General features: G+C 35.6%; 2 protein-coding genes and 1 pseudogene across 2 annotated transcripts; 1 reads left to right on the top strand and 2 right to left on the bottom strand.

Annotated features, from left to right (window-relative positions):
- Window positions 1–34,361: 34,361 nt before the first annotated feature.
- LOC120195410 lies at window positions 34,362–36,616 on the top strand. Its single transcript, XM_039197448.1, has 6 exons — window positions 34,362–34,540; window positions 34,636–34,719; window positions 34,801–34,885; window positions 35,940–36,028; window positions 36,181–36,292; window positions 36,368–36,616. The coding sequence occupies exons 1-6, from the start codon at window positions 34,502–34,504 to the stop codon at window positions 36,586–36,588; spliced, it is 630 nt and encodes a 209-aa protein (XP_039053379.1). The 5' UTR covers window positions 34,362–34,501; the 3' UTR covers window positions 36,589–36,616.
- Window positions 36,617–37,331: 715 nt separating this feature from the next.
- On the bottom strand, window positions 37,332–40,798 carry LOC120195345 (60S ribosomal protein L8-like). Its single transcript, XM_039197405.1, has 4 exons — window positions 40,709–40,798; window positions 38,820–39,069; window positions 38,250–38,343; window positions 37,332–37,836 (listed from the first exon to the last, which is right to left on the bottom strand). Exons 1-4 carry the CDS (start codon window positions 40,796–40,798, stop codon window positions 37,494–37,496), a joined length of 777 nt encoding a protein of 258 aa, XP_039053336.1. The 3' UTR covers window positions 37,332–37,493.
- An 8,591-nt stretch (window positions 40,799–49,389) lies between these two features.
- LOC120195344 lies at window positions 49,390–52,921 on the bottom strand (annotated as a pseudogene).
- Window positions 52,922–72,089: the final 19,168 nt, after the last annotated feature.

Genomic DNA, 72,089 nt, shown 5'->3' with positions numbered 1-72,089 from the left:
AGTAATAATCAATACTCCAACACCATTTCCTTTCAAGGATACTCGTAAAGTCCCTTAGAGCTATACCAACAATATCTTTGTATCAATAAAAGTTGAAGACCCAACCGTGTTGGAAAAAGTAAAACTCAAATCATATCAAAAAAAAACACCTATGGAAGTGATAAGTAAAGTATGACATTTCACGAGAAGTGGAAGAGTTATTCTCCCTTTGAAACGTCGAATGAGGTTAAATATGAAAAGTAGGTTTAAGGAACCACTACCTCAAAATATTTTTGAGGAGGAACTTTCGCTAAAGATTAACAAGCCGGTGACTGAAGCTCAGACTCAAGAGTTCTTGAGAATTCTAAAACACAGTGAGTATAGTATAGTCGAGCAGTTGCGCAAACAATAAGAAAAAATCTCCATATTAGACTTGTTATTGAATTCAGATGTGCACCAAAATGATTCATTAAAAATACTCAAACAAACTTTGTGCAAGAGGATATATGTGAACAAGCTTAATCGTATAGTGGGGCACATCGCTATAGATAATTACATCACTTTTACTGATGATGAAATACCAAAATGAGGAATGGGATCCGTGAAGGCCTTAAATATTACTACTCACTGTAATGAGTATGTTTTACCTGGAGTATTTATCGAAAATGGATCAGCGCTTAATGTATACCTCTAGCAACTTTGTAGAGAATGTTGTTAGATGATTATCACATAAAGGCTTGTCAAAATGTTATTCAGGACTTTGATAGAACTCAGAGAGATGTTATATGGAAGATTGATGTTCCATTATTGATTGGGCCTACAATTTACAATGTCGAGTTTTTCGTGATGGATATAAATCTGACATATAATTGTTTGTTGGGAAGACCATAGATTCATTCTATTGGGGTAGTTCCTTCATCGTTACATCAAAGATTAAACTTTGTCATTTATGGGAAGTTAATCAGTATTGGAGTTGAGCAAGACATTGTCGCTTTAGTAACCACTAACGCACCTCATATTGAGACTAACGAGAATTCTTTAGAATGTTCATTTAGGACCTTGGAATTTGTGAATGCAACAATCAACGCTGAAGGGTCCAATTTTCCTCATCCCGAATGGTCTAATTACGTAAAGATATATGTGCATGAGACTCTAGGCAGGGGAGCAAAGATTGTGAAAAGTTTCGAAAAGAACCTACAAGGAATTCTACGTCCCAAACATGTTGTCGTGGAGAGGGATTATTTTGGGCTTGGATTTAAACATAATTTTCAGCAACGTCAAATGGAAATAAAAAGTAAATTGGATGCAAGAAAAGCTCGACTGAGAGGAAAATATATTCCCTAGGAGCACATATCTTACCCTGACAAGAAGTATAATTTCATCTATGGAGGAATGTATAATACTGACAACTGGTTAGTACAATTCGGAAGGTGGAACAATTGAAAGATCAAGAAATGTTTGATGATTCAATCGAAGGGTTGTTTATCAACATGATTGGAGAAAATAGTAAGCTTGGAAGATTTCTAGCTAGAATTCGCCTTTTCCCAGTCGATAAGCTCAACAACTGGACTGTGGACTGTGGAGGACTCCCTGTAGTTTTTAGGATTAACCCAAAGTAATGTTCAAAACTAACCCTTGTGCTTGTTCCTACGAGCATTAAGGGATCCTTTGTTTGGGTAACTATATTGATTTCACTTATTTCTTTTCTAATAAAAGATGCTTTCATTCAAATTCTCAAATGGCAATCAGTGTTTTCTTGCATTTTCAATCATTTTATCATTTTATTCTTTTTTGTTTCATTTCTCTGTCAAAGTATATATTTATTCCATATTTCATTCGTATGTGTCCCAATATTAATAGAATGAATGTTTCTGAAACTAATCATGAGATTGATCTAGAGAGATTTTATGTTTAGAAGAGATTAACGAGCGTAAAAATGAGGTGGAATATGAAGTGGCTACCGAATTATTAATACTGGTGGAAAATGAAGATAAGCAAATCATGTCTCACAAAGAAGAAATTAAGATTGTTAATTTATGGACTGATGAAGATAGAGAGACGTGAAGATTGGCACTACTATGTCATCAAAGATGAAGTAAGATTTGATAGAGTTGTTGTATGAGTTAGGGACATCTTTGTCTGGTATTATCAAGATATGTCAGGGTTACATACATAATATGATGCACCGACTTCTGATAGCCCAAGTACAACCATTCAGCAAAAATTTAGAAGAATGTGGCCAGAAATGTTATTGAAGATTAAGGAAGAGTTAGGAAATAAATGATGTTGGATTCCTCTAGGCAGCTAAATATCCAGTGGTAGCTAATATCTCTGTATCGAAGAAAGATGGAAAGTACACTGTGTGTGGGTATAGAGATCTGAATAAAGTAGTCCCAAAGATAATTTTCCTTTACACATATTGATACATTGGTGGACAATACCACAAGATATTGGTTCTCGTTCATGGATGATTTCTCGAGGTAAAATAAATCAAGTTGAATCCAGAAGATATGGAGAAAACACATTCGTGACCATAGGGTAACGTTTTGTTATAAGGTAATACCATTTGGGCTAAAAACATGTTGGAGTAACGTATGAGAAGGCTATGGTGACCCTTTTCCACGATATGATGCACCAGGAAATTGAGGTGTACGTGGATGATATGATCGATAAATATCATATAGAAGAAGAAAATTCAAAATTTGAGGAAATTATTCTAGAGGTTGAGAAATATCAATTGAGGCTTAACCCTACAAAATGCACTTTTATAGTAACATCAGGCAAGCTTTTAGGCTTCATGGTCGATAGAAAGAGGATTGAAATTGACCCAGATAAAGTAAAGTATTCAAAATCTCTCACCTCCTCGTACGTAAAAAAAGTCTGAAAAATTATATTTCTCGGTTCATTTCTCGTTGATTGATAAGTGTTATTCGATTTTCAAGTTGCTACAGAATTATAATCCTAGGTTTTAAAATCCCGAGTACAAAAAACTTTAGAAGTAATCAAGAAGTTTGTCAAATGATCCAATCTTAGTGGCGTCACTTCCTGGCAAACCATTGATTCTCTACTTATCAGTGTTTGAGAATTCAATGGGTTGTGTGCTGGGGCAACATGATGAGTGGAAAAGAAAGAGCGATTTATTATTTGAGTAAAAGTTAATTGATTGTCAGTTGAGGTACCCGCCAATTCATAAATTGTGTGTGCTTTATATGGGCGACCGGAGGCTAATGCAGTATATGTTGTATCATATCACTTGGGTTAATTTCAAAACTTGATCCTTAAAGTTCTTGATAGAATCCCCAACGCTAATTGGTAGAATGGCTCGGTGGCAAATATTGTTGTCAGATTTGACATTGTTTATAGCCATAAAGTAATAAAGGAAGTGTTATATCAAATTTCCTCACAAGCGTGCTCGGATAATTATGAGCCCCTGAACTTTAATTTTACCGACGAATATTCTTTGTGTATCATTGTCGAGGAAGAAATGTTGAAAGCAATGATTCATGGAGGATGTATTTGATAGAGTGTCCAATGCAGTAGGACGGGAATTGGGGCTATATCATTTCCCCATAAAATTTACTATCCATTTACAAGTAGATTGGAGTTTTTTGCGTAAATAATATGAAAAAATATGAGGCATGTGTTATGGGGTTAAGAGAAGCCTTGGAAAGAAAAATAAAAATGCTAAAAGTATATGGATATTCCTCATTAGTGGTATATTATTGCAAGGTGAAGGGAAACAAAAGATTCCAAATTGGTTGAATATCGAAATTTGATACTGAGTTGGTAAAAGAATTTGAAGAAGTCACTTTGTTTATCTCCCTAGAGAGGAAAATCAAATGGCATACGCCTTGGCTACATTAGCCATAATGTTTCAAACCACAAAAGGGTTGATATGATGTCAATCTGATGCAAATGTATAAAACTCTGGCACATTGTTATAGTTGGAAGAAGAATTAGACAGTTCCCATGGTAATATGATTTGACAATACATTAAGTATCAAACTTATCCGCATCAGGTGTATGAGATTGATAAGATGGAGATCAAAAGAATGGGTGCAGGATATGTCCTTGATGGTTAAATTTTGTACCAAAAGGGCAGGGATCAATATTGTTGAGATGTGTTGACTCTCGAAATGTACAAAGTATTGTCGAGAAGTGCACAGTGGGATATGTGGAACAAATGCGAATGACCTTTCTTTGGCCAGAAGAATGAGATATGGGTATTATTGGTCCACCATAAAAACAAATTGTATTGCGTATGTAAGAAGGTGTTATAAATGTCAGATCTACGCAGATAGGATTCTTTCGACTTTATTACCATTGAATGTAATAACTACATCGTGACCATTATCTATGTGTGGCATGGATGTCATTAGAGGAATTTCACCAAAGGATTCTGATGGTCATCACTTCATTATAGTGGTTATTGATTATTTCACTAAGTGGGTAAAGGTTACTTCATACGCAAATATCATGAAGTTAACAGTTTGCAAGTTCATAAAGAATGAGATTATTTATCAATATAAGTTGCCAAGGAGGATTACTTCAACGCCACTAATCTGAACAATGACATAATGATAGAGTTATATGCAAAGTTCAAGATAAGACACCATAATTATGTAACTTATCGTCCATTGATGAATGAGGCAGTAGAGGTTGCTAACAAGAACATCAAGAAAATTATCTCAAAGACTACTAACACTTATAAAGATTGTCATGATAAGTTACCCTTTGCTTTGTTTGCATATTGTACTTCAATGCGAGCTTCAACATGGGCAACATCGCATTCTTTGGTTTGCGAGATGGAAACAGTGGTACCCTTGAAGATAGATTGGATGAGGCTGAGTGGGCTCAGGCTCGATATGATCAATTAAACCTTATTGAAGAATATATATTAAAAGCTATCTGTCATGATCAGATGTATCAAAAGCGAATGATGGGAGCTCATGATAAAAAGGTTTACCCAATAGAGTTCCGATAAGATGATATAGTTCTTAAAATCTCTGCCAATTCACAAAGACTTCTGTGGGAAATGATGACTAATTGGGAAGGGTCATATATTGTCAAGAAAGCATTTTCCAGAGGGAGCATTAATTTTGGCAAAAATGGATGGAGAAGTACTGAGAAATCTCATAAACTCATATTCTATCAAGAAAAAGTGCTTGAAGAAAAGAAAAAAAATAAAAAGAAATAAAAAAAGAAAATATGGGTTCAATATGAAAATCCCGTAATGGCGTCTTGAAACCAAATGAAGGATTTAAGTTGAAAAACCCGAAAGGGCGGCTCAATATATCGCACCCCAATTTAGGGGCTAAGTTTTAGAAATTATAAAGTATGAATTTAAAATGGTATTTGAAAGAAATTGAGGATTAAAGTGTAAAATTGCAAAGTTAGTAGACCATTTTAAGAAGTGCGAGAAATTCAGGGACCTAGCCCTAAATTTGCCCACTTTGTGTCGACAGAGAAAAATTGAAATGTTTTAAAGTTTGGTTTCTGGTTACAAACCAAAAAACAAAGCCTCCAATTTTGCCCCAAATTCCCAACCCGTCTATCCATCTTTATAGCCCCGATTCTCCCGTCTGACCATCGTCCAAAAACCACCAATACACTCACCATCAAACGGTGAACAAAACCTGACCTTTATTCTGTAGTGATCGACGCCATTCGTCGTAAAACTTAACCGGAAGCTTCGTCGATTTTAACTCGATCGTCGTTGGTTTTTCGTTGATTCCAGTTGTTCTAGCCACCCGTTCATCACACCTCCTACACCATCGGACTCACCGTCACCGTGCGTTCAAAACCTGACCAAAATCGTCTCGTTCGTTGTTGCTCCATCGTCGTCACTCGCCGGCCACCATCGGATAAGTTGTTACGTTTTAAAATTCTAAAATCCATTATATTTCATGAAAAATAACACTTACACAAGACTCTTGAGGTCTCGATCTATAATTCTGAAAAATTTCACACCGAACCGACGACTGGAGCCACCACACGCGCCGCAAGTGCCGACCCTGAGAGTGGGCGTCGTCTGCCAGCAGGAAATGTGTTGAACCGGTCTGAACTGGCTGGACTGGTCCGAGCTGAGTCGAGCCGAGCCGAGCCGAGCCGTTGACTGTTGACTGACCATTGATCGTTGACTTTGACCAAAAAGTTAAAAAAATTTAAAAATTAATATTTTATGTTTTTCGACATCCTAAGTCTGATTCCGAAGTATGTTTCCCCAAATTCAAACTCAGATAGTTGTTTTTCACTGATTAATCACCCGATTCGATTCGATTTTCACAATTAAGCTCCGGTTTTTATGAAATTTCTGTTGATATGTATCTGAGGGATTATTGGAAATTGATTTCAAGATCGAAGGTGTTCAAATGGAGTTTAAATGGTCGATCAATATGGCACAAAAATCGAGGTAATGCATTACTACCTTTTTATGCTTTATGGAACATGTTAGTATTGGTAAATGCATAAATAAGAAAATGTTTGATCTCATCTGTATAGTTAGGTAATTCCTACACTCGATACAATACGGTAAAAAGTCAGTAACTGAATAAATTTCTAACGGCTTGTAGAAGAATTAAAAGTTTGATCTGGAATAATTTCAAGTTCAGAGATTATTCAGAAAGCACTTAACTATACGATCTTAAAGTTCTATTTATCATTGTTAAGAGTTTTAATACCGAAGTTACCTGGTTAAGGAATTACGAAAATGCCCTTGAGAGCTAAAAATAGTCTAAGTTGACTCTGAATGAGAAAATACCTTAAGAATCATACCTAACCCGATAAATTACAGATTTAATTGTTAAGATCCTGTCTTTGTACAGAAAATTCCTGATAACCTTTGTAACATCTGAGAAGGTACTTGACCTGAAAATCTCCGAGTTATGAGTAATACCTGAAGATAATTTATCGAGGTCAGAATTGTTCGAAAAGACTGAAATAGATGATAAGTTTGAATTAAATAACAAGATGGATAGAAAGAAATGATTGAAATACCCTGGATTTGTAAAATAACCAAAAGACCTTTATGGCCAAGAATAAGTAAATGTCTTGGATTTATTAAGGAATCCAAATAAAAATGGATGTTGCAGTGCCCTTAAAAATTATGGAACACAACTTAAGTCGGTCGACCAACGCTAATGCTATGTCAGTACTTGAGTGGTATAGATACCACTTGAATGTTTGTTCTTCTCCTCAAGTTTCGATCGATGATAATTCTGGAAGTACTCAGCTCAGCTCAACTTTAAAGCGCATTCGGTACTAAAAAGTAGATATTCATTAGATAAATCAACCACGAATACCAAATTAAACTGAACGGAAGTACAATATGTATCCAAAATTCAGAAACTTTTGAATTACTATGGAAAACTCCGAAATAACTGGAATAGACTTGACTGCTAAATGAAGTAAGTAACCTCAATGACTGAGGATTAAATAAGTAATTTAGATGCTTCTAGGAACACTGATGAACTTACATGATGTATTATCCTTATGGGTCATGAACCACGAAATAAGTACGTCAGCTTTTCCTAATATCGTTAAAACATAGAAATAAAATAAAGACCATTGGAAGATCTATTCAACGATGATTCTGAAGATAATCTATGGACAAGAATTTTTTGTATTAAAGAGTAAATACCCTGGAAGGACAATGAATTAACCATTCAACAAGCATTAGCTCTAGGAGCTGTTCATCTCGAGTTGTTCGATAATATGATCAATCGACATAGATTGTAAAGGTCTTCAATCTTCGTTCTCCCTTATCAGCTCAACCACTCTGAGCATATCTGAAAACACAGTACATATAAAGGATTCTGAATACCCTTCTCATTACGTACAGCTTTCAAAAAATGTCTGAATAAGGTATAATCCTGATAAATCACATTCTGAATAACTGATGATTTCGTCAGTTAATAAACTCTTCCAATAGTGATTCTAACTTCCGACATTCTATCGGTATACTGAAGATCTGTGTTTCTCTACCCGATAAGATTATCAAGTATCTCTGAATAATATCTGAAAACTCTAGTGTTTTTCCTAATCACATGAATGTTTTATCTGATTTCTTATCTGAATTCTGTTCTGATTTCTAATCTGGATTCTGTTCTGATATCTTATATAAATTCTATTTTGATTTATGATATCTCCGTTCACTGATGGAAAATGTTTTAATTGGGGATATTATTGGAGGAAGTATTTCAGTCCTAGTTTTTAACTTGTAAGACCTTACCGTTACCGCAGGCTCCTCTGCTATGTGCAAGGGTAAGTCCTTACCGTTACCGCAAGCTCCTCTTCTATGTGCAAGAGTAAGTCCTTACCGTTACCGTAAGCTACTCTGCTATGTGCAAGGGTATGTCCTTACCGTTATCGCATGCTCCTCTGCTATGTGCAAGGGTATGTCCTTACCATTTTCCAGGCTCCTATGTAAGGTGCAAGAGTAAGTCCTTACTGTGTCCAAGGCTCCTCTATTATGTGCAAGGATAAGACCTTACTGCAGGCTCCTCTGCTTTGTGCACAGGATAAGACCTTACCTCAGGCTCCTCTGCTTTGTGCACAGGGTAAGCCCCTTTAGTGGGTGTACAGGTGGGTGTATGGTTCTGGGGAACCTACACATTCTGATGTTCGGTTGGAGGGATTACTATGGTTTTTGAAAAAATTGTTTTAAAAAGATATGTCTTTTCACTGGTTTTACGGGAACACACTAGATAACCTACCCTAATATCTTGAACCCAATCATCTGAAATATTTTCCTCTGAACTGATCATTGTCTGTTGCTCACCATTACATGTTGAAAGAATCGTACCAGTACAACTATCGACATCAGTATGAGAGTTCCTCTGGCGTTGCTTGCAGAGTATGGTACATATGATTACGGGGCATATAGATTGTATTTTGTTTTATATCTGAGTCTGAAAACCTATTTTATTTCTGAATACTGATAAATCATTTTATAAGTTTACATATTTTAATAAAAGTTTTAAATTTTTCACTATTTGTACTGTGGGTCGCTCCGGTGGTCCTAATGTGACACCCCTGATCAGATCGGGTTACCAGCATCGGTCTGAGGGGTTAAAAATGCATTTGATATTAGGAATATGGAAATTAAACCCTCTTGAGAGTATGATATTTTGGGAGAATCTTCACGCCTGCAAACATTTTGGAAACGTTCAAGATCTTCTAGACAATCTTCTAGACATAGGCTTAACTTAGCTCTCTATAGTTGATTAGTGCATGAACTTTCGTGCTAATGTTGGTTGGAGACATTTCTACTTTGTTTCTTGATTTTTTAACCTTTTTCTACGATTTCCATGACTTTGTAAAATTCTAAAAATTCATCAATAAATTGGTTTCTCTTCATTTTGAGTGTTTCTTTGTTTTTAAGCATATTGTGAGTGACTCAACATGGTATATGCATAAAAATAAGATTTCCTGGCATTACTTTGAGCTACTCTTTTAAGCGTAGGTGATCTAAAGTATAGTCATGATCTTTACACTCGTGTTTATTGGTAAAGAGTGTCTGTTAAGCTTATTAAAAGAAAAAGTTTCGAAAGCCTAAGATTTAAAGTATAGTCCAAGAAATTGACATTTCAATTCTCCCCAAAGCAAGTTTTATGGAGTTTTTGCTATTATTGGAAAGCCTAATAATCTCTGTTGAAAAATAAACAAAAAAATAAAAAGAAAACAAAAAGAAATAATAAATAGAAAAAGAGAAAGAGAAAAGAAAAGAAAAGGAAAAATAAGTGAAGCCAACGTGAAAACCCAAAAGGGCGTTTTAATAAAAGTGAATCTAAAGTGAAAACTCGAAAGGGTGCTTTAGAATGATTGAGGAAGAAACTTGAAGGGAAGGCATAAAAAGGGTTTGATCATAAATATGAGATGAATTCATGAAATGAAGGTCGTGCGTTGAAACCCTAAAAGATCGTGAAGATAAAGATTAAGTAAATAAGAAGCAAAGAGGTAGAGTCTTCCAAGATGTCAAAAATAGTTGTCCTGACATAATTGACGTCATGCATTCATATTTAGACATTTGTAAATAGGAGCATGTATGTTCATTCAAACATTTCATATTTTTTACAAGAATAACAGGGTTTCAAAAAAGACATTCCCCAGCAAAACTTAGAGTTCAACAAGGAATTTAATAACTTTGAATCATTACACTAGTCAGTAATTTATTCAAAGTTGGAGAAGTTCATATAGGAGAGTTAATCCTGATTCAAAATTAACTTTCGGTGATTGTATCCATCACAAAAAAAGTTGGATTGGTGCTTTTTTGTTCATCCATCATATAATCATGTTGATCAACATACCCATTCTGCTCATCCAGCACAACATAGTTAGATCAACATAATTCTTTTTCCATCCATCATCGAAGAAGATGAATCAACATTGCTTGTCTATCGAAGAAAATGCTAGATCAGTGTAGTCATTTTGCTTGATTATATCACTGTCGAAACGATTTTTCCTTAAAGGTGAAAAGGTGAGATTTTAAAAACCACATTAATTCTTAATTATCTCTTTCAATTGATTTAATTTAAAAACAAATGCGATTTAAAAACTTCACGTTTCGAAAAATTTTGGATTTCCTTTACGATCGAAAAAAATACGATTCAAAGAGTCGCCACCAATCTTTGATTAGGGTGTGATTGGGCACCCAAAAATGTTTGTTATTTTAAATAAAAATTAATTTTTAATTAAAACAACAAATTAAGGTCTGTGTTACCAAAATCCGAGTTCGGGAGTCGGTTACGTGTGGGGAAGGATTAGCACCCCCACAACGCCCTAAATCGGTACCTAATCGATTAATTAACGTCTTTGCAATGAACTTTACAAATTTGAATTTAATTTAATTTTTGATCCCGTAAAACAATAAAAAAGTGAATTTTACAATATTCAAAAACACTCAAATAAATTAAATTAAAATTACCGAGTCATTTTAGAAAGATAAAGAATGTTCGATTATTTACAAATATCGAGACCAGATCTTAAAAGATATAACAACCTTTTCTCGATAAATTTAAATAAACGAACATTTCCTTTTCTCTCGTTCCCATATTTTAGGTGACGAATCAATTTTTTTGTTTCACTTTCGGGATACACTTTTAATTTAAAATCGTCAAAACGACCCTCTAATCAGTTAAGACAGGCCACTTAGGACAATTTTAAATTAAAAGAGTATTACCCTTTAGTCCGATATGTAATATGTCGAGTTACGCAATGAGGATATCATACAAATTCTGCAAAAGTATGTCATGCCAAAAATTAATTAAACAAATTAAAAATATCATACAATGTGACATACAAAAAAATTACATACATATATTTTAATTAAAATTAAAAAAAAATCATAAACCATGCATATTAACATATAATGTACAAGTGTGACTCAAATATAAAAATAAAAACATGATATGTCAAACTACAATTTTTTTAGAAAAACATGTATATACATATTAAAATATGACTAAATTTAAATAAATGTAAAATCCAATCTATAAAATCATAAGTAATCCAATGACCTAAATATAAAAATGCGCACAAACAAGGGACCTACACGTGAATAACTAAAATTAAAATTGGAAAAATAGCAAAATTAGGACAAACATAAGAGGTTAAATTCTAAAGTAGTCCTAAAGGTGACTAAGGTGTAAAACAAGCTTAAAATTTGAGGACTGGAAACCTGATTTCACCAAGAAATTCAATGGCTAAAAATTAATTAACCCAAATGATATTATACAAAACCTAACTAAACCTAAACTAAAGTTTAATTTACCCTTTGGCTGCACAACTCTTCTTCTCTCACATCACGCAGCCATGGATTTCAAACATTGCCTCCCAACGCCACTGCCTCACTTATTATCATCTCTGACATATCACTTTTGCTTTCTATTTTATAATCCAATATTGCATTATCATCTATAATAGGGATTGGAACTTTCGGTAGCTGAGCTATAGCCTATAGTCAAACCCCTCAGCTACTCTTAATTGAAACCCTCAATACCCATGAGCCTTCAAAACTTCTTTGGCCACCGCTCAACAATGGCCCCTTTCTCCGATCACCCAAAACTTCTGGGACACCTAAACTACTTCCCTACTCCGGTGAAGACCCAATATAACAAGGTAAATGGCTTTCTCTATTTTCTATTTTATTTCGAAATCATTCGACTCACTAAGACTAAACCCAATTTTTTTACGACAATAGAATCCTAACGGCGACGAGAAGTCAACTAAACTCCACCGGATTTCCTATAACCCAGGTAATTCAACCCCAAAACCCTTTCTTCTTTACTAATATTTCATCCTTAAACGCACACAAAGGTACTGGAAAACAAAAATTGAAACAAATAAAAATACCTCAATAAATTTGTATTGCTTCGAGAATAGTAGGGAAAATCCTTGTTACACTGCTCGCCCTTTCGAATACGGGAAAAGGACTGCTGTTTACACTGCTTATGTTTTCCTTGTTGTTCTGTTGTGTAAAAAAATGAAAAATCGGACCACAATTTTCGTACTTTCCTTTCTTTTAAGAAACAAAACTGGTCTCTGGTTCTTCTCCTTTTGCTCTGTGATCTCTATTTTTTTTATTGACTCCCCGTTAATTGCCAAAATTTTTTGTAATTTCTGATGGTTGATAATCTAATCTTTTTTTCCAAAAAACTGACTCTTTACCGTTTTTTACTTGCCCCAGTATCGTGCTCCTTAACTACTAATAATGGCTCTCTCTTTTTGTTAACTGCCTTCTCACGTTTATTTCTGGTTTTTAACTCCCCAGAACTGCTTTCATTTGAAAATGGTAAAGGCCCCAGACAAATTAAGCATCTACAGCTACCCCTCTTTGCTCATTATCGTGTAACGAGAATAGGGCAAAGATCAAAAGGTGATCGAATTTGTCTGGTCATGAGAACTTCAAAAAAAAAATAAACCACTCACTGTTACGTCAGGATAAATAAGACTTGAAAAATCTTCAACAAACGTGTTCACTCCCTATTCCTTCAGAGAGTATAGGACTCAATCTTTAACAAACGTGTTCACTCCCTATTCCTTCAGAGAGTATATAACTCGAGCAATCTTCATAAAATGTATTTGCTTCACTATTCTTTCCTGAAGGCTTATAAATGATTTGCTTCACCACTCTTCCGTGAAGGCTTAAGTTTGAATTGCTTCACAACTCTTTCGTGAAGGCTTAAGTTTGACTTGTTTCGAAGGCCAAACGAAAACTTGTTTGGAAGCCATGTGAATCTGCTTTGACTCAATTTTCGTATGAACATCATTCTTGTCAAAATCTTAAGACCAGTTATCTTCATCTCGATGCTTCAATATCTTCAATCTTCAACTATCATTGGGAAACCTGCAAATGCTTAAGTCATCATGCAATTATGAGTGCCATGATCCTATTCATGCCTAAATGTATGCAAATATGCAATTTGATGCATTTTCTTCTTCGAAGGAACTCTATCTCCTTTTGATCTTGATGGAACTCGGCTTCATCTTGGGCACAGAACATTTGACCAGTTCACCCCAGTTGACAATCTCAATTCAATATCTCTCGGCTTAACATGACCTTGGCTCCTTTCTTTCTTGAAACCCGCCAGTATCCATGACCAACTTCTCGACAAACAACAATCTCTTAGGGTCATCTTTTAATGGCTGAAATTTTCTACGAACTTCAAGATTTCATTTTCCCGTAACCACACAAGCTTACATGTTAAAACCATCATCATCTTCAGAATACCTGTATTTTCCAAAACCTTTTGCACAATAATACAAAATGATCTCATGTACTTCAAGTTAAGCTATATGTTTTAACCTTTCAAAATAAGATGTTTACAAGAGGGAAACGAACAAGGAAATACATCTCTTTATTTATATAAATGTCGAGAATTTTCAGATAACTACATGGCAAACTTTTAACTGGAAACAATAAAAGAGCAAAAGAGTAGGCGTCTTCAAATATCAATAATGCAAATGCTTTTGAACTGTCACGCCGTTAGAATGTCTCGAGTATAGCTTCTGTCAAAAAGATCTCCAAAATTGTGATGCTTAAGAGTATGAAGCTGCTTTTAAACTCCCAGATCTCTATCGTTAGATGCCTTAAACCAGTATTGAATCTCATGTGCATTCAATTTCTCTTGGTTATTTCAATCGAGACTCAATAATCTTTAGTCTCATTCCTGATCACCAACTGTCATTGTTACTAACCATATCAGGAGCTCTTTCCACTTCCAAAATTGATTCAGAACCTCCACCATGCACGAATTCCGAATTTCAAATTCAACTCAAGTCGCCCTTTGCGGGTTTTCAACTTGAGACCTCCTTTGGTTCCAAGACGCCCTTTTCGGGTTTTCATCTTGAACCCTTCTTTTATTTCTCTTTTTTTCATTTTTCATTTTTTCTTCCCTTTTCCATTTTTTCTTCTTTTTTTTCTTTTCGTTTTTTCCATCATTTTTCTTTTTTCTCATTTTTTCATTTTTTCTCTTTTATTTATTCTTCAAGCAAAATATCTCTTAACAGCGTCGGAATTCACTGGATATGGTAATTCTGATCCGTCCATTTCAGTTAGGACTAGAGCTCCCCCAGAAAAGGCCTTCTTGACAACATAAGGTCCTTCCCAATTGGGCATCCATTTTCCTCTGAAATCCTTCTAAATAGGCAAAATCCTTTTAAGCACCAAATCTCCCTCATGGAATTCTCGAAGGCGAACTTTCTTACCATGTGCCCGTATCATACGTTTTTGGTACATCTGACCATGACAAATAGCTTTCAATCTCTTTTCTTCAATCAAATTCAACTGGTCATACCTAGCTTGGACCCATTCTGCCTCATCAAGCTTTACCTCTGACAAAATCCGAAGTGAGGGAATTTCCACCTCAATAGGTAAGACAGCTTCCATCCCATAAACCAAAGAAAACGGAGTTGCCCCAGTTGAAGTCCGTACTGAAGTTCGATAAGCAAACAGAGCAAAGGGCAACTTCTCATGCCAATCCTTATAGGTCTCAGTCATTTTCTCTATTAGCCTTTTGATGTTCTTATTGGCCGCCTCTACTGCCCCATTCATCTTTGGGCGATAAGTGGTGGAATTATGATGCTTTATTTTGAATTGTTTACAGACCGAGTCCATCATCTTATTATTTAAATTCAACGCATTATCGGAGATAATCCTCTCAGGCAAACCATATCTACAAATGATCTCCTTCTTCAAAAATTTGCATATTGTAGACTGGGTAACATTTGCATAAGAAGCTGCTTCTACCCACTTGGTGAAATAATCTATGGCTACCAGAATAAAGCGATGACCATTTGAAGCTTTGGGCGAAATTTGTCCAATAACATCCATGCCCCACATTGAGAATGGCCACGGAGCTGTCATTACGGGCAACGGATGAGGAGGAGTATGTATTCTATCTCCATAAATCTGACACTTGTGACATTTTCGGGCATAATTGATACAGTATATTTCCATAGTTGACCAATAATACCCAAATCTCATAATATGCCTAGCCATAGCAAGCCCATTAGCATGGGTACCACATATTCCCTCATGCACTTCTTCAAGAATCAATTTGGCTTTTTTCGCTTCCACACATCTTAACAAGACCTGATCCAGACTTTTCTTGTATAGAGTCTCACCATCAAGCACATACCCTGATGCCATTCTTCTAATGGTTCTCTTATCATTCTCAGTGGCCTGTTCTGGATAACTCTGATACCTTATATATTGCAAGATATCATAATACCAGGGGTTTCCATCTTCTTCCTCTTCAATATTAAAACAATGGGCTGGATACTCATAAGCCTTCATTTCAATGGGCATCATATTTGAATGCTCGTTCATCTTAAATGCTGCTGCCAGTGTAGCTAAGGCATCTGCCATTTGATTCTCTTCTCTGGGGAGGTAATTGAAAGTTACTTCTTCAAATTCTTCAACAAGTTCCATAACTAACTTACGGTATTCTACAAGCTTAGGATCTTTTGTCTCCCATTCTCCCCTGAGTTGGTAAATTACCAAAGCTGAATCCCCATACACTTTGAGCATTTTTATTTTGCGATCAACAGCAGCTCTAAGACCTAGAACACAAGCTTCATACTCGGCCATATTGTTAGTACAATCAAAATTAAGCCGACTGGTAAAAGGATAATGCTCTCCCTCTGGTGAGACCAAAATTGCCCCGATTCTATGTCCCAAGGCATTTGAAGCACCATCGAAGTTCAACTTCCAATATTTGCTAGTGGATGCAACTGCTTCTTCTACTGAAATAGCCATTAAATCTTCATCTGGGAAATCAAAGCTCAACGACTCATATTCTTCCGAAGCCCTGCTTGCAATGAATTCCGCTATAGCACTTCCTTTAATTGCAGTCTGGTTTACATACTGGATGTCAAACTCGGACAATAAGATCTGCCAACGAGCTAATCTTCCAGATAATGCAGGCACACCCATTAGATATTTCAAGGGATCAAGCTTGGATATAAGCCAAGTAGTATGATACAACATATATTGTCTAAGCCTTCGGGTAGCCCATACTAAAGCGCAACACAACTTTTCAACGGGTGAGTATCTTGTCTCACATTCAATGAACTTCTTACTGAGATAATAGATAGCCCTTTCTTTCTTCTCAGCTTGGTCACGTTGCCCCAGCACACACCCCATTGAATTTTCATAAACCGACAAATATAGAATCAATGGTTTGCCTGAGATAGGTGGCGTCAAGATTGGAGTGCTCGACAAATATCTTTTCACTGCTTCAAAAGCTTTTTGACAATCCTCACTCCATTCCCCTGAGTTATTCTTATGAAGAAGGAGGAATATGATATCACACTTTTCCGTCAGCTGTGAAATAAATCGAGCTATATAATTCAATCTCCCCAAAAATCCTCTGACTTCTTTTTGTGTTCGTGGGGCTGGCAAGTCTTAAATAGCCTTTACTTTATCTGGGTCTATTTCAATTCCTTTTTGGCTTACTACGAATCCCAATAACTTCCCAGATGTCACCCCAAAAGTACATTTATTTGGGTTGAGTTTTAACTGGCATCTTCTTAGTCTTTTAAAAAGCTTTCTCAAATTCCCAATATGTTCTTCCTCTGTCTTAGCTTTGATAATCATATCATCGACATAAACTTCTATCTCTTTATGCATCATGTCGTGAAATAATGTCACCATGGCCCTTTGATATGTTGCCCCGGCGTTCTTCAATCCAAACGGCATTACTTTATAACAAAAAGTTCCCCACATGGTAACGAATGTCGTTTTTTTCCCTATCTTCAGGGTTCATTTTAATTTGATTGTAGCCAGAGAAACCATCCATAAAAGAGAACAAAGAATTTCCAGCAGTATTATCCACTAGCGTGTCTATATGTGGCAAAGGAAAATTATCTTTTAGACTAGCTCGGTTGAGATCCCTGTAGTCGACACACATTCGAAATTTCCCATCCTTCTTCGGTACTGGGACAATATTCGCCACCCATTCAGGATATTTGGCCACTTTAAGAAACCCGGCATCAAATTGTTTCTTCACTTCCTCTTTAATCTTGAGTAGCATCTCGGGTCTCATTCTTCTCAGTTTTTGTTGTACCGGTTTACATTCAGACTTTATTGGCAGTTTGTGAACAACCAATTCTGGATTTAAACCCGGAATATCTTCATATGACCATGCAAATACATCTTTGTATTCTTGAAGCAATTCTATCAGATCATGTCGACCTCCAACTGACAGAGTGGTACCAATCTTTATTTCTCTCTTATCTTCATTTGTCCCCAAATTCAAAATCTCAGTAGGCTCTTTATGAGGTCGAATCTGCTTATCTTCATTCTCCACCATTTTCAGCAATTCAGAAGGTAGTTCACATCCCTCATCATTATCACAATCCTCGATTTCTCCTTGACATATAGGCTTCTCGAAATCAATCTCCGGGTCAGAGTCATTAGCATTCATATTATTGATATCTGAGCTCCTGAAAAAATAATGAAAGAGAAGATATATATACATATATACATATGGGAGGATCTTTTCCCATATAAATAAATAGAAATAAATAAATACATACATATATACAACAAAGAATGAATGAATGAAATGTATGGGAGAATGTTTACCATTTGGAACTAACCGAATGCATCTTTTATTGAAAGCAAGAAAAAACAAACAGCTTAACCCTTTACATAAAATCACCTATTGCCCCAGGGTATGAACAACAGGGAGAAAGTTCCAGTGCATTACTCTGTAAAAGATTTGTAAACTACAGGCAATTCTACCACGGTCCAATTGTTCAACACGAAGCCCGGCGGTGCAGGATAAATGCCCATATCTCTCATTTCCTCAAATTCATCATCAGTTATAGCGTTAATGCCTAAATCTCCCAAGGCATCCTCAACCATCACCTCAGTGTTCTTTGAATTCCCTTGAAACATATGCCCCCCATATATGAAAATGCTGCTCAACGGCGGGAAGGTCATGGGTTCCCAGCTAAGGTCTTCACCAGCCAATCTGGCCTTTCTCATTTCTTGACCCTTCTTAATTCCCCTCAGCTTATCCCTCGGAGTTGGCTGATACCCCAAACCAAATCGATCTCTTTTAGTAACAGGGCATATTGGATTCACCGGTCCTTACAACTATCGACCTAACCCCTTTCCAACTTTCGCTCCTCTTCCAAGAGTCAATTTGAGCCCCATCTTGGTACAGTTTGACAATCGAGGCTTTGGTATCTTCCTGCCTTCGGCCACAAACGTAGCATTGACAAACTCTAACGATCTGAAAGAACACTCGACAGCTTGCACATCAACTTCAATATACGGAGCAGTAGTAGAAACAGAAGCAATAATGTCCTCTTCAGCATGAATACATACCAACCTTCCATCAATCACAAATTTCAGTCTCTGGTACAATGTGGACGAAACTGCACCGGCCTGATGAATCCAAGGCCTTTCCAACAAACAATTGTACGTAGGCATAATGTCCATTACGAGAAATTCCACTTCATAAGTTGCTGGACCAATATTCAGAGGAACATCAATCTTGCCCAACACTTCTCTTTTAGTCTCATCGAAAGCTCAAACCACACTTTGACAGGTTCTCATAAGTGTACTATCTAATGGAAGCTTCTTCAAAGTCACTAAGGGCATCACATTCAAAGATGAACCATTATCAACCAAGTCCCGGGACAACACATACCCTTTAAATTTAACTGTAATGTGCAAAGCCTTCTGACTACCCATCATCCCAGAAGGGATTTCATCCTCAGAAAAAGATAAAAAATTATCAGCTTGTACATTGGAAACTAACCGATCCAAATTTTCAATAAGCAACTCTTTCGGAACAAAAGTCTGGTTCAAAACCTTTAACAGAGCATTCCTATGGGCCTCTGAACTCAAAAGTAATGATAAAACAGAAATACGGGCAGGCAACTTATGTAACTGTTCAACAACACTGTATTCACTGTGTTTCAGAAACTTCAAAAATTCTACCGCTTCACTCTCGGTTACTGGTTCATTGATAACAGGCTTATCTTCTTCTATCTGCACATCAACCTTTTTCCCTTTATCAACCGCAACCTTCTTCTCAGACTCTTTAGGTGGATTAAGAGAATAACACCTACCACTTCTAGTAAAGCCCACCTCATCTACTTCCTCATTCTCTTTTGTTACATCTCCCATCTGGCAATCATATCTCCAAGGCACTTGTTTATTATCCCGATATGGGAATGAAGATGGAGGTGTAATAACCACTTTCGGGGCTACCTTCTCAGCAACTCGATTTTTGGGAGTAATAATTAGGGGACAACTGGCATTGTATACCCCTTTAGACGATCCTTCTGAAGCACAAACTTCCGCTTCATCTTCTTCAGCAATCTCTCTAAAGAACTCAATTTCTTTACTATCCATCATGTCTTGTACCAAAGATAGGAAGTCAGGACATTGCTGAATATTGTGTCCTTCACTGTTATGATACTGGCATGCCTCTCCATTGTTAAACTGTTCACCCATCAAACTGGGCTTCAACAATCCTACCTTAACCATCTGGCACCACACCCAACTCATGGGTGATACTACATCACTAACCTTCCTTACAATTCTCTTTCTTTTCTCTTCAATAATCGCGTTAACTCCTGCCCCTGCATGGCTTGGCAACGGATTCTGAGCTATATTCGGCTACTCACTGTCACCAAAGTTTATAACATTCCTCGTTCTCAAAGCTTGGACAACCTTTTTAAATGCAGTACGATTCTTAATGGAATGCTCGGGGTTCCCTGCATGGTACTCACACTGAGCACTAGCATCATACCATTTGGGAAAAGGAGGTTGCATTGGAGTCACGTGATACGGCAAAACCACATGTCGATCATACAAAATCTGAAACAATTCCTTATAAGTCATCGAAATTGGATCAAATTGAGGCCTCTCTCTCCTCTGGTCCCTTGCCCCTTGTCTATTGTCATTTTGTTTTGATGACCCTGCTCCTTGAGGACGGGAAACAGTGATGTTATTATAATCGTACTGCCTCACATTACTGACTTCGCTTTCCTTTTTCCTCGTTGGTGGCCTCTTACTAGACTCTCCTCCTTCAAGCTTTCCACTCTTAATCACCATTTCAATCATTTCTCCTGCTGTAACCACATCAGTAAAACTTCGATAAGGATTACCGATAAGATGCGAGAAAAAAGGAGCCTTTAAGGTGTTGACAAAAAGCATATTTGTTTCCTCCTCTTCCAATGGCGGGTGGACTTGCACTGCTACATCTCTCCATCTTTGAGCATATTATCTAAAACTCTCGTTAGATTTCTTTTCCATTCCTTGCAACATCATCCTGTTGGGCCTAACATATTTCACATGTTTGTATTGCTCAAGAAAGGACTTAGCCAAGTCTTTCCACGATTTAATATTAGCTCTACTCAGCTGGTTATACCATCGGATTGCCGAGCCAGTTAAGCTTTCCTGAAAGCAGTGTATCAACAATTGATCGTCCCCTATGTATCCGGTCATCTTCCTACAAAACATTGTGATATGCGTAGAGGGGCACCTGGTACCATCAAACTTCTCAAAGTCAGGAACTTTAGACTTTGGAGGCAAGACCAGATCAGGAACTAGACTTAACTCCTTTGCGTCAAATCCATAGACACTGGTATCTTCCTTCATGGCTCTGACCTCTCTTTCTAATTGCTTCTATTTCTCTTCCAACAGATTGTTTTGGTCCTTCTTGGCTTCTTCATCAAGGTCCGGAACTTGATGATATTGATGTTCTTCCTGATATGAACTAGATCCAGGCTGTACGTTAACAGAAGCACCGACTGGATTAATGTGCACCTTCCCGACATGAACAGGGGTCACTTGAACATTCTGAGATTGTTCTAGGGTTAACCCTGGATGATGAAGTGGGTCCTCAGTTACACCTTCTGGCATAGGGCTTTTCCCATGTTCTGGATTTCTTTCTTCCAACATACCCGCAAACTTAGCAAACATCTCCTTTTGGGCATTCATCATATCTTCTTGCATTTTCTTGATATTATCTTGTAACTCCAACTGAGCCTTCTCAATTTGGGCAAGTTTGTCTTCCATAACTTTCTTCCTGGTTCTGTAGATATGCTTGGGATTTTCCAGTATTACTCTATCACATACTTATTTTGTTAACATTATTGTTTATTAAATAATATGATTTATATGATTATGAGTGAATAAAATACGATGCAAAAATTTTAATGTATTAAAAATGCATATGCAAAATGCAGGGTGTTGATCCTGGAACGACTCCTTAGAACAGCTCTTTATATTAGAACGACGTTCAATTACAAAGTTGAAACATATCACAAATAAATATGCACCATCTCTCCAATTTGCTGTACATGTGCTAGCAACTCCACGATTTTCTGGTTTTCTTCAGCCTCGGGATCCAGTTCTTCAGTTACATCAGCAGCTTCCTCAGATAGAATGACCAAATATTGAGCTATTCCCCACACGTGTTTTAGGTAACAAGCAATAAAGTCCTCTCTTTGCTTAACTCTCGCCTGAGCTCGCTCCCATCCAAAACGCCACTGTATATCCCCCTCATAGGGAACTATCGATAGCTCACTTGCTTGCCTCTGAACTCTTGAACCATGGCTTCAAGCTCGCTCACTTGTCTCTTCAAACTTTCAACCTCCCCCTGGCTCGAGCTACCATCCCTGTTTCGGTATCGTCGTAATGTAGTCTCTAAACTTGAAATTTTCTCCTTCAACTTCTCATTCTGGACTTGACTCTTTTGTAACCGCTGCTCTAAAGAATCCTTTTCTTTCGATAAAATCTTCACTTGGTGCCTGCTTTGCTTGAGCTCTTCTTGACTCTCTCCGGCTACTCTTTTGAGGCTCGTCATCTCTTGCCTCTATTCGACAGATGACTTACTCGAGCTAGAACCTGTATGAGCTTTTACCATTCGCTGATAAGTTGACCGAAGATCGTCAAAGTCTAGCCAAAGTTGTTTCTCTACTTTTTCAATTCGATCTGATCTACTCTTCTGAATGTCAATCTCCAATCCCTTTTGATACACTTCATCTTCTAGCTTCTGTAAAGTCATTCTCCATTGTCTCCGTTCTACTTCGAAATCGCGCTTGGCTAACTCTAATGGAGATGGCACCACTCTCAATTGTTCCTCCACCGGCTGAATATTTTCAGGATTCACTATCGGGATGTTGTTGTTTACTCAACCGCTTCTCCACTGCTCGTACTCTTGAGATAACTCGAGATCATAGGTGAACAAATTCACGCGACGAGTTTGCTTCCAGGCCTCAGCAACCCCTTTAACTTTACCCTTATACTGATCTCCTTTGAATGTAAAATCTGATCCTACCAAGTCTCACGTGGCTGGAATGAACTGCCTCGATCCATACTGTCTGGAAACTAGTAGCGGTACATACCCAACAGAACCCCATATACCTGGGAAAGGAACCCAATCTCGCTCTCCACATCAGTAAAGTATATCCGAAGAGGTATTCCATGAAGCTCGCCACAAAATATCTCTATCTCTGATATCCTTGAAGATGACCATCCATTTTTCTTCAGTAAAACCCCCAGGCCACTCTTTAGAAAGAAAATCCTTCAAAGGTGAGAAACCGTCTAAAAATACTCGTCCTGGTGCCCTTTCAACATGTTTGAAATGACTCAGAATCCACACTAGCAGCAAAGGCGCACATCCTATAAAGCGTCCTTCTCCCTCGCGCCTACAAGAACTCAAAGACCGGAACGTCTCAGCTAGAATAGCTGGAACAGGATCCACGCGCTTGTCTAATCTTTCAAACATGTCAACGACTGATATGTCTACATATCCTAACACTTTTGGAAAAATAGCGAGCCCATAAATCCCTAAAGCAAACAAGTCAAGCTTCTTTCTCTTATCAGGGTGATGATCAATTACTTCTTTCAAAGCAGCCCAAGAGATACACTCACTGTCTCCCTTCTTCTTAATGTTTCTGATTACCCAATCTTCACTCATTCCGATCATCAATAGTAATTTCTTCTTAAATGAAGGAGTGACTGGCAGCTTGGTATATATTCTATCTATCTGGGACCTCGGACAACGGACCAATGCTTGATACTCCTCTATTGTTGGTGTTAGATCCACTCTACCAAATGTGAAACAGCCATAAGCCGGATTCCAGAACTGCGCCAATGCTCTAAACAGATTTTGGTCAATAATAACATCCAGAAAATAAGGAATATCGCCGTACAACTGATAAAACATCTCCTTATCGGCTGCTTCCCATCTTCCCCATATCTCTCTTAGCTCACTCAGATCATTCTGACGTACGTTGATGTGAGTGTAACCAAATAACTCTGACACATATCCAGGCATCACGCTGTCTCCATTGGTCAATTGGGACTGTTCCGACCACCACAGAACATCTGCATTGTCCTTAACCTCTTTCTGAACCGTTCGTTCCATATTACTGGCCTTCTATATGGACATCGACCCCAAATCAACACCATGTAATGGACAATGCAATGCAAAACAAAAAAGAAACAAGGCAAAAACAACAAAAGATCGGTTAGTAAACATGAAGCAATTAATTCAGGATAATAATTTGTTCAAAAATCCTACCCACATATGTTGACTACCCAATCATGCTTTATCAGATCCTACCCAACATGATATCTACCCCCATGCTTTGTTATCCACAAAAAGAAATCCTAACCTCATGATATCTAATTCGCATGCTTAAAAAAAATAAACCTAACCGCATGATATCTAGTTCGCATGCATTTATTCGAAAAAAACGAAAATAAATGACTCAAAAAAGCTTTTCCTTGTGTACCCTCCTCACGGGATTCTTAAGGTTCGGGTTTGGCTCAACCTAAGTTCGGGCTCTACGTTCACTATATGCCGAGTTAGGTTCTAAAGTAATAGGTTCTCGAATTGTCCTTGTCGGTGCCCCCTTGGGCTACCGAACCCTCAATCCTGGCCCATCACAGGCTTTAGGGTATTGAGTTCAATTTCGAGGGAACACACCTCCTTATGTCCATGCGGAGGTGATTACCATGACGAGGACAATAAGGCGTGAGCTCCAGGAGCGATCCACTATCCCATGCGGAGGTGAAAACCACACGAGGGCATAGTCTCTCACTCCTACTTAATTAGGACGGAGCGGGGTTTTAGCTCATGTCATGAAAATGCAACTGTGCAGTGTGTGAGGAAAAGCAAAAAAAACACAATAAAAACACTCAAAATTTCCTAAATTCACACAATTAATCTGAAATCATTAGCAAACAAATTAGTACAACTATTTAATTGTTAATCGAATTAAAAAAAAACTTATTAAAACCCAAACAATGGATCAAAAATCAAATTAAAACGAATTTGCAATTTTCAATTGCAAAGACAATTAATTAATCGACTATCGGCTTGACTCTCTAAAAAAAAGGTTCCCAGTGGAGTCGCCAAGCTGTCGAAACGATTTTTCCTTAAAGGTGAAAAGGTGAGATTTTAAAAACCACATTAATTCTTAATTATCTCTTTCAATTGATTTAATTTAAAAACAAATGTGATTTAAAAACTTCACGTTTCGAAAAATTTTGGATTTCCTTTACGATCGAAAAAAATACGGTTCAAAGAGTCGCCACCAATCTTTGATTAGGGTGTGATTGGGCACCCAAAAATGTTTGGTATTTTAAATAAAAATTAATTTTTAATTAAAACAACAAATTAAGGTCTGCGTTACCAAAATCCGAGTTCAGGAGTCGGTTACGTGTGGGGAAGGATTAGCACCCCCACAACGCCCTAAATCGGTACCTAATCGATTAATTAACGTCTTTGCAATGAACTTTACAAATTCGAATTTAATTTAATTTTTGATCCCGTAAAACAACAAAAAAGTGAATTTTACAATATTCAAAAATACTCAAATAAATTAAATTAAAATTACCGAGTCATTTTAGAAAGATAAAGAATGTTCGATTATTTACAAATATCGAGACCAGATCTTAAAAGATATAACAACCTTTTCTCAATAAATTTAAATAAACGAACATTTCCTTTTCTCTCGTTCCCATATTTTAGGTGACGAATCAATTTTTTTGTTTCACTTTCGGGATACACTTTTAATTTAAAATCGTCAAAACGACCCTCTAATCAGTTAAGGCAGGCCACTTAGGACAATTTTAAATTAAAAGGGTATTACCCTTTAGTCCGATTATGTAATATGTCGAGTTACGCAAATGAGGATATCATACAAATTCTGCAAAAAGTATGTCATGCCAAAAATTAATTAAACAAAATTAAAAATATCATACAATGTGACATACAAAAAAAATTACATACATATATTTTAATTAAAATTAAAAAAAATCATAAACCATGCATATTAACATATAATGTACAAGTGTGACTCAAATATAAAAATAAAAACATGATATGTCAAACTACAATTTTTTTAGAAAAAACATGTATATACATATTAAAAATATGACTAAATTTAAATAAATGTAAAATCCAATCTATAAAATCATAAGTAATCCAATGACCTAAATATAAAAATACGCACAAACAAGGGACCTACACGTGAATAACTAAAATTAAAAATGGAAAAACAGCAAAATTAGGACAAACATAAGAGGTTAAATTCTAAAGTAGTCCTAAAGGTGACTAAGGTGTAAAACAAGCTTAAAATTTGAGGACTGGAAACCTGATTTCACCAAGAAATTCAATGGCTAAAAATTAATTAACCCAAATGATATTATACAAAACCTAACTAAACCTAAACTAAAGTTTAATTTACCCTTTGGCCGTACAACTCTTCTTCTCTCACATCACGCAGCCATGGATTTCAAACATTGCCTCCCAACGCCACTGCCTCACTTATTATCATCTCTGACATATCACTTTTGCTTTCTATTTTCTAATCCAATATTGCATTATCATCTATAATATGGATTGGAAAGTTCGGTAGCTGAGCTATAGCCTATAGTCAAACCCCTCTGCTACTCTTAATTAAAACCCTCAATACCCATGAGCCTTCAAAACTTCTTTGGCCACCGCTCAACAATGGCCCCTTTCTCCGATCACCCAAAACTTCTGGGACACCTAAACTACTTCCCTACTCCGGTGAAGACCCAATATAACAAGGTAAATGGATTTCTCTATTTTCTATTTTATTTCGAAATCATTCGACTCATTAAGACTAAACCCAATTTTTTTACGACAATGGAATCCTAACGGCGACGAGAAGTCAACTAAACTCCACCGGATTTCCTATAACCCATGTAATTCAACCCCAAAACCCTTTCTTCTTTACTAATATTTCATCCTTAAACGCACACAAAGGTACTGGAAAACAAAAATTGAAACAAATAAAAAATACCTCAATAAATTTGTATTGCTTCGAGAATAGTAGGGAAAATCCTTGTTACACTGCTCGCCTTTTCGAATACGGGAAAAGGACTGCTGTTTACACTGCTTATGTTTTCCTTGTTGTTCTGTTGTGTAAAAAAAATGAAAAATCGGACCACAATTTTCGTACTTTCCTTTCTTTTAAGAAACAAAACTGGTCTCTGGTTCTTCTCCTTTTGCTCTGTGATCTCTATTTTTTTTATTGACTCCCCGTTAATTGCCAAAATTTTTTGTAATTTCTGATGGTTGATAATCTAATCTTTTTTCCAAAAAACTGACTCTTTACCATTTTTTACTTGCCCCAGTATCGTGCTCCTTAACTACCAATAATGGCTCTCTCTTTTTGTTAACTGCCTTCTCACGTTTATTTCTAGTTTTTAACTCCCCGGAACTGCTTTCATTTGAAAATGGTAAAGGCCCCAGACAAATTAAGCATCTACAATCACAACATGAGGTAGATCAGCACCTTTGTTGCATTCGATTCTATCACAGTATGAGATAGATCAGCATCAACTTTTTGCTTATTTTCATCACGGAATGAGATGGAACGATATTACCTTTGTGCTTGATTCCATCGTAACAGGAGTTGGATCAGTACCTTTTTGCTCGACTCCATCACAGTATGCGGTGGGTCAGCGTTGACATTTTGTTCGATTCATCATAGCAGGAGGTGGATCAACATGGTCATTTTGCTTGATTCTATCACAGTAGGAGGTAGATCATCATCCTCGTCGTGTTAGATTCTATCACAACATGAGGTAGATAGATGTCAACCTTTTGTTCGTTTCCATCACAGAAGGAGGTAGAACGACATGATCCTTGTACTTGATTCCATCACAGAAGGAGTTGGATCAGTACTCCATTTTGCTGGACTCCATCACATAATGAGGTGGGTCGAAATTACAATTCGCTCGATTTCTTCACAGAATGAGGTGAATAATCACGTTCAACCTTGTTTGGTTTTATTATAGAAGGTTCCATCGATTCTGTTCAAGATAGTTATAGAATGAGAACAAGTTTTACAGAAGGGATCATTCGACTTTATTTTGATTTTTATGGAAGAATGGACGGTTCCTATAAGAGAAATCATTTATTATGTCCAAGACAATCGAAGATTGAGAGAGTTTATAGAATGGTTCGCTTAGGGTTCAGAGTTAATTGTTATCAGAGTTTAAAGGGTTTATGTGGAAAAGAACTTGGTGCATGGTGATAATGGTTGACCTGATAAAATTGGTGCTTTTTGTCTTTGCTTCATTCCCATTTTACATCAATGATAAAAGAAGTGAGACTTTCATCACTCATTTTATCCGGGTGGTGGTAGCAATTTTTTAAATAGGCATTTGGTTTTATAAATATATATATATATATATATAGTTTTAAATATAGTTCTTTTGGTTAAATATAGTATTAATATATATTTTTGTGGAATGAATATAGTTTCAGCTTTTAAATATAATATTAGTATTAACATGTAGTTTTGTAAATATAATAGTGATGTATAGTTTTTGTGTTAAATGTATAGTTTGTTTCATTAGTATTACATTTCATATTACATAGTATTGATGTACATATTAGTTAATATGTTTTGTATTAATTTGTTGTGCATGTAGTATTCATATTAATTACAATATATTTTGTATGTTAGAATAAAATATATTAAAATAATAAAGTCAACTATTTTAGCCCGTTTTATTTTATAAATAATAGACCCAATATATTAAATAAATAGAGTCCATAAATAAATGAATTTATTTACATATGAGTCCATTTACAAAATAAATACCTGTTTTACAAAAAATATACAATACCCATTATATTTTAAACCCACTTTAGTACAAAATTACGGAAACCCTAATTTTGCTCTAGCTTTACCACTTATTGCTTGTGTTTTGGAGGGGCTTTTAACTTTTTGGGGCTTTGGGAAGATACAAGTATTAATGATGGAATCTATGACAATTAATGACATTGATACTTTCTAGAACATGCCATGTCGTCCATCCAAGTGAAAGAAACACAAATTAGTGTGGACCATTAATTAAATCTAGATCCAACGGCCAGGAGAGTGTCACGTCAGAACCTGAGTGTCACCGGAGCCTTGTCGGTGCGTCTTTGTCACCACCAACATGTGTAGTTCATGTGCCATCGTCTTTTAGGCACAGATCATCGGTCGTCGTCGTTTCGAACCCAAAAATATCAAAATAACAAAAAAATTGTTAAAGCGGGAAGGAAGTTTCTAGTATCTCAAGAATGAAGTTTGTTGGAAGAATCAGTTGTAACAAACTTTAAGTGGGATTAGTAACAAACCAAGGTCATTTGTTAGTATAAATCACACCATAATCATCACGGGTTAACAAAGCATTGACTACACTCAAGAAAATAAGGAAAATAAGTGAGAAGGAAGATACCCTCGTCGGAGTCTCACCGAAATATCGTCAGAGGTTCGAGATTTGCTTGAAGTCTTGCATTGAAGGTGAGTTTTTTATTGCTCTGGTCCTTTATTTATTTCGAGTAAAAGGGTGGTCGTCAAATTTGGGTGGCCGACGGTTGGTAGTTACTGGTGGTGATGTTGTGGTCGGATGAAGGTCTGTGGCCGGTGTCCATCGAAGGTTTGGTAATGATTTCGCGTAGTTAGGAGGTTGAAGATGAGTGGTTTCTATTGAAATTGGGTTTAGTGTTAGGATGAGGAAGAACACTTTTGGATATTTTGAGGTGTTATTAGGATTTTGGGTTGTAGATCTTGAAAAACAAGTTTGGGTTCTATTTTGGTGTGTGTTTCGGAATGAATTGAAAAAATAGGATGAATACGTTTGTGTTTTTCAGGCATTTTGGGTGTTTGATCTTAAAGAAACATGTTTTGGAAGTATTTGGGTGTTGGTGATGGATCAAATGAGGCTCTAGAATGAGTTTTGGGATGAATAAGAATAAACATAAGAAGAACATAGGGGGGAGAGAGAGATTTTTAGTTGAGAGAATTTAGAGAGGGAGGGAAAAATATTTTGGATGAAAATGATCCTTGTCCTAAATTTTTGGATGAAAATGAACCTTGTCCTAAAATTTAGGCTTTTATATTAGAATGAAATTTTTGGGAAAATGTTTCATAAATCCCTTATTTCAGTGTGTTTCTAGTCTAGGATGTGGCATTTCATTTTTTTTTATTTTGTCACTGTCATATTGCAATTCCTGTGTTTTCAATATTCAATTCAATTCAATTTGGCCCTTCTCTTTCAATTTTGTTTATTAATGTGTCAATTTCTTTCATGTGAACACTAGTTTCTAATCCTCCTATTTTAATCACTTGTTCAGTTATATGTTAAAGCCTCATTTTAGGGTATTTAGTTTTAGTCACTTATTAGATTTAATTTGAGCCTTAGGACTTAAGTTCTTTTTATTTAGTTAATTAGACTAGTTAGATTAGAAATAAACCTTTAAGTTTAGTATCCTTAAAAATAATAGAAACTCATTTAAAATACATAATTGAGATTAATTAAAAATATTTGTTTGTTTCCTAATATTGAAAGAACGCTCATAACATATATGAACGTTCAATTTTAATATTAGTAAATAAATAAATATTTTTTAAAGTGGTCACTTAAAATTAAATTAGGTCCTATTGATTAATAAATACATAATAATTCTCTCTCCCTCAGTAAACCGATTAATTGTTTAATCCCCATTTTTTAGGTCTTTATTATTATTTTTTACTTTTAATGACATTTTTAACATTTTTAACATTTTTAATTCAATTACAAGAAATGATTCCCTAAACACAACTAGAGAGTTACTTTCTTCATTAATTAAAAAATAAACAAATTGTGTCATATTCTTCTTAATTTTCTAAAAAATATAGAAAATGCTAATATTATTTCAATTAAAACATAAGAAATAATTTCCTTAGCACAACTAGGGAGTTACTTTCTTCATTAATTAGAAATAATAATAATAGACATTTTTTGTTTTTTTAATTACTTAGAAACCGAACAACCTTCTAATATTCTGATTGAAACATAAGAAATAATTCTCTCAACACAACTAGGGAATTACTTTCTTCTTTAATTAGAAATAAATAATAATGATGTTTTTCTCTAAAAATCTTTTAAAAATATTTTGAGGATTAAGAGATTATAAATTCGAATTCTTAAATTTCTAATAATAGGAACAATAGTATAATTGACGGCAATGATTTTGGGCGCTGCGGGGGTGCTAATTCTTCCCCGAGCGTAATTGATTCCCAACCCATAATCTCTTAAAACGCAGACCACTCACGTCCTTTTAAATTTTTTATTAAAATTATTTTAAAAGGACGATTTCTCAAGTATTCGACCGACCTAATCTCAAAGGTCGATGGTGACTCTAACCTTTTCCAAACATTTTTAAAATTTCCGTCAAACACACTACTCCCATAGCCTCGCGGAGTAAAAATATTCGTGATGACACCCACATTTCATTGAATTTGATAATATTATTTGTAGGAGGTTATTGCATGACATCCAAGCTGCTCATATAGTATTTGGCTATTAATACATCCACATGGAAGCCACCACTAGGGGTGGATAAAGTGTTTAACGGGTAAAATGAAGACAAATTATATCATATAAAGCACATTCAGGAATGTAATTGCCGATAAACCAGACAAAAAATAATAACAAACCGTCAAACTATCTGATTCATGTAGTCCGGTTTAAAATGTATTTGGTTCTTTACTTTTTTTTTCTTTTGAAAAATGGGTATTTTGTATTAGCAATCAAAGTACACCACCCGTAAGACCTCATTAAAAAAACCCTCCTAAACCTAAGTGGAGGAAAAAAAGTGAACCTAAGGGTGGGAGAAAGATACAAACATGAACCCTGTTATATCAAAACACAAGCCGAAAACAACACTACTAACACAGCCCGTAAGTAGCTACAAATAATGAGCTACATACTGCCCCCTGATTAGAAAACATAAAATGAACAGCACACATCCAAGCACAGAACAAACCCAGCTACAATCTTCGAACAACCATAGATCAGTAATCTATCGAAGTAACCTATCATAGATTACTGGATGCAAAGTCACATTCAGGAGAATCAATACCCGAACATCAACGAAAATATGCCCCAAACAAGAGCCACAAACAACTTGAGAAACTGCCACCTGGAAACCGGTTACAGGAACAAATTGAAGAAAGCCCAACTGAGAACCAAACGCATACAGCAAACCAGTGAAGTGAAGCTTAACAACGAAACAATACAGCAAAGAAACTCCAAACTGCAACACCGGTCTCTAACAAGTCCATAGCAGAACTAAAAACTCCTAAAATGAAATGAATAATCACAAAAGAAACCCATATGCTTCACACCCGAATTCCTATCAGTCTGCTTAGAATAGCTGAAACTTCAACTATTGGAACATCTAATAATTTAAAATTATTAGAGAATGATGGGGACAAACCAATAAAGGTTGATTCTCAAAAAGACCTACTGAACCCATGCTATCAACCACCCACAGAAGAGACGACCCCACAAACGACACAATGGGCACATCCAATAAACAAATACAGACAGCCACCTTAATTCCCACAACAAGAGCTGCATGCGGAAACCCACTTTTCAGGGCACCATCTTCACATTTCTTAAAAGAGTTTCATTGAAACTTTCTTCGATAAAGTTTACCTTGTACCCAACAACTGTAACAAACCTTCCTGTGACCTGAGAACCTTCTCATCACCGACTACGGCTGAATTCGCCGGTCCAACACCGACCGGAGTCCATTAATGAATAAACCAGGCAATACACACAGTAGCGTGCAGAGGAAAAGAACTATGAGCAACACCACAGAACATAAATCTAATCAAGGCAAACACCAGGCAACAGCAACACCAACACACAATCAAATACATTAGCTCACCGAAACACAAAAACGACAGCATCCAATACAGCAAGGCCAGGAGACAACCACACCACCCACTAATAGAACGAGAAAAGAAGATGACCACCAGAAAACAGCTAAACACCCTTAAGCTTAAGCCACAGCAGAACAAACTAACAATAAAAACAACCTACTAAAAACTGACACTAAAGAGCTATACATGAAACAACTCCAGCTCCTCTAAAAACCGCTGCAAAACCTCCAGACCAATGCCTTAAACCTCCACAACCCCGGGCAAACATACACCAAACTCAAGCACTTCTGAAGACGCTGATCCAAGAAACAAACACTAGCATAACCAACGACAAAAATGGATCCAAACCTAGATCATACTCGACTCCTCTTCAAGACATAAACACTCTCACAACCTCACCAAAGCGACCCACTGTCAGCCATAACCTTCTCAATGAAGAGAGAGAGAAGGAAAATCCACGAACAATGAACCAGATTCCGATTAAAGACCTAAAACACTCTCCCACAACTGAAATTATCAAACGAGCCAAAAAACTGGTTCACTATGGCAATTACACAAACGGCTTAAAACCAAAAATAACTATCGCGAACTGATTCCATAAGCTGACAGGAAACGCACGCAGAAACTCGTAACTATAAAACTAATTCATACAAGAACCAAAACTCAAGCAACGATCCAGCAAACAAATAGAAACAGGAAATCACAGCTGGTATTCAAAGAAGCGATCTCACCAAACTAGAAGAGGACACCCAAACAATCGAGTATCAAATTTGGGGACGAGAGCCAAAACAAACCAAATCCCCAAAAACACCAGGGCTAGGTCGACCAAACTCAGGTACAAAAAAAAAAACAAAAAGAGAATCAGCATCACAGTAAAGGCTTTTGAGAACTAGAGAGAAGCGGACAGAAGAATCGTGAAATAGCAAGGACGGTGGTGGAGGCGACCACCACCGCCCAGGACGAACGAAAGAAAAGCCAATCGACCAATGATTATAAACTGTCTTGGTATAGCAATTTGAAAACTTTCACCTTCAGTCGAATTTATGAATGTTGACAAAGGTAGGATTGAGTTTGGAACCACAAATTGTGATTGTAAATTACATAAAAAAGATATCTTTCTCAGAGTGAAATGACAAATACAATGATGCATTTCCTTCAACTCATCATCATTCAGCTTTCGACTTTATCAACTCTTACATATGCAAAACTGTCAACATAGGTCTCACATCCTCATTTCTTCTCTAAGAAATTCATCACTTCAACACTAAATACAAGACAAATAGATTCTTATTAAAATTATACTTTTACAGTTTTACCCCTCTTTGGTAAAGGAAGTTTCCTAGAAGGCTAGGTGATTTCCATTATTTAAACTAAATTATTAAATTTAGTTTAATGCATCAAAAATACATCTTATTAAAATTTTAACCCTTATTTTTATCTCGACTTTCTCATACGAGATATTTAGCTTTTTCCCTATAATTATAAATTATAATAGTAGAGAAACCCACGTCAGTTACTTCTATGGCAAAGAAAGGATGGATGTGTTTAATTTTGACATACTAATAGCTTTATAAAGATGAAATAAGATTAAATAACATCAAATCAAGGCAGAAGGAAAACTCCTGAATTTTAGCATAGTGGAGGGACTAAACCAAAATTTGATCAATCGTCATTCATTCACTTAACAAACCCGGATTTCTTCTTCCGGTCGTATTGTCCCATTAACCCGGCTTCTGTGTAAACGAATGTGTGCGGATATTCTGTTGAAGTAATTATCGAAGAAAACTTGAAGCTTCCAGCAATGGGCGCCTCCGAATCTGCCCTCTCAAGTTCTTTATCGGTAAGTTTCCGATTTCTCTTTAAAAACTCCAAGCTTTTCGGCCGGGTTCCTTTTATAGCTTAACTTACTTCTAACATTGATTATTGGTAATGAAGAGTTCAGCCGACCAAATCACTACCATTTCAAAGCGATCAGAAACAATCGATCCCGTTTTAGAGAAGCTCAAATCCCTTAAAATTGTAAGTTTTTATTCTTTTTAGGTGATCATTTCTCCGTGAAAATTACTGGAACTTGATGGGTTTTTTTTTTTTTAATTGTAGACGTCGCCAATACTGACGACACCGCCAACGGAGGGTAGCTTAACTGACATCTTAGTAAGAAAGCCATCATCATCTTCAGCACAAGGTGTGCTTCACTTCCCTAATTTTTTGTACAAAATCCTCCCTAATTAATAAGCTTTGACAATTATTAAGAAAATTATTAGACGATTGAATGCTTCATAAGTGAAAACGGTTTTGATCTCTTAGTTGTTTTTGGGGATTTCATCGCGTATTTCTTGCTTTATATCCATGTGTCAGTGTTTATGGTTGATAACCCCAGAAAGAAAGTGAGACTGATAGCCCGTAAAATGTATACTTTGGTTTCAAATTTTCTGAAAGAATTAGGGATTTTTCTAATGTTCAATTTCCAGGGACTCCAATTCTATATCTGAAGCATTTAGTTAACATTCTGCAGCTGTTATTTACTTATTTTTTCATATTTTAATTTGAAATGGGGGTTTACTCATCGGAGGCTGTTTTCCTGATGAATGGTTTGGCTGTTAAGATCAGAGTACATCTGTCATCAAAGTGATTTTACAACTTTTTTCTTGGCCTAAGCTTACCCTAGGGAGTGGTATCAGAGTAATCCATTAGATTCAATGGCATTAGTACATGCCAGATTCTTGTTCCTATGCTTTTTTGTGAAGAGCCATAACCTGTATGCATTCTGTAGCTACTCGGAATGCCATTCCCAATTCAAGTCTCATTAGTTTTGCATCCAATTGTTCTCGACTTTGCATTCATTAAAGACTTTTGTCTACTTGTTTGTCTATTTACTATTGTTTTAGAGATGAAATGATGAACAAAACAATGGTGCATCGGATATAGATTGCTTTCTAATCACATAGTTAAGCATCTATAAAGTACTCCGGTTGCTAATTGTGGATTATACTGAAGGGCCTAAGATAAGATTTGAAGAACTCTATAATTTTAGGGAAAATCATATGCATAAAAGTAAACTAGATGAACAGAACAAGAGAAAAATCGAAAACCCCCGACGACTTTTCAGAAATCATGGTAATCTGGGCTATATAGGTTAGTATGATCTTCAAGTGCTAAATATTTTCTGATTTTGTTCAGTGGTTGTCATAACATTTTATGCTGGGTTGAAATAATTTCTTTTTGGACTATCAAAATAGCTACTGTGGATCCGAAGGTGTTGGTGGAACTCTTCTCAATTTATCGTGATTGGCAGGAGGAGAAGGCTCAAGAGATTAGCAAGAAACAGGTTTGTAAATTTATTAGTTTGAGAATACCTGTTGCAATGTCATAGGGTGGGATTACTTGTGCCGGGATCATGAGTTTTACTGTTTCAAGTTGTCATCTTCCATTAATTTCCTTCAAATGTATACATAATCATTTGAACACGTTTCACTGCAGGAAGAGATAGAAAACAAAATAGAAGTTGCAGATGCTTTGGCAATTAAACTTCTCCAACGTTTTAATTACTCAGTTTCCACAATGAAGACAACTTCACAACATTTATCAGAAGGTAATCCAAGTTTCCTCTCAAATAGAGAGCGCAGATTGATTCCTCTCCTCTCAAAAATCTAAATTAACTATGTAGTTCACACATTGCAAGTGGAGCTTGGAGATCTCAAAGGAAGGTTAACTGAGGTCCTCTCCAATTGTGACGCACTGTGCAAGAGGATTGCTGCAGAGGGGCCTGAACCCCTTAGGTCGTCTATCAAGCCCTTTGCAGTTGCCACTGCAAACTCGGCAGTAAACCATCAAGGACATTTATCAACAAATCAAAGCTCTACATCTATACAAGACAACTTTGAGTGACACTTTAGTGTTTTACCCCTACATAATTCACATATTCTTTTACTATACACTTCTTTTGAGATTGAATATCCTTTTACTATACACTTCTTTTGAGATGAATTTTTTTCTGTATTTGCTAGGCCTGTAAACAATCCGAGTTAAGTTCGACAATTGTTGAGCTCGACTTGACTCAATTTGAAAAGTTCAAATCTGAACACGACTCAACTCCAAAGCTCGCAAGTTTATAATTATTAAAATTGACTCGAAATCGAAATAAAAAATTAAACTCGACTCAAGCTAAAAGAAAAACTTGAATTTGATTAGATCTAGCTAACAAAAACACGTACTCAAATATGAACCTTGTAATATTTTAATTTTTAAAAAAATCAAAATATAAATATTAATATTATAAATAATTTAATTTAAAGAAATTTAAAATTTTAAAAACTATTATTTTTAGTTGACCCTTCACTTTTGTGAGTTTGAGTATCAAATATTTTACTTTGGTTCGTTAGAAACTCAAATTAGTTCACTTTGATTCATTAAGAACTCAAGTTCAAGGTTTAATTAGATCTATTTGATTTGAGAGTTGAAACTCGAATAGCTCGTGATTTAATTAATTAATTTACATCCCTAATACTTGGGGGCTGCCAAAGTTTTGAATACAGATTCCAGTGTTTCATTTAACCGTTTATCAAGTTAACTATCAAACTTTTGCATTGCACGAGAGCTTTTTAGGGCCATTCTGGTCAGGACAATTCAAGTAATACAGTCCGAATTGAAAACACGAACATTGCGCAAACAACACAAAACAGAACAATTGTCTAATAATTCAAACAATTATCAAGCATAAAGGTGCCCAATACTCTTGAATGTGAAATATAAAGGCCAAAAGAACTAAAACGACAGGAAGTAATACCCCAAGGCTAAGCCTTATCAGCTTTGGCAGCAGTAGCTGCGGCTTGTCCTCTGAGCCTACCAGTCCTCCTAGCTGCAATAAGGCCAACTTTCTGTCCAGGAGGAGCATCACGCCTGACGGTACTAGCATGATCAATGTGTTGATGGTTACCATCTCTGTGAGGATGCTCAACGGGGTTCATAGCCACACCACGGACCTTCGGCCAGCAGTTCCTCTTCACCCTAAACCTGTGATAAGCATTACCAGCCTTAAGAAGAGGTTTCTCAGTCCTACCACCACCTGCAACCTGACCAATCATTGCACGACAGCCACTCGGAACAATCTTATTAGCACCAGATGGCAGCTTGATCCTGTAAAGATTACAAATCCATAATCATTTCCAAAACAACAAATTACTCCGAACTTTCAAGATTAAGCAAAAATTATCATTGATACACGCAGGAATCAACAAGAGAATGAAATTTAACCAGTGGTAGAAGATACATAACTAAACAGTACTGATCAAGCTAAAACGGGATAATGGATTGAAATCAGAATCCTTATGCTTAAGAGATGCCTTTTCAAGTTTCAATTAATTAAGAATTAAGCAGCCTTCATCTAATAATTCAATTGTAGTTCTTTCAGATAAACTAGACATACGATTTAGCAAGGATATCCACGGTAAATCTTAGATTGTACTAAAAAAACAAAACAATATAGAAAACTATGACAAAAAAATAAACCCAATCAAAACTAAAGTTAAAACAGCTTAAGAATGAGAGACCTGGTGGTGTCGTTATCAGGGTTGTGACTGATAACAATAGCGTAATCCCCAGAGACCCTAGCGAAAACCCCACGATCACCAACAATAAACAAAGCTTAGCCCCGCGTAATTATGAACGAACGTAAAATTTTAAATTAAGGATGAAATTGTAAAAGTTTATAGGGGAACTAACTCATAAAATTTTAGAGAAACAAAATATATTATTAATAAAAAATATAAAACTTCTAAAATATAAGATAATTTTAAAATTTAAGGACATCTTTTATTCTATTTCTACACGCAATCATAATTTCATTGAAAGATAATCATGGATTCTCTATCTAGAAGATCGTGACTTCGATAAATTTCAGAACGGTGAGATGGTTTAGAGAGTTTATTCAAAGAGTTGAACGATTAATCTACTGATTGCAGAGAAAACTTTTCACTTAGTCAATACTGATGGTAGAGAGAGCTTTCACTCAGTCAAATAACAGAGATAAGGCTACTTGGCAATTTTATCCAAATAATGCCCTAACAACGAAATATTATCTATCAGTCATCCTTTCTCCAAATATTATCGATTTAACACACTTTCTGACAAAGCGCGAATTATAAGGCGTGTCTTGGCAGGATTTTGTCTGAGCTGGCGCCACAATGGAAAAGTGTGGATCATGAAGTGCGCCTTCACGGGGTTCTGTCCGAGCTGGCACCACATAGCAAAGGCACATATCATGAAGCGCGTATTCGCTGGGAAATCTGACACGTGCAGGGAAGACGCGTGGATCATGAGGCGCACCTTCAATTGTTCACTTTGAATTATTGCGCACTCTATCCACCTCCCCTATAAATACCCCCGAATGCAAACATCAAACCACACTAAAATTACTTTCATATTCTCTTTTATCAAGCTAAGTAGATTTTGTTATAGTTTTTAGAAGGTAAAACTATTTTTTATTATATTATATTTATTTTATATTTAATTATTTAACCAAATTTTATTGTACTAATTATTTTGTATTATTTTTTTCAATGTAAAATGGAAGGCGGGATCATATCCCGAGATATTTTGCCGATACGGTAACAATATTGAATTATGTTATTTAAATTATTGTGATTTTTTTTTATTTTTTAGCATTAGTTTATTTTAATTCGTATAATATTTATTTAATTAGATGTATTTCAGCTATTGTTTTTGTAGGTATAGGACTCTCAATCTTTCAAACTCTCAAAATGATGTGTATTTCATCTATTGTTTACTATAATGGAGAAATTCGTGAAGATGAAACTGGCGTCTTCGCATCAAATCATTCAGTCAGAATATCTTTCAAGAGAAACATCACTCTTGATGATCTGATCACTAAAATTTCAAGGAATGTTCATGTTGGAAATACTAGAAGATTGTCCTCACTTCAAAACATATTTACAACTGCACTATTTCCGTTACAGCGTTCGATCTCTCCAACGATGATGATGTTGCTATGATGGTTGATGCTCATAATCAAAATTCAGATGATGATACAAAAATGTATGCCCCATTTTTTGACGTGTTTACGGTTCGTGGTAAGTCATTATGCTCCCACTATAGGTTAGCTGATCAAGCTGACAGCCCAACTCAAGTAATGTGCAATGATTTTAACTCGTTAATGGGAAATCCACATCCTAGTATCATCTCATCAAGTTCAATGGGGACACATTCATCAGCAACTTGTTACGATCTCCACCAAAGTGGCTCCACGAACAATCTGTACGGCAACATCGCTTCCATTTCAAAGGGAAGACATTCATCTTCCAATTTCTTTGACCTGAATATGGAGATGCACTTGACACAACAATCTCTCCAATACCATTTGACACGTTACCTACAAGTTCTAGGGGGAGGCATTCAACTACGAGCTTCTTCGACCTCAATATAGAGATGTTTATTCTTCATCCACGAGTTGGGGGATGATGATGTTGTAACGGTGGACATTTTTCTCGATGCCGACAAATGCTCTCATTTTGTGCTTCCTCGAAAATAGAAATGACTTCTCGTTCGTATTGAACCACTGATAATAGTCATCTGCAACCGAATAATGATCCACATAAATAGGCTCCCTACGGAGAATGCATCCACATCGATCCTTCAAGATCATTACCCATTCGTTGTGCTTCATAAGCCATTTGACTTATTTTTTACCCCGTTTATCGATGTTATGCAGATTGTTGAGATTCATATGTGCTTCAGGAATAGATTGTACGAAAAGAAATTGGTGGAGCACGCGATCAATACGAAGCCACTCGATAATAGCATAACATATCAGAGGGACCATCGCCATCCATACATCTAATGGGTCACTCAACTGAGGTAGGATGCAACGCCTATTTCTTCAGTAGAATAAGGAGCCCATTGAAACTAAAACAAATATATATAATTCTTATCAAAATAATATTCTAATTATATAACGATAATGAAAGGTAAATAATAAAATTTAAATACATACCTCTGTACCAGTCTTTTGATCAATGCACAGCCGAATTTCTTCCAATTCATCTGCTATATCACGGTGATATTTTCTTATAGATGACCACATATTCAGTGTAAAAAAATTAATTATATACTCAAAAAGTTATTTATATACAAACTCAATATTAAAATTACCTCAACAATAACGGGAAGACTAATGGGATTTTCACGACTGGACATAAAAAGGGCATGCGATACCACGCCCATGATTACATGAGAATGAGATATCCGCCAATAGCATTTTTTTATAATAAGTTACTCAACACATTTCTCTATACAGAGATGACAAAATCGTAGAGCCCCAATTGAATGAGCCAACAACTCGAAAATATATGAGATGACGCAACTGCATACAATGAATTTGGTTGCAAGATTTTTCGGGCATCAAGATCTCTCTTATGAGTTCCAATATGCAAGCTCGGGCAAATATTCAAGCTTGTTCCTCATAAAAATCATCGCTCAACCGTCAAAAATTTCTAACCAACCATGATAATGGTATTCGACCACCGTTGAAATTAGGCGGGATACCTCCAAGATACTCATCGCACAAGGAATGCCAATCACCATCCGCCAGACCAGAAATAATATCCCCATCTACCGAAAGCCCCAAATGTAAGGACATGCCCAAATATGTGTGTCTCTGGTCTCCACCTCTCAATCAATACAAAAATAAGGTTACATTCAAGGTTACAATGCCCTTCATATTTCGCTATGTAACCAAATTTAGCCTCAGCTAAATACGGCCAGACACGACTCGGTATCTCTAATTTAGCGTTATGAATAAATAGGTCTAATATACAGTCATTCACCTAATTAAATAAATAGTACACAAATTAAAGTATAAACTAATACTAAAAAAATAAATGAATAAAATATTCACAATAAATAAAATAACATAATTTAAAATTATTACCATATTGTAAAAATGACTCGATATATGTTTCTCATCAAACACAACAACCCGCCTATCATTTTATAATTGCAAAAAGTAATAAAAATTAGTATAATAAAATATAATAAAATAATAAACTATTAAATTATTATAATATAATAAAAAAATTAGCTTCTAAAAACGATAACTATACTTACTTAAAACTTGATAGAATGATAAATAGAATGAATAAATAGAGTGTTTTTTTGTGTGGTATGAGTGTTGGATGAGGGGGTATTTATAGGGAGGGGGATGGGGTTTGAGCGATATTTAAGGCATGACGGTTAGGATTTAAATGCAAGGTGTGGATTATGATTTGTGCCTTCTGCCACATGTATGATTCCTAGCAAAGGCGCGCTTCATGGTCCGCGCTTTACCACCATGGTGCCAACTCGAATTGAACCCCGCGAAGGCGTGGATTATGATCCATGCTTTTCCACCATGATGCCAGCTCAGAAAAAAAACTATACGAAGGAACGCCTTATGATATACACTTTGTTAAAAAGGGTACCAGACATGTAATATGTTAGGATTATAAAGATGCTCAAATTGATAACAACAAAAAAAACAAAGGGTTTTAAATGATAGTGATTAAGGAGAACAAAAAGATAAGACAATTTGACTCAAGTATTTAAAGTGGTTCGACTTATCAACCAAGTATACATCCACCACCTTAGCTCCTCACTAAGGATTTTTTAAGAAATTCACTAATTTGTTCTTTCTTTTTCAATGATAAAGAGATAACCTTTACAACTCCCTATCTTTTCAATGGCTAAGATAGAACCAAACCCTTTACAAAGGAAAAAGAGTGTAAACAAATAAACCTCTAGAAATGAATGTGTTTACAAATTAAAAGCTCACAAAAACACAAATATTTACAAGAGAATTGAAACTAAGAATGACAAACTCTTTTCTTGTGTTTGATTGCTTGAATAGGTGTTCTAACTCTTCTTCAAGTGTCTTGAACTTGTATTTATGTGTTGGAATGTTGTTGTGGTCGTTTCTAGCCGTTGGAGGTTGTTTGGAGCCTTTGGAGATCAATTTTCGTGCAAAATAAAGTTACCCAGACCAAAGGGTATCAGTACTCCTAAAGGGAGAATCGGTACTACCTTCGTTATATTTAAATCAACTAGCCGTTACTAGCCGTTAGGGCCTTATGGTATCGATACTATGCCTTTGGTATCGATACTACTATACAAAATAGTATCGGTATCCCTTTGGGTATCAGTACCATTTTTGCATTCTGGAATCTGAGCAAAACTGGTAGTATCGGTATTACCTAGTGAGTATCGATACTTCACTTACCTTTGGTATTGCTATCATGAAAACTTTGAATAAATTCAATTCAAGTCCAAAAACATTTTGCCTTAAATTGTTATATCAAAATATAGTTCAACAATCTCCCCCTTTTGATATAATAAAACATTTGAAAAATTGTTTTTGGCAAAACTCCCCCTTACTAAAATGTTTAATGAAAAAGGTATCAATTGTTGGAAAAATATGTGAAAATGTTCAGCTCATCCTTTTTCATCAAGAAATTGAATTTTTCAAACCAATACTTATCCCCCTTTTTGTTAAATCAAAAAGAATTCAACTTTAAAGTTCAAACATAACATTGGAGAGTAAGTGATAATTTTTACATTAAAAACATTTGAAAAATCAAATCTCCCCCTCAAAAAGTGCATTCCAAACAAAATTTAGTTTTAAAATCTTGACATTTAAACAAAATTGAATTTCAACAAATAGTAAAAAAATGTTAGTAGCTCATGGAATTCAATATATCAAACTCTAAAATACTTTATGCAATACAAATAGTTGAAATTAAGTACAAATGCATAAAGCTTTAATTTTAGGTCAAAATTTTAAAATTTGTAAAATCAAGCATTTTAAATGTTGATATCAATTGTTAGAGAGATATCGTTTGCATTAAAATCAATTTTGACCAAAATTCATTATGATGAACAAAAAAATAATGAAAATATTAAAACTTTAAAATGTTCAACATAACATCTTTTTTGAAATTAAGTACAAATGCATAAAGCTTTAATTTTAGGTCAAAATTTTAAAATTTGTAAAATCAAGCATTTGAAATGTTGATATCAATTGTTAGAGAGATATCGTTTGCATTAAAATCAATTTTGACCAAAATTCATTATGATGAACAAAAAAATAATGAAAATATTAAAACTTTAAAATGTTCAACATAACATCTTTTTAACATACATGAGATGAAAAACATCAAATCATTAAAATCAAAACTCATGCATGCTTAAATCAAAATTAGCAACCAAATAATCAAAATAAAAAACATTAAGCTTAGAGGTTACCCATTCTTTTTTTTAGTGTGGCTACAGCATCTTGATTTCTTCATTTTCATCACCATTGCTCCCACACACCTACAAGAGACATTTAAGTAGATTTTGGTATCCAAATTGCTTTGGATCCTTGAACGTTAGTTTCAATGCCCCTTGTTCCCTTAGGAACCCATACTTTTCTAATTTTAAAACGTTTTCCTTTCTTCAAAGGACAATTATGTTCCAAATGACCATAAAATGGCAATGTGAGCATTTTGCCATTTTCAAACATAATGATTTGTTTTGAGAAATTAATTCTTTTTCTTTTGTTAAGTTCTCAAGCTTAAATTTCAAATCAAAATTTTCTTTTTCTAAATCATTGATTTTAACTTTTGAAAACTCTAAATCATTTTTCAAATTTTCATTTTGATTTTCAAAATCAACTTTGGCTTTCAAATTAAATCATTTTCAACTTTAAAATTTTAAATTATTTCTTATATTTGGAATTCATGGTCTCAAATTCCAAATACAACTCATTATAACATCTTGTAACTCATTAAAAGAATGTAAATTTAAATAATTTGAATTAGAAGATACCTCGGAATCATCTTTGATGGCCATGAGGCATAGGTTGGATACTTCATCTTCATTATTGGAATCATTTTCATCACTCCAAGCTGCCACAAATGTCTTTTTATTTGATGATCCCTTTTTCTTTAGGAGTGGGAATTTATACTTGACATGCCCATTTCTTTGACAATTGAAGCACACCGGGGGATCATTCTTTTTGGTTGATTCATGCTTCACTTCCTTGGAAGACATGAATCTTTTGAACTTTTTGAAGAGCTTGGTCATCTCTTTTCTTCATCATCGTCTTCATCCACCTCTTCACTTGACTCTTGATAGCTCTCATTGGTGGACTTGAAGGCAATGCCTACCTCCTTCTTATTATTGTTTTGCTTCTCTTCATATTCTTCATCTTCCTTCACCATCAACTCATGAGTGAGTAGAGAACTAATTAGCTCATCGAGAGTGAGAGACTTTAGGTCTCTAGCTTCGATAATCGCCTTCTTCTTGCCAAGACTTTGGAAGAGAGTATATCATCTTCCTCACTAACTTCTCATTGGAGATAACTTCTCCAAATCCTTTGAGACCGTTGACAATCACGAAAAATCTATCCGTCATAGCTTTGATGTCTTCATCGAGTTTCATCTTGAAATTCTCGTAGCTATGGTTGAGAAGACTTATATTGGTTTCCCTCACTTCATTGGTTCCCTCATGAGTGACTTGGAGCTTATCCTATATCTCATTGGCATTAGAACAAGAGGAGGCTCTTACGTATTCATTCGGGCCTAATGCACAAAAGAGGACGTGCATAGCCTTGGCATTGAGCTGGAACTTCTTCTTCTCTCTATCACTCAAATCGTCCATCTCGTCGGTTGGAATGGTGTATCCTTTAATGATCGAATTCCAAGCTCCTAGATCGTTGGCTTGAATGAAGAGAAGCATCATATTCTTCCAATAGGCATAATTTGCTCCATTGAAGTAGGGTGGCTTATTGACCAGTTGTGAATCTTCAATGTAGTATGCACCGAGGTTGAAGCCATTTCTTCTCGGTTGTGTCGGAATTGGTAGAGATTTTCTAGGGACGTCTCAAGGTGGTTAAACCTTATAAATGAGTTAGGCTCTGATATCAATTGTTAGGATTATGAAGAGACTCAAATTGACAATCAAAAAAGAGTAAATGAGTTTAAATGAAAGAATTGAATTTAGGGAGTAAGGAGAAAAAAGATAAGATAATTGACACAAGTATTTAAAGTGGTCGACTTATCAACCAAGTCTACATCCACTGCCTTAGCTCCTCACTAAGGATTTTCTAATAAATTCACTAATTTGTTTTTTTTTTTTCAAGGATAAGAGATAACCTTTACAACTCTCTTTATTTTCAATGGCTAAGATAGAATCAAAACCCTTTACAAAGGAAAAAGAGTGTAAACAAATAAACCTCTAGAAATGAAGGTGTTTACAAATTAAAAGCTCACAAAACACAAATATTTATAAGAGAATTTAAATAAGAATGAAAAACTCTTCTCTTGTGTTTGATTGTTTGGATAGGTGTTCTAACTCTTCTTCAAGTGTCTTGAACTAGTATTTATGTGTTGGAATGTTGTGGCCGTTTCTAGCCGTTGGAGATAAATTTTCGTGCAAAATAAAGTTACCCAGACCAAGGGTATCAGTACTCCTAAAGGGAGAATCGGTACTATCTTTGTTATATTTAAATCAACTAGCCGTTGGGGCCTTATGGTGTCGATACTATGCCTTTGGTATCGATACTACTATACAAAATAGTATCGGTATCCCTTTGGGTATGTTCAATTGATATCGATATTGTAAGAACAATATCGGACTCAGGACGTCGAAAAAAGTTAAGATGGAGGTTTTCGAAAAAAAGTCAAACGCCGGTCAACAGTCAATAGTCAACGGACAACAGTCGCTTAACGGTCACGGTCAGTTCGGGTCGGGCAGGCAGGTCGGATCGGGTCGACTCAATTTCAAGCAAACCCACTAGGCGGTGGAACTTCCCCACGTGCAGTGACGGCGGTGTAGGCATCTAAAGGTCGAAAAAATTCTGAAAAAATTCTGGAAAAATTCCTACGTACGTTTGAAGTGGTTTTGAGACATTTATCAAACTCGGTTCACAGCGATGAACGACAGAGAGCTCGATTTCGAAACGTCGAAAACTTAACCTTCCTCAACTCCTCACACGCCGGCGACAACGGAGACAAGATAGACACCGGTGGACTGGGACAATGCAAGGAATACAATGGTACGGGAAGTGTAAAAAACGGAGCAATGATCGGCGACAAAACGTCGATCAAATATTTCCTTCTATAAGAGAAAATATTGAAAAGAGAGAGAAAAAGAGAGTTGATTTTTTGGTTTTAAACCCACATATATGAAAATTGTGTAATTACACTATATGTCCTCAAATTTAATATTTTCCGAATTTAGATTCGAATTAATTAAAATTTCAGTTTAATCCTTAGAAAATTTTCAAAAAAAAAAAATTAGGCGTGTGACATTGAGAGTATGAACCTGCCGTTAATAAGTTAAACTCAGATCAAACTGGTGCGCTGGAAAGTAAGTTTCGGAACAAGAAATTTACCAAGTACTGAAGAACTCAGATGGGAACCGGGCACCGGGATCGGATGGATTTAACTTCAACTTTCTCAAGAAATTCTGGTCAGATTTAAAAGAGGAGACCCGACTGTTTTTTTATGATTTTATAGTGCTGGTAAGCTGGTCGGGGCTTAAATCATTCTTATATTCCGCTAATCCCAAAAAAAAAAAATGAACCCAAAAGTCACTTGAAGATTACAGACCCATAAGTCTTATTGGGGGATTTATAAACTGCTAGGTAAGGTGTTAGTCAACCGTCTCAGACTTGTTCTGGGTTCCTTGGCTAGTAACTCTCAATTCAGATTCATACCGGGAAGATAGATTGTTTGCTAATCGTGAACGAAGTGATCGACTTGCTGGGGAAAACCGACAGATCGGGCACGGTGTTTAAAACAGATTTTAGGAAAACATATGATACGGTTGCTTGGAGTTTCTTCATGCGGATTATGAAAGAAATGGGCTTTGTAACTCGATGGTGTTACTGTATCTCTTCGGCCTCTACCTCTATCCTTGTTAATGGATCCCCTGGAAGTAGATTTTAACTGACGAGAGGTCCTAGAATGTTCCCGATTCATGTAATGGGAAAGGTGGAGATTTTAACTTGAGAGATAAATTCCAACTTCAGGTTGGAGATGACAAGAGAATCAAGTTTTGACAGGATATATGGATTGGTAGCCGGCCCCTAATGCTCGCTTTCCCAGAATGTTTGCTTTTGCTTCGGATAAAGGGGGGAGGGTCGCTGATTTCGGCTCCAAATTAGCCTCGGGTTAAAGCTGGTCTATCTCGTTCAGGAGGGACCCTTTCTATTGGGAGAGGGCTCAATGTACTGCTCTGTTCGCTTTCTGAATAATTTTTAAGGTTCGTCTTCCGACTCGGATCGTGTAAAATTACTTGGGTCTAGTGATGGGATCTATTCTTCAAATCTAACGTTCTGTCTTGGCTCACCAATGGCTCAACAGATTTTAATTGGAAGGATATGTCTTGGTTGAGGATTGCTCCTATGAAAATTGAGGCCTTTGTTTGGCGGGTCCTTCATCGGAGAGTACCGGTTAGATTGGAACTTGTGAAACGAGGAGTGGTTTTGTCGTTGAATAATTGCTGCCCCCTTACTCGAAACACTTGGAAACATAGATATCACCTGACGTTCCTAGAGATTGTGGGGTCCCTTATCGTACTGTGAAATGTCTCGTTCGTTTCACCCAATGGTCTTAAAATTTGCCTGCGGGTCTGGATGAGTGGAGAGCTTCTGACCTCTCTCCCATGGGTTTTAAAATGCTGGTAGTGAGGCTTGTTAAGTTTATAAAGGTGGTCTTTGAGTGGGTTTTAGGGGGCGGATTGCTATGTTGAAGGGTAATTTGTCGATGTTGTAATTGAGTAGGGTGCACTTTTTTCTCCTCTAAGCTTAGAGAGATTTTTTAACGAGGTTCTAATAATGCTTGCTTTTAATAAAACTACTTTACCTTTCAAATATATATGTCTTCACGACTTCACATATCTATCAAGTCAATATAAACATGATTAGCCAACTCCAGTAGTAAACTATCATGATTATCAACATTTTAACACCAGCTAGTCTTCAATGATCATGGCATCTCATCAATAGTTTTATAACGATCATCAACATTTGTAGCTGAAGGCTAGTCTTCAATGGTCGAGGCATCTCATCTGTCTTTTCAGTTTAACGATATGGATTATAAAAGATATTGTCCCACATGTTCTTGAAAATTAAAATAATAAAACGTCAATTAGTGATGCATTAATAGTTTGGGGTTGGGACAAAACTTAGGAGTGAGATACATAAAATGATCGTGTTTCTGCAGAACGTTATGATCTTAAGTTGAAATTAAATTGTTGTGATCATTGAAAGTCCGTATAGAAAAGATGACATTTTAGACATTAATTACACCAGATTCATGTTCTAATAGCACAACAATCTGCATTCACACACTATGGTTCGGTTTTTCGAAAGCAAGCAATGGCATACTCAAGTTCCCTGCACTTTTCATTGTGTTACACTTTTTAAGAATATCCTCTACGAATTTGCCTATGTAGAGCACTAGTCCCACCTCAGTTTACTGGCTGGTTATCAAGTCAGCTGGAACAAAGCACCGGGCATTACAGTCCAACAGGCGGTTAGAGCGAGATAGCCGATCATGTATTTGAAGCACTTAAGGCCATTACTTTGCACTGTTCATCATGGCCAAAAGCTGAGCTTCTTTCTTGTCAAGAAGTGCAGTCAACCTCACGTTCTCTTCATAAGCTTCGAACTTCAGCCTCTTTCTGCTTTTTCTCGCCCTCTAGCTGTGTGTCTTTGCAATAGTCTGGTTCAGAACAATACTAGAAGTTATTCCATGAATAAGATACAAAAAAAAAAGTTTGTGTACAAAAAAGATACACAACAGTGTTGAATACCACTTCCATCACATCCAACCATTTATTCAGATGCAAAACATTTTTTGCACATGAAAATAGTTGCTGCTACCATGCACTTCCTATCAGATTCAGGACTATAATTACATGCCCTAAAATTGCAACACTAGTAAAAAAAGACATAGGACTCCTCAAATTGAACTCAGTAGCAGAAAACAGCATGAGAATAGGCAACCTAGCTTCAAACAAACACATCATTTCTGGTTGAAAAGCAATGATGCAAAGAAATATCCATACAATCTATATGGTCTGACGCAGATATATCCAAAAGAACAATGTTAATATATTTGCTGAGCATGCTGAAAATGGTTCAAACATTCAAGAATCAAAGAATAAGTGAAGATCACAGAACTCAAAGATCATACTGACCGTTCAAAGAGCCTCTCAATGGTTGAAATTGCTTCTCTGATGAAAGAAGGGTTTCTCTAACGCTAATGAGACTACTCACATAAGATTTCAGGGACTCAAATTCCTGCTTCACACGGGAAAGCTCCTGTTCATTTTCAGCAGCTCGTTGCCTCTGTCTAGAAGTTTCTTCGACCAAGTCCTCAACCCTCAGCCTCATTTCATTAAGTTATTTGTAACCCAGAGCAAACCTTTCCATATCTTCTAACTTTATAGACATATTCTCGACTTGGACTGCCTTCTTTTTAATTTCTTCCTGACCTAATGTTACCTTTTCTTTCTCAAGAGCAGTTTCAGATTCTGCCATGATGACCCTCTTAACAAGAACTTCCATTACATCCGTGACCATTGCACAGACTTGATTAATTCTCCAATATAGGCTCCATTTTTTCATCCAAAGAACCTTGATGTCTACTAATTCCATCCATGTTTCATCATCCAAACAATCAAATGAAGAGAGATCAACGCTCCTTGACCAGCCAGAGAGCGGTGTACCTTCTTTATCCACAAGCCCCACTCCTTCCAGTTCTTTGATGCCACATGATTTATGAGCTAAATCAGGAACAGCAATTACTCTTGCTTTAGATTTCAGGTAAGTCAATAAAGTTGCTGTAGTTTTCACCCTTCGCCAAAGAATATCTAACTCCTTTTTGACTCCTCTGACCCTCTATGCAACCCTTTACCACCATATTTTGGCCTGTAACACTTCTACTTGGCCTTGGCATTTTTCAACCTCCTGCTTCCACAGTTCATGAGTTTCACTAAGCTGAGACGGAAGAGTTGAGAAGCCCAGATTGTCCTCGGCTGCCCCCCTTTCCTTAGTTATGAAAACTAGGAATCAGAACATGAAGGCTTAACGAAATACAAACTAGTAACCAAAAACACAAACAACAAAAATGAAAACAGAACATATCTTTGTTACAAAATGAATGGGTTACAGAGCAAGATGGGCTAGTAGACGCCTTGCTAAAACCCCAAACCCACACTCCACCAATTGAAAAGAAGCAAACCTCCCAATGGTACTAATTCACAAATAAATTTCATCTCACTTTGACAGTTTACACCCTTTAAGGTGCAAAGTTTCAATGCTAGCCACCAAATTAGACTCTAACATAGAAATTGCATGCTCTGACAAGATTCTAGCTCTCATAGATAGGTAACTTCCAAAATCGAGTATCATTATCGATGAAGATAGCAAGAAATAACAATGTCCAAATCCAGTCGAACCGTTTCATTATAATTATGCTAGTTCAAGATGGTATGACAACGAGAACATCTTACATTTAACAAGACAAAAGACTAGATCAAAATAATGTTTTCCAAACCCAGCATGACAACAAAACAACCAGATGATCCCACCTAAGCTAGCATCAATTTCTTAGAGATGGCTACCAAAAACAAATTTTCCCAGGAAATGTCTTGGATTGAGAAAAAGTATCTCACACCAAATTGAATTTTGCAAAATTCCTCATCCTTTAAAAACCATATCCCCCCTTGGAAGTTAAAAAATGCATCCACATCTTTACCATAATCAAACACTAATAATTAAATTCCACGATCTGAACCAAACAAGCCCTAGTAAACCACGATGGCATGAAAAAAGTCGGACAACAACAAATCGGAACCCTATGCCTAATAATCATTTGCTGATCAAGCGCCAAACACGTAAGAAAAAAAATCAAACCCCAACCCATTTAACAGAAAGGAGAAGAAACAAAATTTACGACCCAGGAAAAAGAAATTACATTTTCACCTAAAAACAAAAGAATGGAAGGACGAAACAGACCAATAAAAAACAAAAAAAAAGTTTTTTTTTTTCATTATGGAATTTGAAAGAGCTTGAGAGGGAAGACGGAGGGAAGGAGAAAGAGAGAACCTGACTGCAGGGAAACAAAGGCAATACGTGATTGACTGTAGAGGATAAAATTCCAGGGCACATGGGTTCGTCTCTTCTCGTTCTATTAAGAAAAAAAAATGGATTTTATTTTTACTTTACTTTAAATCTTTTGCTAAGGAATGTTTGACAGATGGCCAACATCCTCTTTGTCCATTATACCAAAATTGTCTTTTCCTTATAATGTGTATATATACACACGTCATCAATTATTAAATATCTTATTTTTAAAATTATCGAATTTTTGATTTAAAATTATATAAAATGATTATTAATAATAATCGTCGAAAAATTGATATAACTAATAAAATCTGAGGAAGATGAATTGTAAAAATTAACGTAGAATTCGTGGTAAATCTCTGTTTTTGGATGTGTTTCTTTCAATCTCTCAACAAAATTGTTTGATGTTCCAAGTAAGTCATTAGTTGGAATGATCATATTATTATGACAATCATCTTATTATCTAGTGTTAAAATAACCTATTTTATTATGAAATTTTAACTTTTAGTTTTGTGGTTTATTTATATTTTGATCTCGATCTTTCATTATTGTCTGCTCTCAAATTATTGATACAAGTTCATCTCAAGAAGATAATTCAAGCTCGAACTTTAAAATAAGATGTTGTTGGATAGACAATCTAAACCCCAAGCATAGATTATAAAATAAACACGCGAATTAGGAAAAAAAGTGATTAACTTTGATTGTTTTGTTTGTAATTAGAAATCAAACTTATGAAGCTATAAAGCTACAAGATTCCACTAAAAACTATAGAAAATGTCTCTTGTGTTGGCATAGCTGAAGAGGACAAATATTTACGAGCTCAAAACCAATTAGGGATGAAGAGGCCAGCAGTGAGCAGCACATCGGCCAACAATGAGGGCAGTGTTCGTATGTGCTTGCTTCAGAGTTCACTTTGTAACAAATAAGGAATCGTTCAAGGAAGGTGGTATTTGTCTGAATAAAGCAACTCGACTTCCTTTTTGCAGATTGAAGATCCTTTGTGAGCTCTGCTATGGTGCACATATTGCTACTACCTTGACCAAGAAGATAGCTCATGTTCATGGGATTTTCTCCCAATACATTATATCAATCTTTCTGAATAACATAACTGATAAGCGCAAGTTCAATCCAAAGTTGCCTATACTGGGATTCAAACATGAGATCACCCATAAAAGTGACTGCAAGAACAAAGTGAAATAAGCTCCAAGTTGTACTCTTTTGATAGTTCACCATTATCAATCTGTAGTTACAGTTCAGAATAACGTAGGAATGCTGAAGGTACAGGAGTTTCACTTTGTGATCCATCTCAACCTACTGGAACTGAAAGAAAATTTCCAACTATAAAGCTAGACTGCTGTAAACATTCTATCAGAATTAAAACGACAACGTGTTACCAATAGTGGGATTTTCACTTAATTTGAAGGCCGAAAACATTACCCAATCAAATGGAAGGAGACCTAAAAGCTTAATGATTGGTATGGCCTGCAGAATTGTATGTGTAGACACCCGTTTTTGTCCGGGTTTTTTAACGTTATTATTATTTATTATTATTATCGTTATATTATTTATATTATTATTATTAATTACAAATATTACAATTTTGCAGGCTCAAACCGAAGCCCATCAGATACCAAACCCGACCCAGAATTACAAGACTTGGAGCCCAGACCCGGTCAGGCCCAATACCCGAACCAGGCCTGGATTGGCCCAAGTAATTAGGGTTTTAAACCCTAAACCTATCATCATCCAGCCGCCGCCAGCAGCAAATGAGCAGCCGCGCCGCCGTCACGTTCCGGCCCGTCTCGCTCCACTCCGATGGTCCAGCCGCCGTTCCCGCGCCACCATCGTCAATCTACAGTAAAAAATCAATCAAACATCAACCCAAATCAGTCAAAAAAAAATATATCCAAAACCCTAAATAAAAAATCCCTATAATCCGAAATCCGGGATTCATCACACTAAGTCAGAAACCCATTCCTAAATTGAGATCGATCTCCTATTTTTTCTAGACATCATCATCTCAACAAGAATCTAACAAGCAAAAAGGAAAGATAAAGGACCAAAGAGAAGAGATATGGGGGGCATTCAAAGAAAAAATAGAGAGCATTCGAAAAAAGAAAAAACATAGAGAGAAAGAAAAAAGAAAGTCTTACCCTTGTAGATCTAGAAAGAAAAAAAAAGAAAGTCTCACCAGATCTTGAAAAAACCCGGAATCGAAGGTAAAACGTTTTTTCTTGAATCTAGGTTTGGATTAAAAGGGGTCTCGGTTTTTTTTTGGGTGAAGGGTTGAGTTTTCAAAGGAAATGAGGAAGAAAGAGGATTGAGGGTCTTTAGGGGTCGGTTTGCTCCCCATGGCCACCGATACGGTGGCCGGGGAGCCTCTGTTTGTTGTTGTGGCGAGGGAGAAGGGAGAGTAGAGAAAGGGAAAGGTAAGAGGAGGCTGAGAGAGGGCTTTGAAATGAGAATGGGTTTCTGAATAACCCTAAAATGGGATTATATCCCAGTTTCAAAAACGACGCCGTTTAGAGGGGTCAGGGGTTTCCGTGTTTCATATTAAGGGGTAAACCACGCTTTTGGTCCCTGATCCTTTGTAACCGCGATTTAGCCATGGAATGAAGTTTACATTATTTCAATTTGAGCCTTTATCTTTTCGCTTTTACATTTTAGTCACTATTCTAGGTATTATAACATTTTTGTTTATATTGGTTCTGGTTTAAGTATTTATAAATGTTACATCTTAGCCACTGATTTAATATTTCATGTATGTTTCTTGATATTCGAATCTGGCCATCACATTTATAATATTTTATTTAAGTCCTATAATGTATGTATGTCATTTTTGTGGATATTTGACTTTGGTCCCAATGTTTGTAATAGTTTCATTTTAGTCACTAATTTCGTGTGTTGTGTATTTTTGTGAATGTTCGAACTTGGACAGGATATTTATGTTTCTTACATTTTAGTCACTGGTAGCTTGTGTTGTGTATTTTTGTTGACATTTGAATCTGGTCATTTCATTTGTAAATATTTTATTTTTAGTCACTGATTTAATGTGTTATCATGTTCTGTTAATATTAGAATCTAGTCATGGTATTTGTAAAGATATTATTATGGTCACTGTTTTACATTGGTTTATTTATGATTCGGCCTTCATGTTTGTGTTTATTTCATTTAAGTCCTTTTTTTGTTATTTTATCTTTGGGTAAGTTTCTGCTAGTATCATAGTATTTTATTTTCTTATATTTCAGTCCTTAATTGAAATGTTGGGTATTTTACTTCGAACTTTAACTTTCATCATTCTTATATTTTAGTCATTTTACACTGTTAATTGTTTTTAGTTAAATGTTGATTTCACTTATTAATTTGTGATGTGTTTATTTTATTCCTTGCAGTTAGTTTTACTTTTCATACTTTGATTTGCCAGGTTTGATGTTTGTCATTTAGGCCTTAATATTAAATTATAATGTGTATGCTTGCTTGGTAAATATATTTATATTAGCGCATAGATCATGTTTACATCGATTAAATTTATTTATTATTTATGTTTTCCATATATATAAATGTATGTGCAATGTGATTATTTACTTTATTTTTCCTATTAAATTTCTAATTTGCAAATTGAATGATATTCGGGATTATTTATTTATTTATGTATATAAGTGTATGTTAAGTGTATTATGTGTATTTCGTGTGGAGCCCACCTTTGTGCCTTATATACATATATTGGCTTTTCTTCCATGATTTATATTCATATTAATTTATTTGTGTCAGCACTTTATGTATCTCTCGTATTTGGTTAAACATTTCATAATAATTCGAATAATTTTGAGAACACAAATTTGTAGAACGTGCATGGAAAGTATCGCTTGATCGAAGTGGTACAATCCGATATGACATTCGAACAAATGTGAACTTGAAATTAATTTGATTTTATTTTGTTAATCCATTTCATTTAAATCGAACATTGCAATGAATGTCTCTAATAATAATTTATTTCATTTCATGTAAGTTATTAATTTTCATTCTACGATGTATATTCGATCTTTTTTTTTTATCAATTTATTTCATTGAATGCGAGTGCAAATAGTCGATTTTCATTTTTAGTCGATTCATATATTTATTAACGAGGGAATATTCTTTTATTGATAAGAAATAGTCGAGTTCTCGATGGAGGATTGCTAATTTCGAGATTTCTTTCGAATTAAGGAATTTTCTCTAATTAATTGATTCGAAGCAAATTAATTAATGTTCAATAAACGGATCATATTTTAACTTTATATTCGATTTGTAATATCCACCATTATGACAATGTGTAAGCGACACAGTACCAATTTTGGGCGCTGTGGGGTGCTAATCCTTCCCCACGCGTAACCGACTTCCGAATCCATTTAAATGAATCTTTGGTAACGCATACCGAATTTTGTCTAAAAAAATGATTTTTTCTTAAAATTGTTTTAAAAGACGTTTTTAGGTATTCGACCTACCTAACCCAAAGGTCGATGGCGACTCCATTTTTAATTTAATTCAAATCAATTCAAAATCACTCATTTTTTTTAATTTAAAGTCATAATTGTTTTTAAAAATAATATTTAATTGTTTTACAAAAAAAATGGTTATGACAGCTTGGCGACTCTGCTGGGGACTTTTTTTGAGAGTCAGGCCGTATGTCGTTTACATATTGTCATCTTGGTGGAAATTATGATTTCTAGTTTTTAGTTAATTTATGATCCATTTATTGAAGTTTTTAATTGCTTCATTTTTAATTATCATACTAACATTTTATCTTTTTGCTTTCAGCTCTGTCCAAGTTTTGTCGAGTTTTTCTTTTTCATTTGAGTCAAAGGTAGGTATGTTCCTCCTCACACACATCACATACATGGCATAACATAAGCTCCAGACACGAGCTTCGATCCAATTAGTTGGGGTGAATGCTTTACTCTCGTAAGAATTATTCTTCGTATGAGTTTTAGCAAATAACTCGTGGGATACATACCTTATACCTTCGTAGGGATTTATTCCTCGTATGGGTATAAGGCAGTGAATCCCCTCGAATTGAACTCGTTCCGCTCGAAACCTGTAATGGGTGAGGATCGAGGGTTTGGTAGCCCAAGGGGGCACCGACATCAAGGACAATTCGAGTACCCTTTTCCCCGTTAGAGCCGAAACCAAGCATATAGTGAACCGTCGAACGATCACCTAGGTATAATCATACTGAACCTTTGTCCGTCAGTAGGTACCCAAAATAGGTGTACACGAAGGAGGAACGATTCTAAACCTTAACCTTTTAAATTTGTAGAATATTTTTTCCGAATAAAGCATGCGAACTAGATACCATGCAGTTAGGACCAATTTCTTGAAAATAGATTCATTTTGGGTAGATAACATGTACGGGTAGGACTATTATCTATTTAAAGCATGCTCGGGTAGATATCATGATGGGTAGGTGTTATATTCATCTTTTAATAACACTTTTATCTATATCGATTGTCTTACCTGTACTAACTAATTTCTTTTATTTTCTTTGTGTGCACTAACTTATTTATTTCTGTTGTTTTTGTTTTTTCATTCTCTTTACATTGCATCATCATAACATAATGCGAAAATGTTGATCAGCAAGGGGATATTCGAGAGAAAATTTTCACAAGAAGAGATAAAAGTTTTCAACCAAGCAGTCGCGTAAACAGACATGCACCGAAGGCTAAAAAGAAATGCACAGAGTACGAGAAGGAGACTTGCTCAAGACGATCGTGCAACGTTCGAGAGTAAAATGATGAGCCACTGATCCAATGAGTGATCCAGCATTAGATTATTATTTACGATCGTTCCGACGTTATTCATCGAAGAGTGATGCACTGACTTCAGCATCGCCGGGGCATTAAAAGAGTCTGTTTACAAAACGCTTGAGGGGCATCATTTTCAAGGATAAAGATCCAAGATGAAGCAGCGACCCATTTCCGATTCAACATTTAAGAGAAGTCAAGTCTGTAAAGTGGACTGTCTTGTAATGTGAAAACTTTTATTTCTGGTGAAAATTGTTCTAAAATATTCATTGTTGGGATCCACATTTCTGCATTTGCATCGTTGCATTTTGTATAACATTCATTTAAGCATGTTTACATGCATTAATCATACCTTGTGGGAAACTTTGAGGAAGCACTTCTAACTGTGCAATTGCATTCACACAGTACTGAGAATGGATGCAAAATTTGAGGAATTAAAGGAAGAGCTGAACGAGAGTTTGCAAAAGATGCAAGTTGAGTGGGGGGTTAAAATGGAGCAGATGCAAAAGACCACCGTGGATCGTATCTTGCAAAACCAAAAAGACCTAGTTGACCAAATGGTAGCAAAGATGGCTGAGCTCAACCAAGAAAAAGGCAAAGAAAAGATTTCATTAACCCGTGAAACAGTTAAATGTGTGAAAGCACAGGCTAGTTCGCAACCAATTATCTCTCCCAACAGGATTTCTAGTCACCTAGCGACGAGAAGAGCCAAGAACGAGATCCCAGATAATTTGAAACAGTGGTGCAGAGAGACATTACATGGAATGAGAGGACAAAACTCTCACAACGGGATGGATGCAACAGAACTAGTACTAGTTCCTGACCGCCCAAATTCAAGATGCTTGAAAAGTACAGGGGAACCAGTTGCCCCAATGCCCACCTCACGATGTTTATTCGAAGAATGACTGGATACACTAACAATGATCAGATGTTGATCCACTGCTTTCAAGACAGTTTGATTGGACCTGCTTCAAGGTGGTACCACCAACTGAGTCGTTCTCAAGTCCGCTCCTGGAGGGATTTGGCTAGTGCTTTCTGGGCCAATACAAGCACATGATTGATATGGCCCCCGATCGAACAATGCTTCAGAATATGGGGATGAAGATTATGAGAGTTTTCGACAGTACGCACAACGATGGAGGGATATTGCATCTCAAGTGCATCCACCAATGACTGAAAGAGAGTTCATCATATATTCATAGATACATTACAGTCTCCTTATATCGACTACATGATAGGGGTTGCCACTAAGAGTTTCTCTGACATTGTCATGTGTGGAGAAATGATTGAAAGAGCTATTAATAATGGCCAGATATGTGGTACTAGCCATACTGACATTGAGGAAAGAGCTGAGGTCAGTCTAGTGGATTTAACTAATCTGGAGACCGTGTCTCATAATGTTTTTCGTAAAAAGACATGCATCAATCCAATTCCGATGACATATGAGGAATTGCTCCCAGCTCTAATTGAGAACAACCTGGTGATTCCAGTTCAATCCAAACCAAGAACTGACCCATATCCTGAAGGCCATGATATTAATGCCATATGCAGCTATCACATTGGGATCTCAGGGCATACCACTGAGAATTGTAGGGCATTAAAGTGTAAGGTCCAAGATCTGATCGATTCAGGGACATTAACGTTCAATGTGTAATGGGGCATTCTGATCGGAAGTCGGTCGGGGCATCCATCAGGAGATTTTGTTGCATTCTCATGCATGACATCTTGTTTGAATTTGTTTTTCTTTTGTTCTTCTTATGTTTAAATTTTTGTAAGTCACTTGACGTTCGAACATTGTAAATAAAATACTTCCTTTAAAAAAAATGACAATGATCAAATTTTAATTCTTTGAATATCATTTTAATTAAAAGCATTTTAATAATTGAGGTTGTAAATCTTTGACAAATGACAAGATTGAACCCTGCAAAACAGTGACCCCTTGATCCTAATCCAGAGGTACACCAGAATACATACCATTTTCTTGCAGGGACCGAGCTAGTTTTCTGTTCACATAGAGAGTCAATCAAAGGGTTTGGCATTCAGGTATGTGTTAGGAGCGGATAAAATGGGGCAACTAGCACATGAGATTACAAAACTAATTGGCTATTATTTCTGTTTATGACGTTCAATGATGATCATAATCTTCTCAGATGGAATGGTCAAGTAGATGAATCTAGTTTAGGTCATTTGCTTGGGAATTGAACTCTAACGATGAGATTTTCTGACCTTCAACAAACACCGAGACTATAACAGGTTGTCCTCAGCGAGCTTAAGAAATGGAATCCGTAAACAAACAAACAAAAACATATATATGTATACAATAAAGCTGAGCTATTCCGCTAAAGCAATTGGTAATAGAGGAAACTCGAAAGCCCTGGCTTTATGAATAGAGTACATTCAAACCATGACATTGATCGGGTATTTGGCAATCCGGTGTATGCTCCACTGTGGTTGTCAAGTCGAAGACTTTGTGACGACATGAATCCTTCAGCTAGCCTGATAAAGGCAATTATAAAATATATGTACAATAAAGCTGAATTCAGCTAGCCAAACAATGGCAAATTAAATCAAATTTAATAAATAAGGAGTTTCGATGAATATGGACTAAGGGAGTTGAGGAACGCCTGTTATAGTCGACTTCACACGAGCACTTAGAATTCTCATTTTTAGACCGATATTTCTGCACTACCTGACTAGGTAAGTCTACGAAGCTTGAACAAATTGAAGATTTCAGAGAACTGAAACAAAAGTGTTCTAAAGAGTTTAGCAAGTGACTATGCTAGTGGTGTCATTTGATCGCCTTCGATTAAATGCCAATCAAGAAAAAGGGGTATGTCATTACCTTCATGAGGACCAATGGATGAAACACCTTAGAATTTAGGTAGCCAACCTCTAAACCCACCTGTCGATCTTTATATTTGTCAAAGATTTGTAACTATCAATGATTAAAAGAGCATTTGATTCTTTTGATATCCAATGAATTCATGTTTATGATTGGCTTCAATTGTGAAACTTAGAAGGAGGCAATATTTTTCAAAATTTTGAAAATTCAAGAAGAAGAAAAACATTTTCAAACAAGATAATCTCTCCGGCGGAAATATCTTGGAATTCAAAAAATATCTATCTGAAGCTCAAGATCGAAGCTGGGGCAAGAGAAGCTAAATTTTAGGGCAAAATTGAAGGAAAACAAATTGGCTCAGGTCTAAGTTTGCAAGAGTACACCCTAGTGGAAATGTAGACAAGCTGAATCAATGATAGAGTGAAGAATACTCTCGCAACTATTCTCCTTCCAGATCGAGAAACAAATACATACATACATATACACATACATACATAATACATAAAATTTGTATCAAACATTTATCATATATATTAAAGACATTTTTCTCCTCACTTGGGGACAAATTGGACAAAAAAATCAAATAAATTTCATCTTGACATCCATCATAACATCCAATATAGTCAGTCAAAAATGCATCATTTGATCTCTCAGGAAATCAAAGCTCGGAAATGACCAGATGTCTAACTTGCAGAAACAATGATTTGGGCTTCCTGAAGTCAACAATCAAGACATTCCTCAACGTGCATGAACAAACAGATTTTTATCGCCTTTGAGGGTGTTTTTCTTGAAACAAATTTTTGTCTCACTTGAGATATTTTTCCACAAATTGTGAGAATTTTTAAAGCAAATTTTGTCTAGCTTGAAACAGCTTCCTAAAAACAAATTTGTCTCGTTGAGACAAATTCTTTTAAAACAAACTTCGTCTCGCTTGAGACATTTTTCCTTTGAGATACAAATTTTGAATTTGATTCACTTAAAACAGAATTAATCTCACCTTAGATTGTTGTTTCTTTCAAAACAAATTTCGTCTCGCTTGAGACCTTTTCCCTTTGAGATCCAAATTTCGAATTTGTTTCATATTAAACAAAGTTGATCTCACTTGGGATCGTTTCTCAAAAACAAACTTTGTCTCGCTTGAGATAATTTCTCTTAAAAAAATCTTTGAGTTTGTTCCTTTTAAATAAAAATCTTTGAGTTTGTTCCTTTTAAATAAAAATCTTGGAGTTTGTTCCTTTTGAATAAATATCTTTGAGTTGTTTCTTTTGAAAAATCTTTGAGTCTATTTATTTTGAAACAAAGTTTTGTCTCTCTTGAGACAATTTCGTGAAAAATCTTTGAGTCTGAAACAAAGTTTTGTCTCTCTTGAGACAATTTTGTGAAAAAAAAAAAAAAAAAAAATCTTTGAGATTGTTTCTTTTGAAAAAATCTTTGAGTTTGTTTCTTTGGAAACAAAATTTTGTCTCTCTTAAGATAGTTTCTTTTAAAACAAAAATCTTTGAGTATGTTTCTTTTGAAACAAAATTTTATCTATTAAAGACAATTTCTTTTGAAAAAAATCTTTGAGTTTGTTTCCTTTGAAACAAAATTTTGTCTCTCGAGACAACTTCTTTTGAAAATACCAACCTTTGAGATCGTTTAGACCATTTATTTTAAAACTACCCATCTTGAGATTGTTTTTATTAAAACAAATGTTGACTCCCTTGAGGCAGTTTCTCTAGAAATACAAAATTTTTGAGTTTGTTTCAATTGAAATAAAACCATTTTTGAGTCGTTTCACTTGAAACATTTTCTCTTAAAACAAGATCATATTTGAGTTTGTTTCTCTGAAAACAATGTTTTATCCCTTAAAACAATTTCTTTTGAAAAAATCATTGAATCTCTTTCTTTGGAAACAAAATTTTGTGTCTCTCGAGACAGTTTCTTGGAGAAAAATCTTCGAGCTTGTTTATTTGGAAAACAAAATTTACCATCTTTGAATTTGTTTCCCTTGAAACCAAACAAACATCTTTGAGATCAATTCCCTTTAAACGAATTTTGTCTTGCACGAGACAGTTTCCCTTTAAATGTCATCTTTGAGTCGTTTCCCTTAAAACGAATTTGGTCTCTTTTGAGACAGTTGCTTTTAAAAATATCATCTTTGGGTTTGTTTCTTTTGAAACAAATCTTTGATTTGGTTTCTCTTGAAACCATAACTCCTAAAGATGGCCAGCCGTCCTCATCATGTAGGAACCGTGTCATCCCCAGACCAGATCTCTTCATCACGTAGGAGCCGTGTCAACCATAGATAACCAGCCGTCCTCATCACGTAGGAACTGTGTTATCACCTTTAGATGGCCAGAACTCTTCATCACGTATGAGCCGTGTCATCAGCTGACCAGATCTCCTCATCACGTAGGAGCCGTGTCACCCTTAGATAACCAGCCGTCCTCATCACGTAGGAACCGTGTTATCACCTTTAGATGGCCAGAACTCTTCATCACGTAGGAGCCGTGTCACCTTTAGACGACCCAAACTCTTCATCACGTATGAGCAGTGTCGTCCCCAACAACCAATATTATCCAATTTCTATGTAAATGGAAGAGAACCAGACAAAAACGTGTTGTCTTATCATCTTTGCCCTATTCTTGTTAACACAAGAATGTGCAAAGAGGGGCAACTGTAGACACCGGTTTTTGTCCGGGTTTTTTAACGTTATTATTATTATTATTATTATCGTTATATTATTATTATTACTATTATTATTATTAATTTACAAATATTACAATTTTTGCAGGCTCAAACCCGAAGCCCATCAGATACCAAACCCGACCCAGAATTACAAGACTTGGAGCCCAGACCCGGTTCAGGCCCAATACCCGAACCAGGCCTGGATCTGGCCCAAGTAATTAGGGTTTTAAACCCTAAACCTATCATCATCCAGCCACCGCCAGCAGCAAATGAGCAGCCGCGCCGCCGTCACTGTTCCGGCCCGTCTCGCTCCACTCCGATGGTCCAGCCGCCGTTCCCGCGCCACCATCGTCATCTACAGTAAAAAAATCAATCAAACATCAACCCAAATCAGTCAAAAAAAATATATCCAAACCCTAAATAAAAAAATCCCTATAATCCCGAAAATCCGGGATTTCATCACCCTAAGTCAGAAACCCATTCCTAAATCTGAGATCGATCCCCTATTTTTTCTAGACATCATCATCTCAACAAGAATCTAACAAGCAAAAAGGAAAGATAAAGGACCAAAGAGAAGAGATATGGGGGGCATTCGGGGGGGAACCAAAGAAAAAAATAGAGAGCATTCGAAAAAAGAAAATAACATAGAGAGAAAGAAAAAAGAAAGTCTTACCCTTGTAGATCTATCCCTTATCAACCTCACCAGAGCTTGAAAAACCCGGAATCGAAGGTAAAACGTTTTTTTCTTGAATCTAGGTTTGGATTAAAAGGGGTTCTCGGTTTTTTTTTTGGGGTGAAGGGTTGAGTTTTCAAAGGAAATGAGGAAGAAAGAGGATTGAGGGTCTTTAGGGGTCGGTTTGCTCCCCATGGCCACCGATACGGTGGCCGGGGAGCCTCTGTTTTGTTGTTGCGGCGAGGGAGAAGGGAGAGTAGAGAAAGGGAAAGGTAAGAGGAGGCTGAGAGAGGGCTTTGAAATGAGAATGGGTTTCTGAATAACCCTAAAATGGGATTATATCCCAGTTTCAAAAACGACGCCGTTTAGAGGGGTCAGGGGTTTCCGTGTTTTCATATTAAGGGGTAAACCACGCTTTTGGTCCCTGATCCTTTGTAACCGCATGATTTAGCCATGGAATGAAGTTTACATTATTTCAATTTGAGCCTTTATCTTTTCACTTTTACATTTTAGTCACTATTCTAGGTATTATAACATTTTTGTTTATATTTGGTTCTGGTTTAAGTATTTATAAATGTTACATCTTAGCCACTGATTTAATATTTCATGTATGTTTCTTTGATATTCGAATCTGGCCATCACATTTATAAATATTTTATTTAAGTCCTATTAATGTATGTTATGTCATTTTTGTGGATATTTGACTTTGGTCCCAATGTTTGTAATAGTTTCATTTTAGTCACTAATTTCGTGTGTTGTGTATTTTTGTGAATGTTCGAACTTGGACAGGATATTTATGTTTCTTACATTTTAGTCACTGGTAGCTTGTGTGTATTTTGTTGACATTTGAATCTGGTCATTTCATTTGTAAATATTTATTTTTAGTCACTGATTTAATGTGTTATCATGTTCTGTTAATATTAGAATCTAGTCATGGTATTTGTAAAGATATTATTATGGTCACTGTTTTACATTTGGTTTATTTATGATTCGGCCTTCATGTTTGTGTTTATTTCATTTAAGTCCTTTTTTTGTTATTTTATCTTTGGGTAAGTTTCTGCTAGTATCATAGTATTTTATTTTCTTATATTTCAGTCCTTAATTGAAATGTTGGGTATTTTACTTCGAACTTTAACTTTCATCATTCTTATATTTAGTCATTTTACACTGTAATGTTTTAGTTAAATGTTTGATTTCACTTATTAATTTGTGATGTGTTTATTTTATTCCTTGCAGTTAGTTTTACTTTTTCATACTTTGATTTGCCAGGTTTGATGTTTGTTCATTTAGGCCTTAATATTAAATTATAATGTGTATGCTTGCTTGGTAAATATATTTATATTAGCGCATAGATCATGTTTACATCGATTAAATTATTTATTTATTTATTTATGTTTTCCATATATATATAAATTGTATGTGCAATGTGATTTATTTACTTTATTTTTCCTATTAAATTTCTAATTTGCAAATTGAATGATATTCGGGATTTATTTATTTATTTATGTATATAAGTGTTATGTTAAGTGTATTTATGTGTATTTCGTGTGGAGCCCACTTTGTGCCTTATATACATATTGGCTTTTCTTCCATGATTATATTCATATTAATTTATTTTGTGTCAGCACTTTATGTATCTCTCGTATTGGTTAAACATTTCATAATTAATTCGAATAATTTTGAGAACACAAATTTGTAGAACGTGCATGGAAAGTATCGCTTGATCGAAGTGGTACAATCCGATATGACATTCGAACAAATGTGAACTTGAAATTAATTTGATTTTATTTTGTTAATCCATTTCATTTTAAATCGAACATTGCAATGAATGTCTCTAAATAATAATTTATTTCATTTCATGTAAGTTATTAATTTTCATTCTACGATGTATATTCGATCTTTTTTTTTTATCAATTTATTTCATTGAATGAGAGTGCAAATAGTCGATTTTCATTTTTAGTCGATTCATATATTTATTAACGAGGGAATATTCTTTTATTGATAAGAAATAGTCGAGTTAGCTTTCTCGATGGAGGATTGCTAATTTCGAGATTTCTTTTCGAATTAAGGAATTTTCTCTAATTAATTGATTCGAAGCAAATTAATTAATGTTCAATAAACGGATCATATTTTAACTTTATATTCGATTTGTAATATCCACCATTATGACAATGTGTAAGCGACACAGTACCAATTTTGGGCGCTGTGGGGTGCTAATCCTTCTCCACGCGTAACCGACTTCCGAATCCATTTAAATGAATCTTTGGTAACGCATACCGAATTTTGTCTAAAAAAATGATTTTTTCTTAAAATTGTTTTAAAAGACGTTTTTAGGTATTCGACCTACCTAACCCAAAGGTCGATGGCGACTCCATTTTTAATTTAATTCAAATCAATTCAAAATCACTCATTTTTTTTAATTTAAAGTCATAATTGTTTTTAAAAATAATATTTAATTGTTTTACAAAAAAAAATGGTTATGACAGTATGGTTGATTGACTAGTGACATACCACCAGAAATTCTGGTGCATGGATAAAGGAAAGTTGCTTATGGTTTAAGCCTATACTTGATCCAGTATCTCTTTTAAGAGGGTTTTTTTTATTATTATTATTGAACATAGTACAGTTTAGGCTACTTGGAAGCAGAAATATTTGAGCCTTTGATATAAGAGACAGATTGCAAGTATCTATATCTTGAGTAAAGTTTAAAGATGTATTTGAATTTGTAGCTTAGAATCATACATGGAGGAAGGAAAATGAAGACCACACACGATAGCCTCTGGACACAATACTGATTATTATGGATTCTGACAAAAACGATAATTCAAAGACGAAATCTTCCCTAGATTGCCATTGCGGAGTGTTACTTTTTGAGCTTTGGTAGTGTTACTTTGGATCATTAATATTGGAAGACCAAAACATAGTCCATACAAGACATCACCTTATCACTTAGTCTTGACTCTTGATCCCTTGGTCAACCATTTTAGCCTGACAAAGAAATAAATCTTAGAGATAAGTAAATTTCTTTCATGATTATCCTTTCCCCTAAACAAGAGAACTTAGCAGACTGTAAAAATAGCATTGAGACATACGCATATCAGTGTGTGTATGGATCAAGAACCCTTGAACATGGAGGTGGGAGCCAAAGGAGGAGAATCAAGCTGGTAAAGATTGAGAGCAGGTCCAACAAACCGGAAAACTATCCAAGCCCCGATTACGATGAAAATGGACGCATACGCAAACTTGTTGAGCCAGAACAGCAGACCCTTCTCTCCAACGTACAACTCTAAAGCCTTCTCTGCCATGCTCATTTCCTCCCACTTCTTGGGAGCTGCTTCAGCTGCAGCCTTTGCGTTCATCCTTTGCCCTTCTCCCCTGACACCATCTTCCTGGAGCTGCCGACGCCTTCTTGACCCTCTTATGAACCGGATTTGAAGAGTATCTGACGGCGGTCTTACTGGCGGTGGAACTGTTGGTTCTGCGGCCTCGCTGCTGCTGCTATTATCGGCTCTGCTGTTTGAGCAATAAACTTTGGGCAGCCGGTAGGTAATTACATGTTGGCGAAGATGAGGATTTCAGAAGAAGAGGGTTGGTTGGTGGGGGTGATTTGGAAGCGAGGGATTTTAGAATGCTGGCATCCATTTTCACTCTTGGAGCAAGCACAAGTATGGATATGCTTATCCGTTTTATTTTGAAATATATCTCCTCCCTGTTTACACCTTATCATTTTCTGCCATGTCATAACTCATAAAGGTTAGTTGAGGGTTTTTTTTTTATAAAGGTAAATATGGCATTTTTGCGTTTGCTTCAATGTATTACTTTAAAAAAAATTATTTTATCCAGGTAGATAACTGAATTTTAATTTAACTTGATTTATTGTATTTAAATTGATACATAAACTTGATTTTTTAATTTAAATTGATAATGATAATCTTTTTAGTTATTTTGAATCAAAAAAGTCTCACTTGGATTAAAACAATTAGCGAAAATGGACTTACAAGTCAAATTCTAATACCCAATTTTATTTATTCCAAAAAAAAAAAATCAATTGAATCAACATCATGATGGTCGTGGGTTCATATGCATTTAAAGGCGCAATAAGTACCACTTGAGAAGTTTGAATACTTTGTGTTTGTATAAGAAAATAGGGACGGAAATGCAAACCATCTGACATATATCTCAGTTTCCATTATAAAACCTAATAATACTGGATATTTTTCCCCACAACATTCAATCATCCATGAATTACCCAACTTTCTGCATCTCTCAAGAGTCGAACAGCAATCCATAACCAAAATTACAAGTTCACAGCATAACAAGGCACTGTACAATCATTATACTACGAAGAACATAGAAAGTTGGAACTACATAATATGATATACCTAAATTATAAGCTGGCTCTCATTCTTATATTTTTTTTCAGCACAGGAAAGTTAGCGCTGGAGCATCTACAGCCTAGTTCTAGACAAATGGTAACAGTAAAATGATACGCGAGAGACTGAAGCAACAGAGACATGAAGATGTGTCGAATCCTCTATCAGCAAATTCGATGAGCCTACAAATATGACTTTAGACTATAAGCGCAAAAATGAGAGTCTTACTTCCTTCCAACATATGCTGCCAATTTAGATAGATCTGGAATCCAAAATGAGAGCTCAATAGATCCGGTTACAAAAATAAGATTCCCCGGATGCCCACTTAATGCACGGAGGCTCAGTGTCGGTGCTCATCCAATTCCAATTTATTACAGAATGGTCACTATTCATCATCCAATTTGCAACCTGAAGAGTGCAAGGAACAACTATTAAGATTTCCATGTAAAGAAGTTTAAATGATGAAGAGAGGGAATAATTTAAAAGGGAAGTAAAAACTCAAATATAAAAGAAAACAATATATGAAATTCCAAGTTTACAAGTATTAATGAGATGACTATCCAGCTCAGTTGGTAGAGCTCAAGGTTCTTAACCTTGAGGTCGTGGGATCGAGTCCCACGGAGGGCATTTCATAATTCCGGAGGTCTTCTACGGAAGTTGCTCTCAACCTGGTGTTGGGGGCAGCCTACTATCTTACCTCCCCCTTACCCCATTACATATGAGAACAAGGGACAGCCATTTAATGAAGAAAAATCGATTAGTAAGTCATTGTATCTTATGTGGATTCAACAGCAAGCAAACCCTACAAGGTAAGTGTCATAACCATTTTTTTAAAAAAATTAAATATTATTTAAAAAATAATTATGACTTTTATTTTGAAAAATTGGGGATTTATGAATTGATTTGAATTAAATAGGGAGTCGACATCAACATTTGAGTTAGGTAGATCGAATACCTAAAAATGTCTTCTAAAACAATTTTAAGAAAAATCATTTTATAGGACAAAAACTGGTCTGAGTCATCAAAGATTCGATTAAGTGGATTCGAGAGTCGGTTACGCGTGGGAAAGGATGAGCACCCCACAATGCTAAAATTTGACACCTAAACGATTATACGATGTTTAAATATTGGGAAATTACAAACTCGGAAACATATTTAAATTACAATCCCTCTATTTATTCGAATTTATTTAAGAAGTGTCAATTTTCGAATAACGAATGTCCTTTTGTGTGAACTATCTTCGTAAATGCGCTTCATTTGTAGTTAGGAGACTTTCCCACAGATTCCCCTCACAGAAAGAAATTGTTTCACATTTTCACAAAAATAAAATAAACTAAAATGAAAAATGAAAAGAAGTGAAAAATAACCAAAATAAGTAAACGTAAAGTGAAGAGAACTATCGAACACAAAAACATTTGTGCAAAAAATCCTCGAAGAAATACCTTCCCTTGTAGTTGGGAGTAGGGCTGTAAATGAGACGAGATAGACTCGAGCTATTCGAGATCGACTCGATCAAGGCTTGATAATTACTCGGATCGAATGGACTCGACTCGAGCTCGACTCGAGTTCTTAACGAGTGAAACGAACTACTCGATATTCGACTCGAAAAGCTCGTGAGCATCTCGAAAAATATATTAAGATTTTATTTAAAAAAATAAATTAATAATAATATTAATATTTATGTATTGATTTTTCTAAAAAAATTACAGTAAGATTTTATGTATTTAAGGTTCATGTTCGAGTTTGAGTTTGAGGCTTTAATCGAGTTAAGTTTAAGATTTTTTTTTCATTTCGAGCCTTTTCGAGCTGCTCACGAGCTGCAGTTCAGGATTTTGAGTTCGAGTCGAGCTTGAAAATTTTAAGCTCGTGAGTTTTCGAGTCGAGTCAAGCTCCATTTCAGAGTTTTCGAGTCGAGTCGAGCTCAGCAATAATCGAGCTCGACTCGGCTCATTTACACCCCTAGTTGGGAGATGCCTTCGTAGATTTCCCTCACAATAAAAATTTCTCATTTTTTGTATTAAAAAACATAATTAAAAAACAAGTGGAATTAATAATACTAATGTGCACATTAAATAAATTAACCACACTTAGTGAATAAGGATTAAATCATAAGAACCGTCATTTTGGAATCTTAACAGCAAACATATCAAAAAAATTATAACTAATGTGTAAATACTTTATAACAGGAATACTAAAATAGTAATAAATCCGAAGCAACAACATGACTAAAATGAAAAGGGATAAATTAACATGCTACCAACATCAATTTAACCAATAACACAAAAGCGACTGAAAAGCATTAAAACAAACATATAATACCCAAACATAAACATAATAAAATACGGAGACTAAATTAAATTATGCTCATAAATATATTTTTTACGTAAATATGGCAATAATGAAATGTAAAATAAATGAAAGGATCAAAATCAAATAAACACAAAAGTTCATTCATGGTTAAAATAAAATGTTACAAACGTGGAGGGACCTAAACTAAAATTTTCCCTCAAAAACTAAAAAAAACGGGTGAGATTTCAAGGATACAAGGACCAAATTTGATATTATCCCCTAACCTAAAACACGCTGAACCCCCTGTTAAAAGTCGTCGTTCGACATCAGTGATATAACCCACTTAAAGGGTTATTTGGAAACCCTAAGGGTGTGTTTGGTTCACGGAATGTAAGATTACCAGTGGGAATGTAAGATTACTAGGGAATAGGATTACTGGGAATATTGTATTTTGTGTTTGGTTGGTTTAGAAGGAATGTAAAATTACCGTGTTTGGTTAAAGGAATAAAAGATTATTAGAATGTATATTTGACCAAATTGTCCTTATTATATATTTGTTTTTTTAACAAGTTGGAAAATATTTATATTTTCTTTAAAAAATTTAAATTCATAAAATTTATATATATATTTTTTTACAAAATTGACAATATAAAAAGGTTTAATGAAAGGGTAAAAATTTATTTTAACCCCTGAATTTCATATAAAATTTAAGTCCAAAACGCCGGTAATCCAACAATACATAAGGAAAGGGAGGTAATGACATTCCCGGTAATATACCCCAAAAAATCCACTATTGGTAATGTAAGATTACCGGAAATGACATTCCCGGCCAACCAAACGAGGGAATGTGGATTCCATTCCCATGGAATCTCACATCCCCCCAACCAAACACACCCTAAGTTCATTTCCCCTTTTTCCCTCTCAGTCATTCTTCCTTCTCTCTCGTCCCCTCTCACTTTTTTTTTTCTTTTTTCACTATTCACTCCGACCACCCTCTCCAACAATCCACAACGAGAGGTCAATGACTCCTTTTTGCCTCTCTAAATTCCCTCTCTTCAAACCCTACCAAAAATCGAGCCTCAACATAATGAAACATGAACCCTAGATCTAAGCAATTCGAAAACAATACCTCTGATTATCGAAAGGTTTGGCTCTGGTGAAGTGATGACAAATGATTTCAAACAAAGGACATGCAAGCTAAGTTTTTTTCCCTCTTTCTCTTTGTTTTTTTTTTCAAATGGTTTAGCTCTCCTTTTTTTTATGTTCTTAAGGGTTTTTTCTCACTCCATTTTTTTCTCTTCAAAAAGATCCCCCCTTTTATGGTGATACATGATGGATTTTTAATGAAGGTGATAGTTGCTGGTTTAGTAGTCATGAGTGGCTATGGGTAGGGGATAAATTTCCTGATTTATGGAGATTTTAGGGTATTATTTAATTTGGGATTTGGATTTGGTATTGTTTCTACTGATTTGGGTGATTTCCTTTGTTTTAGATGATATTTGGGTTGTTGTTTGACAGGTTTTGGTGATGACAGCGGCTCAGGATGTCTCAGCAACGACTCACGTGCCGGTCTGGAGGAGTGCATGCATCACACACGCCG

Source organism: Hibiscus syriacus, unplaced genomic scaffold (assembly GCF_006381635.1).
Source record: "Hibiscus syriacus cultivar Baekdansim isolate YM2019G1 unplaced genomic scaffold, ASM638163v2 tig00117012_pilon, whole genome shotgun sequence".
Taxonomy (NCBI): domain Eukaryota; kingdom Viridiplantae; phylum Streptophyta; class Magnoliopsida; order Malvales; family Malvaceae; genus Hibiscus; species Hibiscus syriacus.
This window is presented reverse-complemented; position numbering and strand designations above follow the sequence as displayed.

Coding starts and splice junctions, on each gene's coding strand:
- LOC120195410 (XM_039197448.1), top strand. CDS start 34,502: ATGGGCGCCTCCGAATCTGCCCTCTCAAGTTCTTTATCG. Junction 34,720..34,800: donor AGCTCAAATCCCTTAAAATT/GTAAGTTTTTAT, acceptor TTTTAATTGTAG/ACGTCGCCAATACTGACGAC. Junction 36,293..36,367: donor TTCACAACATTTATCAGAAG/GTAATCCAAGTT, acceptor TTAACTATGTAG/TTCACACATTGCAAGTGGAG.
- LOC120195345 (XM_039197405.1), bottom strand. CDS start 40,798: ATGTGGTCATCTATAAGAAAATATCACCGTGATATAGCAGATGAATTG. Junction 39,070..40,708: donor ATCAAAAGACTGGTACAGAG/GTATGTATTTAA, acceptor GGGTATTTATAG/GGGAGGTGGATAGAGTGCGC. Junction 38,344..38,819: donor AATTCGCGCTTTGTCAGAAA/GTGTGTTAAATC, acceptor CGCGGGGCTAAG/CTTTGTTTATTGTTGGTGAT.